The 72,089-nt window shown below is 45.8% G+C and overlaps 2 protein-coding genes across 4 annotated transcripts in view; both read left to right on the top strand.

The window, feature by feature from the left end:
* Window positions 1-20,325: 20,325 nt before the first annotated feature.
* Window positions 20,326-41,367, top strand: LOC103091834 (pigment epithelium-derived factor). Its single transcript, XM_032980372.2, has 8 exons — window positions 20,326-20,451; window positions 25,171-25,197; window positions 25,516-25,666; window positions 29,242-29,397; window positions 30,542-30,745; window positions 31,717-31,859; window positions 37,833-38,046; window positions 40,098-41,367. The coding sequence occupies exons 1-8, from the start codon at window positions 20,365-20,367 to the stop codon at window positions 40,463-40,465; spliced, it is 1,350 nt and encodes a 449-aa protein (XP_032836263.2). The 5' UTR covers window positions 20,326-20,364; the 3' UTR covers window positions 40,466-41,367.
* Window positions 41,368-62,154: 20,787 nt separating this feature from the next.
* The window catches only part of LOC116957921 (uncharacterized), a 30,288-nt gene continuing 20,353 nt past the window's right edge, over window positions 62,155-72,089 (top strand). The window contains exons 1-2 of one of the 3 annotated variants that reach the window (XM_076054423.1): window positions 62,155-62,516; window positions 70,887-70,975. The gene's annotated coding sequence lies outside the window, so the exon portion shown is untranslated. Of the gene's footprint in view, window positions 62,517-70,886; window positions 71,009-72,089 lie in introns of all 3 variants that reach the window. The other 2 variants (XM_032980376.2, XM_032980375.2) reach the window with 2 other exon arrangements.

Here is a 72,089-nt window from a genome sequence, read left to right as displayed (position 1 = left end):
GTGTAGTAACTACATTATCAGTGGTGTAGTAACTACATTATCAGTGGTGTAGTAACTACATTATCAGTGGTGTAGTAACTACATTATCAGTGGTGTAGTGACTACATTATCAGTGGTGTAGTGACTACATTAACAGTGGCGTAGTAACTACATTATCAGTGACGTAGTAACTACATCATCAGTGGTGTAGTAACTACATTATCAGTGACGTAGTAACTACATTATCAGTGGTGTAGTAACTACATTATCAGTGGTGTAGTAACTACATTAACAGTAACGTAGTAACTACATTATCAGTGGTGTAGTAACTACATTATCAGTGGTGTAGTGACTACATTATCAGTGGTGTAGTAACTACATCATCAGTGATGTAGTATCTACATTATCAGTGGTGTAGTAACTACATTATCAGTGACGTAGTAACTACATTATCAGTTGTGTAGTAACTACATTATCAGTGGTGTAGTGACTACATCATCAGTGGTGTAGTAACTACATTATCAGTGGTGTAGTGACTACATTATCAGTGGTGTAGTAACTACATTATCAGTGGTGTAGTAACTACATTATCAGTAGTGTAGTAACTACATCATCAGTGGTGTAGTAACTACATTATCAGTGGTGTAGTAACTACATTATCAGTGGTGTAGTAACTACATTATCAGTAGTGTAGTAACTACATTATCAGTGGTGTAGTAACTACATTATCAGTAGTGTAGTAACTACATTATCAGTGGTGTAGTAACTACATTATCAGTGGTGTAGTAACTACATTATCAGTGGTGTAGTGACTACATTATTAGTGGTGTAGTAACTACATCATCAGTGGTGTAGTAACTACATTATCAGTGGTGTAGTGACTACATTGTCAGTGGTGTAGTAACTACATTATCAGTGGTGTAGTAACTACATTATCAGTAGTGTAGTAACTACATCATCAGTGGTGTAGTAACTACATTATCAGTAGTGTAGTAACGACATTATCAGTGACATAGTAACTACATTATCAGTGGTGTAGTGACTACATTATCAGTGACGTAGTAACTACATTATCAGTGGTGTAGTAACTACATTAACAGTAACGTAGTAACTACATTATCAGTGGTGTAGTAACTACATTATCAGTGGTGTAGTGACTACATCATCAGTGGTGTAGTAACTACATTATCAGTGACGTAGTAACTACATTATCAGTGACGTAGTAACTACATTATCAGTGACGTAGTAACTACATTATCAGTGACGTAGTGACTACATTATCAGTGGTGTAGCAACCCGACGTTCCTACCAGCTCCTCCCTCCGCAGGAGAATGTGTTTATGGCATCTAAGTGGTCGTCAGTAGTAACTGAGACAGGGCCAGGTGCGGTGAGAGAGAGTTCGGGGAAAAGGGGCGTGGCCGGGTCACGAGCGGGGATAAAAGCCGGCGTGGAACGGGGCTCTGGGCTGCTGCTGCTGTTGTTGTGGTGGTGGGGGGGGGGTCTCTATGTGGTGAGTCTGTGGGTCTCTGTGTGATGAGTCTATGGGTCTCTGTGTGAGTCTGTGGGTCTCTGTGTGATGAGTCTGTGGGTCTCTGTGTGATGAGTCTGTGGGTCTCTGTGTGATGAGTCTATGGGTCTCTGTGTGAGTCTGTGGGTCTCTGTGTGAGTCTGTGGGTCTCTGTGTGAGTCTGTGGGTCTCTGTGTGAGTCTGTGGGTCTCTATGTGGTGAGTCTATGGGTCTCTGTGTGAGTCTGTGGGTCTCTGTGTCAGTCTGTGGGTCTCTATGTGGTGAGTCTGTGGGTCTCTGTGTGAGTCTGTGGTTCTCTGTGTCAGTCTGTGGGTCTCTATGTGGTGAGTCTATGGGTCTCTATGTGGTGAGTCTATGGGTTTCTGTGTGAGTCTGTGGGTCTCTGTGAGAGTCTGTGTGTCTCTGTGTGAGTCTATGGGTCTCTGTGTGAGTCTGTGGGTCTCTGTGTGAGTCTATGGGTCTCTGTGTGAGTCTATGGGTCTCTGTGTGAGTCTATGGGTCTCTGTGTGAGTCTATGAGTCTCTGTGTGAGTCTATGGGTCTCTGTGTGAGTCTATGTGTCTCCGTGTGATGAGTCTATGGGTCTCTGTGTGAGTCTAAGTGTGTCGAACTTCTTTCGCACCGTATGTAGCCAACTGTGCTTTGATAATAGACACCGATCCGTGACTGATGTGATGCAAGGTGCATTCATTGGGTGTGTGTGTGTGTGTCTGATTCTGTAGAGACTTCGCCAGTACTGCTGAGATCCTGAGTTCATTCCCTGGGCCTGTGAACCTCTTGGGAAATTGGTCCACAATGACCAAGTAAGATTCGGCACTGCTGCGTCAGCGTTAGCGGCGCGCAGCAGTGTCAGCGATTCTGTCGATGGATCAAATGACCTGGCCAAAAGAGCAGCTCATACAGTGTTTTGGTTTAAAGCCATGAAACTTCAATGTGCTCAGGGCTAAATCAATCAGCATCAAATCGGCGGTTTTGGATGGATTTGTGAACTCTACGTTGAGGGCATTCTCCCGCCCGGGGCAAAAGTGCAACGTGTCTCCCGTAAGAGATACCGAGGGACAGCATGGATGTCCTCGCTCCGCGATACAAACTCCCCCCCCAAACCCCTCCATCCACACGTTTTCCCGTGAGGAGTAGGAAGCGTGCCATTATCATATACACAACCACAAGATAATAATAATAATAGTAATGACAATAATAAGCAACGAACAACGATAACGATGCGCGATGGGTGACATTACGCTGCGTGACCAAAAAATAAATATCTCTTTATAGTTCCTGGGTAGCAAGTGGTTTTAAAAAAAAATCTAATTGCTTATGCCTCAAAAGGTACAGAAAGTGGCTATATCATTCCCCAGGAAACTTTTCGTTCGTTACCAGGACTATGACCCTTAGAAATGTACCGATGAGAAACACGTGGTGAGCATTCGTGCCATTCCTTCACGGTGCAGTCGTGGTCACGAAAGCAAAGCTACGTGTGGAATGATTAGCCACTTTCTATACCTTTTGAGGCATAAGCAATAACAAGACAGCACGAAAAAAATCGCGTTACATAATGTAGTGGAGACTAAAGGGCTCTAGGAAAAGCCGTCTCGGGTGTGGACCAATCAAATTCAAGGACAGTGCCAACATCATTATCAGAGTTGTCTCTTTCGTTTGCATTTTAACTGCTTGTGTTGTGCTTATTGCAAACATGATACCTTGAATAAAGGTGTCAGTTTTTGTGCCAGTTAAAAGGGTAAAAACTATTTCTATAACGTATCAATGTCAGCAAATCTGCCTGCCACCAATGGAACACAGAGGGGCAGCCACTATATCTGTCTAAATTAGTCGGCTCACCCATCATGAATGTATACAACATTCCTCCACTTCTCCCGCCCTACCCCTAGTGTACACTGACCGCAACCCACTACACGTGGAATGTAACATCCTCCCAGTTGTGGGGTGGGTGGGGGGTTATGCGGTCAGCGGCAGTGTGGGCGAAAACCTGAGAGTCTGTACATCTGCAGACAGACCGTCCACTTCTTTTACGCTGACTCGCACATCATACACTCACTCACGCATCATACACTCACTCGCACATCATACACTCAGTCACGCATCATACACTCACTCGCACATCATACACTCACTCACGCTGCCGCTGACTCACTGACACATCATACACTGACTCACTCATCATACACTGACTCACTCATCATAGACTCACTCGCACATCATACACCCACTCACGCATCATACACTCACTCACACATCATACACTGACTCACTCATCATACACTCACTCACGCTGCCGCTGACTCACTCACACATCATACACTGACTCACTCATCATACACTCACTCACACATCATACACTCACTCACTCATCATACACTGACTCACTCACACATCATACACTCACTCACACATCATACACTCACTCACACATCATACACTCACTCGCACATCATACACTGACTCACTCACACATCATACACTGACTCAGTCATCATACACTCACTCACTCATCATACACTGACTCACTCATCATACACTGACTCACTCCCACATCATACACTCACTCACTCATCATACACTTACTCACTCATCATACACTGACTAACACATCATACGCTGACTCACTCATCATACGCTGACTCTGACATACACTCACTCACACTGGCGCTGACTCACCCACACATCATACACTCACTCACACTGCCGCTGACTCACTCACACATCATACACTGACTCGCTCACACATCATACACTGACTCACACATCATACGCTGACTCACACATCATACACTCGCTCACACATCATACACTGACTCACTCATCCTACACTGACTCACTCATCATACACTCACTCACACTGCCGCTGACTCACTCACACATCATACACTGACTCGCTCACACATCATACACTGACTCACTCATCATACACTGACTCACACATCATACACTCGCTCACACATCATACACTGACTCACTCATCATACACTGACTCACTCATCATACACTCACTCACACTGCCACTGACTCACTCACACATCATACACTGACTCACTCACACATCATACTCACTCACACTGCCGCTGACTCACTCACACATCATACACTGACTCACTCATCATACACTGACTCACTCATCATAAACTGACTCACTCACACATCATACACTGACTCACTCATCATACACTGACTCACACATCATACACTGACTCACACATCATACACTGGCTCACTCACACATCATACACTCACTCACTCACACATCATACACTGACTCACTCATCAAACACTCACTCACACTGCCGCTGACTCACACATCATACACTGACTCACTCATCATACACTGACTCACACATCATACACTCGCTCACACATCATACACTGACTCACTCATCATACACTGACTCACTCATCATACACTCACTCACACTGCCACTGACTCACTCACACATCATACACTGACTCACTCACACATCATACTCACTCACACTGCCGCTGACTCACTCACACATCATACACTGACTCACTCATCATACACTGACTCACTCATCATACACTGACTCACTCACACATCATACACTGACTCACTCATCATACACTGACTCACACATCATACACTCACTCACACATCATACACTGGCTCACTCACACATCATACACTCACTCACCCACACATCATACACTGACTCACTCATCATACACTCACTCACTCACACATCATACACTGACTCACTCACACATCATACACTGACTCACTCACACATAATACACTGACTCACTCATCATACACTGACTCACTCACACATCATACACTCACTCACTTACACATCATACACTGACTCACTCACACATCATACACTCACTCACACTGCCGCTAACTCGCTCACACATCATACACTGACTCACACATCATACACTGACTCACTCATCATACACTGACTCACTCACACATCATACACTGACTCACTCATCATACACTGACTCACTCATCATGCGCTTACTCACTCACACATCATACACTCACTCACACTGCCGCTGACTCACTCACACATCATACACGGACTCACTCATCATACACTGACTCACACATCATACACTCACTCACACATCATACACTGACTCACACACACATCATACACTAACTCACACATCATACACGGACTCACTCATCATACACTGACTCACACATCATACACTGACTCACTCATCATACACTGACTCACTCATCATACACTGACTCACTCACACATCATACACTGACTCACACATCATACACTGACTCACTCACACACCATACACTGGGAGTGTCGTGCTGCCAGCTACGGCTGCAGGTTTGTGTCGTACGTGTTATGTTTATCGTTTATTGTTACATTTAAAATCACAGTCCCTATGATGACTGTTGTTGCATTGTTTTTGCAGCTCTATTTTGGTCTGGTTGTGTTGTAATAGTTTTCTGCAATGTAGATTCATGTTTAGTTCGCCGCGGTTGCACCCGACTTAAGAGCCGCATCGCTCACAGAGGCTGCACCTAATACATAAAACTTGAAACACTTGAAACTCTTCAACGTGATCCTGGAACAAATCGGCGCGACGCGCCCCGTTATTTGACGAGATGCAGCAAAAAAAATATAACAAAAGAGAGAGGGGGGGGGAGGGGGGGTTTACAATTCCTAACCCCGGCCTTCCGCGTCCGTGGACAAGAATGGTGGTGAGCTCACTCGATGCGACCCCCCGTAATTTGCCCTCGCCGATTTACACCAAAAACGCCACCGCAGGCTCATGAAGACTCACGGAGGCAGAGCAGCAGCATCATCTTCGTCGTCGTCGTCATCACGATCCATGGGGCAGACAGCCCCGGCGCTGGTGCGTCCACGGCCACATTCCGTGATTTGTTGTCTCCACTTTCACCTCTTCGTCTTGCAGTGCCAGCGTGCTCAAGTATAGACACAGCATAAGAGTGTATAGTGTAGTGTATAGTGTAGTGTGTAGTGTAGTGTATAGTGTAGTGTATAGTGTAGTGTAGTGTGTAGTGTAGTGTATAGTGTAGTGTGTAGTGTAGTGTGTAGTGTAGTGTGTAGTGTAGTGTATAGTGTAGTGTATAGTGTAGTGTGTAGTGTAGTGTATAGTGTAGTGTGTAGTGTAGTGTATAGTGTAGTGTGTAGTGTAGTGTATAGTGTAGTGTATAGTGTAGTGTATAGTGTAGTGTGTAGTGTAGTGTATAGTGTAGTGTGTAGTGTAGTGTATAGTGTATAGTGTAGTGTAGTGTATAGTGTAGTGTGTAGTGTAGTGTATAGTGTAGTGTATAGTGTATAGTGTAGTGTACATTGTAGTGTATAGTGTAGTGTATAGTGTAGTGTATAGTGTATTGTATAGTATAGTGTGTAGTGTAGTGTATAGTGTAGTGTATTGTGTAGTGTAGTGTATAGTGTAGTGTATAGTGTATAGTGTAGTGTACATTGTAGTGTATAGTGTAGTGTATAGTGTAGTGTATAGTGTATTGTATTGTATAGTGTGTAGTGTAGTGTATAGTGTAGTGTATTGTGTAGTGTAGTGTATAGTGTAGTGTATAGTGTAGTGTATAGTGTAGTGTATAGTGTAGTGTATAGTGTAGTGTATAGTGTAGTGTATAGGAGTGTATAAGAGTGACAACCAGGAGCCCACGGTCTTCATCAGGAGAAGGGGACTCCCTCTTCCTGATGACGTCCGTTTGTGTTGCGATCGAAACGTCGTGGTTTTTATATATATTAATTATTTTCATTCACTTAATTATTATTATTATTATCTTTCTATCTACGTGCCTTTACCGAAAGAACCAAAGAATGATCATCGTCCTCCTCCCTCAACGGGTTGCCAACCTCATCATTACATCTCTTTTGCCAGTACCAAAATGTAATAATAGGGTTTTCCCCTTTTTACTGGCAACAAAGCTGAAACCTTTTTTTTTCACGAGGATTCATGTTTACTGCGTTAACCACAATACCTGCAGTCAAAATGCAAACAAAAAAACACACTATGATAATATATGATGCATTGTCCTTGAAACTGATTGGTCCACACCACACCAAGGGACGGCTTTCTTTTGAGCCTCGACCCAACTGGTGCTCGACCAGACGATGCCAAAAGGCGTCACACAGCTCAAAGACAATGCCACTATCAAAGTAATGAGGGCTCGGGGTGAGCATCTACATCATTAGACCTCCTTTGCCAGTACCAAAATGTAATAATAGGGTTTTCCCCTTTTTTTCTGGCAACAAAACTGAAACCTTTTTACACGGATTCATGTTACTGCATTAACCACAATACCTGCAGTCAAAATGCAAACAAAAACACACACTATGATACTATATGATGCATTGTTCTTGAAACTGATTGGTCCACACCACACCAAGGGACGGCTTTCTTTTGAGCCTCGACCCAACTGGTGCTCGACCAGACGAGGCTCAAAAGGCGCCGTGGACCGTCGCTTCGATTCCCGACCATCGCTTCCCGCCTTCTTCCCGTCTGAAGCCCTCCTTCCAATCCCTCTGAACCCTCCAGTCACCGTGGAGGCCTCCTCTGCCCCCCGCAGTGGGAGGCCTTAGCCGTGCTGCCCGACCCCCTGAGCCCGCGGCGCTGTGCCTCAGGACGACTTGGACCGTTGCCTCCTCGGCTGTCACGCCCGCCGGCCCCGTCCTCGCAAACGAGGCGATCCGGACCGCAGTCGAAGCGGCTCCCAAGAATAAAAAAAATTACTTGCGGGCACGCTGCTGTTGTGGCCGTCTGGAACGCTCTTCCTTCCGCTTATTTGGAAGCCACCCGGAGCTATGAATTTCTAAAATCATCATTTAGATTGACAAACCAATTTACGTAGAGCTGCTTGTTGTTGTTGTTGTTGTGTTTAGTTTGTTGTCCTTCCCCTCCCCCCCCCCAACCCGCACCTCCAATTTGCGTGGTCGGCTACGTACGTACGTTGCGAAAGACGTTCAACGTCCTCAGACATACGTACACTGATTCTAAAGCATCTGAATCCACTTACGCTGCCGCTCGTAAGTTCAGCATCGTTATCTGCTTCCCTACTGAGTGCCTCCGATTTCATTCTGAATCGTCAGCGTAAACCCATGGCCATTATCACTCTTTACCTTGAACCCCTGAACTCCAAAACCCGACCTCTAATCTCACATGACCATGTTTACATTCATCTCATGAAAGAATAACTGGGTTCGAATACTGCACCCCAGTGTGTGTGTGTCTCTCTCTCTCTCGGTGGGTTCACAATGCCCATGCTAAAAGGCCCCTCAGACAGCACTGCTGAGAACCAGGGTTCATTTCCCGGCTGTTAATGTATGCACGTTGAAGGACAACAAACGATGGGTCTCTGTATGAGTTTGTGGCTCTCTGCGTGAGTCTATGGACGTGCCAAAGCGACGCAGCCAGTCATTTACGCGATATCGTTCATATGCGTAATTATATCGAATCTCCAATGATGAAAGAATGTTGTATCATTCAAAGTCTGCGTTTTGATTAACATCTTCAGAACAAATCAGGAAGTTACTTATGGCCCACCCTGTAGTTTAAAATCTAAAATTCGACACGACACCTAACAAGACGATGAAACTCCAAAATAATCGACGAATCGGCATTGGTAGCAGAAGCAGAACCTGTTAAAAAAACACTTGTAATGTCTTTTGTGCGCTTCACGATCGTAGAATTATAGCAATAGGTTTTACCCTTTTAACTGGCACAAAAACTGACACCTTTATTCAAGGCATCATGTTTGCAAAACCACAACACAAGCAGTCAGAATGCAAACAAAAAAGACAACTCTGATAATAATATGCACTGTCCTTGAATTTGATTGGTCCACACCCGAGACAGCTTTTCTTAGAGCCTAGTCTCCATTGGTGTTGGACCAGAAGACGCCAAAAGGCGTACAACTCAAAAACAGCGCACTATCAGAGTATTGAGGGCTCGGGGTGAGCATTTACATTATGAGACCTCCTTTGCCAGAAACAAGATATAGGAATAGGTTTTACCCTTTTAACTGGCACAAAAACTGACACCTTTATTCAAGGCATCATGACTGCTTGTGTTGTGGTTTTTGCAAACATGATGCCTTGAATAAAGGTGTCAGTTTTTGTGTCAGTTAAAAGGGTAAAACCTATTCCTATATCTTGTTTCTGGCAAAGGAGGTCTCATAATGATCGTAGAATTGTTTTTAAAAGCCTCCGTCCATCGTCTAATCAAGGAGGTCCCCAGATGTAGACGAAGATCTCCCGTGTAGCCTTAACAGACTGCTGGGGCAAGTGCTGTTCGTAGCAAGAATCGGCGCCTTTCAAGGATGGCATGGCACACGAGGGGGTGGGTGGCCAGCTTTATCTCCCTAGTGGGGCTGTTTACATACTGCACCAGGTACTCAGTTGAGGCCACCTTGGGGAGGAGGTCCAGGGCCGGTTTCAGATAATCGTCTCGACTGGTGTTGGTGGCCATGAGCGGGAATTGAACCTGGGTCCTCTGCAGGGTTCGTAGCGCTAACTCCTACACCACCGCTCCTCACCTACATTCACTCACCCAGCCACTCACTCACCCATTCACCTACTCACTCACTCCCTCACTCACCCATTCACCCACTCACCCATTCATCTACTCACTCAGCAATTGACCTACTCACCCATTCACCTACTCACCCATTCACCTACTCACTCATCCATTCACCTACTCAATCACCCATTTACCTACTCACTCAATCACCCATTCACCTACTCACTCACCCATTCACTCACTCACACTCATCCATTCACCCACTCACCCATTCATCTACTCATTCAGCAATTAACCTACTCACCAATTCACCTACTCACCCATTCACCTACTCACTCACTCACTCACCCATTCACCTACTCACTCACGCATTCATCTACTCACGCAGCAATTTACCTACTCACCCATTCACCTACTCACCCATTCACCCATTCACCTACTCACTCACCCATTCACTCACTCACACTCATCCATTCACCCACTCACCCATTCATCTACTCACTCAGCAATTTACCTACTCACCCATTCACCTACTCACCAATTCACCTACTCACTCACTCACCCGTTCACCTACTCACTCATCCATTCACCTACTCACTCACCCATTCACCTACTCACTCAATCACTCATTCACCTACTCACTCACCCATTCACTCACTCACACTCATCCATTCATCCACTCACCCATTCATCTACTCATTCTGCAATTAACCTACTCACCAATTCACCTACTCACCCATTCACCTACTCACTCACTCACTCACCCATTCACCTACTCATTCACGCATTCATATACTCACTCAGCAATTTACCTACTCACCCATTCACCTACTCACCTATTCACCCATTCACCTACTCACTCACCCATCCACCTACTCACCCATTCACCTACTCATTCAATTACCCATTCACCTACTCACTCAATCACCTATTCACCTACTCACTCACCCATTCACTCACTCACACTCATCCATTCACCCACTCACCCATTCATCTACTCACTCAGCAATTTACCTACTCACCCATTCACCTACTCTCCCATTCACCTACTCACTCACTCACCCATTCACCTACTCACTCACCCATTCATCTACTCACTCAGCAATTTACCTACTCACCCATTGACCTACTCACCCATTCACCCATTCACCTACTCACTCATCCATTCACCTACTCACTCACCCATTTACCTACTCACTCAATCACCCATTCACCTACTCACTCAATCACCCATTCACCTACTCACTCACCCATTCACTCTCTCACACTCATCCATTCACCCACTCACCCATTCATCTACTCACTCAGCAATTTACCTACTCACCCATTCACCTACTTACCCATTCACCCGTTCACCTACTCACTCATCCATTCACCTACTCACTCACCCATTTACCTACTCACTCAAACACCCATTCACCTACTCACTCAATCACCCATTCACCTACTCACTCACCCATTCACTCACTCACACTCATTCATTCACCCACTCACCCAATCATCTACTCACTCAGCAATTTACCTACTCACCCATTCACCTACTCACCCATTCACCTACTCACTCACTCACCCATTCACCTACTCACTCACCCATTCATCTACTCACTCAGCAATTTACCTACTCACCCATTCACCTACTTACCCATTCACCCATTCACCTACTCACTCATCCATTCACCTACTTACTCACCCATTCACCTACTCGCTCACTCGACATCCCACCAAATAGCTGTTATCTCACGTGCATTCCACACCCGCGTGACTCCGATTATCTTGTTCACCTTCTGTCATTTCGTCGTGTGTACACACACGAAACTCTTCTCTTGAAAACGCTCTGCGAACAGCAGAATTCGCGAACTCAGAGACCTCCTTCCGGTGGGGGGGGGGGGGGGATACATAAATGTCAATCCATACGGTTTACCCGTATTCTTGTAGAGGGACATTTAGTTTTTAGGTCCATACGGCGCACGGCCGCTTAAATACGTAAAACAATACTAACATATATATTTTCCGTCAATTTGCTTGTTTCGCTCCCTTATGATGGGACTTTGGAGGATGAACGTTGACATGTATAAGGGCAGTCAGGTCTGAATTGGTCTGTAACAAGGTAGGCAGCACTGATAAGGGGTTGACAGGTACAACAACTTGGGGGGTTACGTTCAGGGGCACACCTATGATGGGTGTGGGTGTGCCAAGAAAAGGTTGGTGAGCCCCTTAGGATTTTCACGTATTTTACACATTTCAAACTTAAAACGAAACAGGATCTTAATCTAAGTCGTCATAATAGATGCAGATAGCCTGATTAAACGAATGTCACAAAAACACGATGCTCTTTCAACGTTTATTCATCCTCAAAATGATTCTAAGTTCAATAACCACGTGTGAAAACGTTTGTGAACCTTTAGATTCAGTAGCTAACACCCCCTTGAGCAGCAATGACTGCCACATAGCGTTTCTTGTAACTCACATCGGATTCGGGGAATTTTGGCCCATCCCTCCTTGCATAACTCCTTCAACTCGGTGACATTTGAGGGTTGCCTTTAATAGGCAGCTCACTTCAGGTCCTGCCACAACATTTCAATGGGGTGTAGGCCCGGACTTGAACGAGCCCATTGTCAAACGCGGAATTTCTCCTTCCCGCAGCCATTGTTTTGCAGATCTGCGAGAATGTTTAGGATCATTGTCTTGCTGTGAGACCCACTTTCGGTTCAGATTCAGCTCGACGTTCAGAATCTTCTGATACAATGCAGAATCCATGGTTGTGTCAATGATGGCGAGCCGTCCAGGTGCTGAAGCAGCAAACCAGCCCCAAAACCATCACCACATTCCCACCGCCACGCTTGACTTTTGGGATGAGGTTCTTCTGTTCGAATGCAGCGGTTTTTTTTTGGCCAAACATGACGTTTCTCATTGAGGCCAAAAAGTTCTACCTTTGATTCGTCTGTCCAGAGAACTTTGTCCCAGAAGTCTTCTGGATCGTTTTCAGTGCTCTTCGGCGAACTTCAGATGGGCAACAGTGTTATTTTTTTGGAGAGGAGTGGTGTCCTCCTTGATATCCTTCCATGAACCCCCATTGTTGCTCAGTCTTTTTCTGATTGTTGAGTCATGAACACTCACATTGGCGCGAGTGGCCTGCAGCTCCTTGGGTGTTTCTCTGGGGCTATTTGTGACTTCCTTGATTATTGTGCGGTTTGTTCTCGGAGAGATTTTGGTCGGATGACCGCTCCTGAGTGGAGTGACAGTGGTCGTGAACTTTCTCCAATTGTAGACTATCTGTCTGACAGAGGACTGGTGGAGCCCCAAATCCTTAGGAATTGTTTATTTTGATCCTGGCATGACTTGCTTCCCCAGACCGGTATGGTGAAGACTAAACTCACGAATGTTGTGATCTTTATAGAGGGCAGGGGCCTCCAAAACTCACCCCAGAAGATCAACCTAATTATTTGAACACCTGATTTTAATTAGTCCCTTAATTGAGCTAATGAAACCACATACCCTGAACCTTTATTACTCATTATTTACTTCAGGGGTGGGGAACGTAGGCCCGCGGGCCGTATAAAGCCCGCAAAATCATTTAGTCTGGTCCTGCCAAGGCAATTGCAGGCGTGACTCTAAATTCAATAAAGCTAGGAGCAAACCTGGAAAAGCAGTTGCGAGTAGCAACATCATCAATACTAGCTAACATCATCAATACCAGCAAACATCATCACACGCCTCACCAAAGAGAAGCAGTTCCAGCCATCACATTAGGGGTGAGTTAATTAAATGTTTGACCAAATATAACGGGCTAATATTTAAGTTGATAATTTAGTATGGCCCGTGAATGATGTTAGTAATATCCAAATGACCCTTGGCAGAAAAAAGGTTCTCCACTCCTGGTTTACTTCATACATCATTTTGTTTCAAAAGACATGAAATTAATTAATATAAACCCTATTGGATATTTAAGACCGGTTTCAATTTAAGAAGGCTATCTTGGTAAAACGATGGCATTTCCATGATTACCATTGGGGTTTGCAAAATTTTTCTCGGCACTTTATAGTTATAGTCTTACATATTATTGTATACTAGTTCACAAAGCCTGTCTTCGCCAGGCAAGCGGTTTAAAAATATACTTATGTTAAAGTTTAGTTAGTTATCGCCAAATTTCAGTCATTAAAGGTTTGTATTAAAAATGTTGAAATACATTTTTAGAATGTTTATGTAACATGCCACTAAATAAATCTGACACTGAGTACTGTCTATATTGCATTGTAAACATGCGTAGTGTCACTGATTCGGAGACAGAGCTTGTAGGAGGCACCTTCTTTATTAAACAACTTCCACGGTCTCGTCCGCACACTCTCCGCAGTAGCTCAGCCCGGCCTGTGCACAACACCGGCCGTCTAACACTGACGGCGCTGACTGAGATGGCCAACTACTGCCTTGCAGCGCAATATCTAGCGGAGACGTTTAGCGACGACGAGACGAGTCCATTCCCCAGAACCGGCAGCCTCGAGCTCCCCGCTCTCGGCTCCTTTTATGCTCCCAGCGCACCCCTGACCGCGCCTTCCCTTCGTGAATCCATTAGCGGGTTCCATGGGCCTCCAGGTGGGGTCCTCCGTGAGCATTGCCCAAGTTCTTCCGCTCTGCCAACACGACCTCAGCGGCGTGCGCGCTGTCTGCCCACCACAGTCGCTATTGCACAACGCATGTGTAATGACCGTAGTTCTACAACACTCACCCCAAGCAAAAGGACAGCCAAACATGCTATCGGGAAGTAAGTTACGGCGACCTATTGGTGCAGGGAGGCTTCCATGGTGATTGGTCTGGAGGCAAGGGTAGTTTGAAGGGATTGGAGGAGAGGTTCAAACTGAAAGATGCCAGAAGACAGCGCTTGAGTGTCTTCTGGACAGTCCTGTTTCTTCACCTGAGGATGGATACTTGTGTTGTGGCCGAAACGTCGTGAGAATTTTATTGTTTTAGCTTATTATTTTATTCTCATTCTACGTGACTTTACCGAAAGAACCAAAGGAGATGAATCCTTGCAGTCACGAAAGCTTTAAATCGAAATGTAGTGACTTACTCGGTGACGCTGAGACTCGCAGGCGCTTCTTTCATTTAACCGAGCAACCCTTTGAACAATACACACCCTGCGCTGTTGCGCGCTCTTCTGCCGCTCGCTTATACACAAGCTCTACGTGGGTTGCTAGCCTATACACAACGCTAGCCGCCAAACACTGGCGGCGCTGAGCCGAGACAGCCAACTACCGTCTAGCGGCGCGATGTCGAGGGAAGACGACAGCGACGATGGCGATGATCTTCAACAGCACGAGGGGGATCCCACTCCACACGACAGCCCCGAGCTCTCGCTCAGGGCCCCCTTTTATGCTCCCAGGGGAGTGGCCTCGCTCCGCCCCGGCCACGCCCCCTCTCTAGAACCTACCAGCGGGTTCCCGGACTTCCCCCACGTGCCCCTTCTGTGAACTTTCCCCCAGATATCCCCTCTGATGTATCACGTGGCCTGCTGACGTCAGGGCTGCTGCAAGCCGCAGATCCCCTTCCCCGCCAGCAGCCAGCGCTATGTTCCTACATTACTGTTCTATGTCGCAACACATGTCCCATGTATTGAGAGCTATATTTAACTTGTAAGATTTTTTTTTGAAATAGCATTTTGTTGTAATTTTTTTAAAAATTAAAAATATAAATTGTTCATTTAGGTATCAAATAAAATAAATCACGACGTTTCGGGCGCAACGCAAGCGTCTGTCATCAGGTGGGAAAGCGTGGGTCTGCTGCTGAGGCAGACTGTTTTAAAAGGTTTGAAATGGGTGTAGCCCAAGGGTCACAGCATGGGGGCTTCACGGGAAACAATCTCGGTCACCCATAGACCGAAAAAGCCTCTGACCTGAGAATGCAGAGAGAAGATCTGCACCCCCCCCAGATCTTAGGGACCTCGAGGGGGACGCACGGGTGCGGGCATGTCAATGGTGTCGGCTGGGGTTAAGATGGTTCACCACTTTGTAAGTTAACAATAGGATTTTAAACAGTGTCCCACGCGAAACTGGATACCTTGGCAGGGAGGCCAACAACGGGCAGAATGTGAAGTGACGAAGGTGTTCTGCTCATTGTTTTTTTCGGTAAAGCCACGTATGTAGAAATACAATAAAATTATATTGAAACAAAACAATCACGACGTTTCGGTCGCAACACAAGCGATCTTCATCAGGTGTCAAGAACAAATCATGGAGGTAAATACAACAAGAAGATGAGAGACGAGAATTCAACAAACCTAAGAAACATGTGAAGCACAACCAGTCAGGCCAACAACACAGTTAGACACTTCCTGGCGGACCACGAATTTCAGAAGAGTGTTAAATTTCGTGTTCAACCTTTGGATTGCACATACCAGCATAGATAGAATGAAAAATACGAGGTACACGGTCAGTAGAAATACATATACAAGCTCACAAGAGGCAAGGAAGGAGGAAAGACGGACAGGGAAGCAAGGAGAGAGAGAGGGGGGGGGGGCTGGAGGGATGAACAGAAGCCTTAAATAGGAAATAAGGTTGAGGGGAGGGGGAGGGGCCAGAGAGAGCGCGGCAGCTGTTCTGGTTAACAATCAAGCAAAGTGGCATTCTCTGAACTTGCTGCAAGTTGCAAAAATGCATACCGATTCCCTGTGCGTGAAACCCGCTGGCCTCGGGTGTTCGCGAGTTGTACTACGCAGTGCCTGCGGGCCACCGGCAGGATGTTGTCACTGCGTTCGAAACGGTCGTGCTGGCGAAGATGACTCGGCACGCCGCCCCTAGGGCTGCCCGCTTAGTCGTCAAGTCTCGCAGTCAGGGCCGGATCAAGGTTCTTGTGGGCCCTGGGCGAACGGTTCTTAACCTTTACTACAAACTTGCACCCACGTTTGGTATCTTAGTCGTTAGAAGATTTACAGACGTCCGTAAATGCACGGGGTTTGCCGAAGCAAAGTGGTTGTCACTCGCGCGTGCCCGTGCCTAATTTGTGCTTCGGTGATTTACCCTCGGACAAAAAATCCGGCCGTGTCTCACCGCCTCTGGGAAAGGGGATCTCGCAAATCGGCAAAAACTCACGCATTGCGAGGGTTTGATGTAAGCCAGGTATCCCATGACGTGGTAGGAGTTACCTGAGTTGTGCGCCTTTTGGCGTCATCTGGTCCAACACCATGTGAGACTAGGATCTTAAGAAAAGCTGTCTCCTGGTGTGGACCAATCAAGTTCAAGGACAGTGCCAATACATTATCAGAGTTGTGTTTTTTTTGTTCACGTTCCGACCGCGGGTATTGTGGGTCAATGCGAACACGACTCCTTGTCAAAAAGAAAAAAAGGTGCCAGTTTTGTTGCCAGATTAAAGGGTAAAAAAAAAACTAATGATCATATTTTGCTACCGGCAAAGGAGGTTCCAATGGTGGAATGGGAGAAATCGCGTTATAATAAATCACACAGAGCGTAGGGGAGTTAAGCACAGTGTCTGATAAAACGCGAGATGCCGAACAAAGAGTGAGGCTCATGGGTAGCATCTCGAAGCGTTCAGAAGCATCCCGAATCACCCCCGATGCCTTGTGCGATGATGAGGCAGCCGTTACGGACCGCTTATTCCCACTCACACGGCGTAGTTCTGTTCACGCGATCACGTTAAGTTACTATATACAATTCGCGTTGTAAAAAAAAGCTTCCTAATAGATTCATCGCGTTATATATGTCCAATTCGCGGTATGAAAACAACGCGCAGCGTCATAGGAGAACAGACTCAACTTAACTTATCTTGAGCACTTTCGTTAACTTGTTCAGTAACCTCCTCTGGTTCATTTTCACCGGTCGATAGAATGACTGCCATCAGCAAATCTCCCTCTGCCACCCACCCACCCAGTCCCCCATCCACCCACCCAGTCTCCCCCCCACCCACCCTGTCCAACCCACCCACCCTGCCCCCCCCCCACGCGCCCTATCCCCACCCCCACCCTCTTCTCACCCCCCCCACTCTCCCTTCCTCCCACCCTCACTCACCCCACCCAACTCTCCCGTGTATAAAGGCAACGTCCATCCAAGGCCAGGTTCACTCGGGATCAACCTGGTAAGGTCGCCTGTGCTTCATTCTCAAGCTGTGGATCTGGTGGATGCGGGTTTGGCTGTGGTTGTCGTAGCTGTGGGTGTCCCGCGGTGGCTGGAAGATGTTAACACCCTCGCCTATAAACAAGGAGGATGTGGTTCAATTCCAACCCTGACGACTGCTGTGTATTTGGAGTTTGGGTCTCTGTGTGATGAGTCTATGGGTCGCTGTGTGATGAGTCTATGGGTCTCTGTGTGATGAGTCTATGAGTTTCTGTGTGATGAGTCTATGGGTCGCTGTGTGATGAGTCTATGGGTCTCTGTGTGATGAGTCTATGGGTCTCTGTGTGATGAGTCTATGGGTCTCTGTGTGATGAGTCTATGGGTCTCTGTGTGATGAGTCTATGGGTCTCTGTGTGATGAGTCTATGGGTCTCTGTGTGATGAGTCTATGGGTCTCTGTGTGATGAGTCTATGGGTCTCTGTGTGATGAGTCTATGGGTCTGTGTGATGAGTCTATGGGTCTGTGTGGTGAGTCTATGGTTCTCTGTGTGGTGAGTCTATGGGTCTCTGTGTAGTGAGTCTATGGGTCTCTGTGTGGTGAGTCTATGGGTCTCTGTGTGATGAGTCTATTGGTCTCTGTGTGATGAGACTATGGGTCTCTGGGTCTCTGTGTGATGAGTCTATGGGTCTCTGTGAGTGATAGGGTAACGCGAAATGATACACTAACGCAGTGGCACCGTATACATCTTACCGAGTGTGTGTAGTAGTACATTATATCTCGCCAAAATTAATCGTTGCATTATTTGTGGGGAAATAATTTTCACTTAACACGGAATTTTTCAGGAACGCATCTACTGCTAGCGCGTTAAACGAGGAACCCACTCTCTATGCAGCACTTTCACATCATACTATCATACCATTAAATAGGTAATGTATTTTTTTAAACACACTTTTATGAAATATAACCAACTAGTATTGGCAGAACTTCACGACTCCAGAAAGTGGGCCCGAAGCTTTGCCACAACGTAAGGGGGCCGTGGTCAATCACAGCCAACGTGAGCGTGGACAATTAGACCCAATCCGAAACATAACACGTAACAAATAATGTTTAAAAACATATATATATATTTTTTTATGATAGAATCTAGTATTGTCATCGGTGTGACGTAAGTATACCTTGTTTGCAGTCGATACCACATTGGGAAGTGGGTTAACATTGAGTTACAAGATTTGAGGATTCAACGACTATGACAACAACGATGACAACAACAGACAGAGTGAGTTAATACAAAAGCGTGTAAGATAAGTTTTGATGGCTGGATGGCTGGCTGGAGGGACAGACGGACGAGCGGTCATGTTTAAAGAACGTGCGGGCTGCTAGTTTTTATTATTTTTAAAGTTGCAGTCCTACCCACGTGATCTGTATCAGGTGTACCAGTGCCCATCCTGTGATCTTAGTGGAGATCAGCACGACACGTGCATTACGCATTTACGTTGAAACTTGTTTGGCACGCTACGTGGGGAAATGCAACAAACTAAGCACACTAAAAAAAAACTGTTTCTAAAGGAATTCGTTTTCAATGTCGATGATTTTAAATGCATTGCTCCGGTGGCCTCCACCATATCGGATAGAAGAGCGTTCCAGACGGCCGCAGTAGGCGCATCTCAAGGCGCGCGATGCGCTGATCGTCTTCGCTCGATGCTTAGCCAAAAGCCGCCGGCTGCGAGGATGAGCGGGTGTCGTGCGACGCTTTGTGCCCCTTGCCTCCTCATAACAGGACAGCTACAATACCCCCGTCTCTACTCTTTGCTTCTATTCGGTAAAGTCACCACGTAGGTAAACAAAAAATAAAAGGATAAAAAAATCACGACGTTTCGGCCACAACACAAGCGGCCTTCATCAGGTGAAGGGACCCCAGGCTGTCTCGAGGACAGCGCTGGAGTGAAACACGGCCAAGCTCAGACCGTGGACCTTTAAGCTGTGTGAGAGTAATTAAGGTTCTAGATTTAAAGCTTTCGTGACTGCTAGGATCCATACTCTTTGGTTCTATTGGGCCACTTCTGTTGTGGCCGAAACGTCGTGATTTTTTGTTATTGTATTCTCACCTACGTGACTTTACCCAAGAGAACCAAAGAGTAATGTAATTAAGGTGCCTTGACAAAGGAATTGGCACAACAATTTGCATTTCAATAGGCGGACTTAGCATGATGCAAGGTAGGGAGGGGGTCTCCCCGTGTTGCTCTGTAACCCCACGCCCTCCTCTGTTTGTAGAGCGACCGTCAACATGGCTCGCCTCTCCCCTCTCTTCGTCTCACTCCTCGTCACCATTCTCTCCCTGGGATTCGCGGATCATCACGGACACACAAAGCCGGTGAGAGTTCGCGCCGGATGCAATCGTGGGTTTGTGTGGAGCGGTTGTGATCTAACGCGACCGCTTGAGTCTGTGGGTGTCTCTGTGTGGTGAGTCTGTGGGTGTCTCTGTGTGGTGAGTCTGTGGGTGTCTCTGTGTGGTGAGTCTGTGGGTCTCTGTGTGGTGAGTTTGTGGGTGTCTCTGAGTGATGAGTCTGTGGGTCTCTGTGTGGTGAGTCTGTGGGTCTCTGTGTGGTGAGTCTATGGGTCTCTGTGTGGCGAGTCTGTGGGTGTCTCTGTGTGGTGAGTCTGTGGGTGTCTCTGTGTGGTGAGTCTGTGGGTCTCTGTGTGGTGAGTCTATGGGTCTCTGTGTGGTGAGTCTGTGGGTGTCTCTGTGTGGTGAGTCTGTGGGTCTCTGTGTGGTGAGTCTGTGGGTGTCTCTGAGTGATGAGTCTGTGGGTCTCTGTGTGGTGAGTCTGTGGGTCTCTGTGTGGTGAGTCTGTGGGTGTCTCTGTGTGGTGAGTCTGTGGGTGTCTCTGTGTGGTGAGTCTGTGGGTGTCTCTGTGTGGTGAGTCTGTGGGTCTCTGTGTGGTGAGTCTGTGGGTCTCTGTGTGGTGAGTCTGTGGGTGTCTCTGAGTGATGAGTCTGTGGGTCTCTGTGTGGTGAGTCTGTGGGTCTCTGTGTGGTGAGTCTGTGGGTGTCTCTGAGTGATGAGTCTGTGGGTCTCTGTGTGGTGAGTCTGTGGGTCTCTGTGTGGTGAGTCTGTGGGTGTCTCTGTGTGGTGAGTCTATGGGGCTCTCTGTGTGGTGAGTCTGTGGGTGTCTCTGTGTGGTGAGTCTGTGGGTGTCTCTGTGTGGTGAGTCTGTGGGTGTCTCTGTGTGGTGAGTCTGTGGGTGTCTCTGTGTGGTGAGTCTGTGGGTGTCTCTGTGTGGTGAGTCTGTGGGTGTCTCTGTGTGGTGAGTCTGTGGGTCTCTGTGTGGTGAGTCTGTGGGTCTCTGTGTGGTGAGTCTGTGGGTGTCTCTGAGTGATGAGTCTGTGGGTCTCTGTGTGGTGAGTCTGTGGGTCTCTGTGTGGTGAGTCTATGGGTCTCTGTGTGGCGAGTCTGTGGGTCTCTGTGTGGTGAGTCTATGGGTCTCTGTGTGATGAGTCTGTGGGTCTCTGTGTGGTGAGTCTGTGGGTCTCTGTGTGGTGAGTCTGTGGGTGTCTCTGTGTGGTGAGTCTGTGGGTGTCTCTGTGTTGTGGGTCTGTGGGTCTCTGTGTGGTGAGTCTATGGGTCTCTGTGTGGTGAGTCTGTGGGTGTCTCTGTGTGGTGAGTCTGTGGATCTCTGTGTGGTGAGTCTATGGCTCTCTGTGTGGTGAGTCTATGGGTCTCTGTGCGAGTCTGTGGGTCTCTGTGTGAGTCTGTGAGTCTCTGTGTGAGTCTGTGGGTCTCTGTGTGATGAGTCTATGGGTGTCTATGTGAGTCTGTGGGTCTTTGTGTGAGACTGTGGGTCTCTGTGTGAGTCTGTGAGTCTCTGTGTGAGTCTGTGGGTCTCTGTGTGATGAGTCTATGGGTCTCTGTGTGAGTCTGTGAGTCTCTGTGTGAGTCTGTGGGTCTCGCTGTGATGAGTCTATGGCTGTCTATGTGAGTCTATGATATAATCGGAGGTGCAGGATTAGAATTGTAAATGTCGTAGATTTACTCTCCAGCACACCGGTGGGCTAAAGTAGTGAACTAATTGGCGCATTGTTTACGTGACAAACCTTAATGGCTATGTCGGGGTCGTGGAGGGTTTACCACACATTCATACTTACACGATCTAACCCAAAAACCTTTATTATGGATGTAAACACGTATCAATCGGTCGCTCAAACTTTAACATATAGAGGTCCGCAGAGCTTAGGCAATTGTTGCCGTCGGCTCATCACGTGGCTACCCCCCCGCCCGCTCGTCCTGTGGCTCCTTCCTCTTAGCGCCTCTGAGTCGGTCGATCTCTCTCTCTCCGTCTCTACGAGAGTGACGAATACTTTGAGGCTTAAATGGAATTTATTATTTAGCTAACTCGCGAATTTGTGGACATTTAAAAAAAAAATGCGTCTTAAAACCTATTCATACGCTTCCGGCCAATTAAACTTTTGCTTTATTTCGTGAATGGATTCTAAAAAAAAAATTGTATTTATAATGTCGTCATTATTTTATTTTGCTGAGTGTCTGTTGCCGCTGCTGTGTCCTGTGCAGCGGTTTGAGATCCTTGTTTGAAAGCTACAATGTGAATGTAATTATTCTTACAAAACCTGAAACTGATTGCGAAGAATGTATTTATTTTACACGCTTTTATTTCACTCACTCTCTGTCTGTTGTCGTCGTTGTATCTTCAAATCTTGTAACTCAGCTTTAACCCGCTTCCCGATGTGGTATCGACTGCACACTTGGTATACTTATGTCACACCGATGACAATAATAGATTCTATCATAAAAAATAAAAAATAAAAACATAGATTTTAAAATTTTCTTTTATACGCTTTTATTTCACTCACTCTGTTGTCGTTGTATCTTCAAATCTTGTAACTCAATTTTTACCCACTTCCCGATGTGGTATCGACTGCAAACTTGATATACTTACTTCACACCGATGACAATACTAGATTCTATCGTGCAAAATTAAAAAAATATATATATAATTTGTAACACATTATTTGTTACACGTTATGTTTCGGCTTGCGTCTAATTGTCCACGCTCAACTCACGTTGGCTGTCAATCACCACGCGGTCCCCTGGCGTCGTGCCAAAGGCTCCGAGGCCACTCCCTGGAGTTGTGTCCATTACTAGTACGGTACATTCCATTAAAGCGTGATTTTTTTTTTTAAAAAAAGTTTTTTGGAAATATTACTTTTTTTAAAAAAAATCTAAGGCTCACCGAGGTCGTCGTAAATGCGTTCGTGTGGACATTTTTTAGTTTTCCCGTTTCCCTTTCTCTGCCTCCAGATGATCTGTCCACATCTCAGGAAGTATCGTCTATTGCCAACTCTTCCCCTCCCTCCCCCCATCTACTTTCCATAACGCTTCATTTCATTAAACGTCTCAAGCGTGCAAAAATAGTGATTGACATAGCCCGTAAAAGTCTGTTCTCCTATAACGCGTCGTTTTCATCACGCGAATTGGATGTCACACAATGAATCCACAGATAGTCCCCGACTTACGACGGTCCCCGACTTACGATAAATCCGATCTTACGATAGCGACACGACAAAATTGTAAAATATTTTTTTTATTTATTTCGCGTGGCACGCAAACGCGGCAGCGTTACCAGGTACGATGCTGTACGTTGGGATTTCAGGGTTACCACGGTACGATACGTTCAATGCATGCTGAAAGTTTTTTTTAATATATAGCAGATAGGATTGTTTCCTGAAAAAAACACAAGCAATCATATAGGTGGGCTAAGAATTCAACCTTGTTTTTTTTTACTTTACATTTTACTGTACAATACAGCATTGTTATTAATACATACATACAGTATATAGTTTATACAGTACGGTACTGTAAGTTGCTCTGTTTTGCTAAATTATCACCATTCTTTTAGACTCCTGGGTAGGCTAAGGTTCGACTTACGATATTTTCGACTTACGCATCTCCATCGTAAGTAGAGGACTACCCTGTATTAGGGAACACGTTTTTTTTTGTTTTGTTATAACGCGGATGCGAATTGGATGTAACGGCGATCGAGCGGACGGAGCGAGCTCGCGCGAGTAGGAATAAACGATTTGTACGGCTGCCATCGGCGTAAGCAGCAGCATCATCATCATCGCCATCGCACAAGATGGGATGCTGCTGGATGAGTCTCGATGCTACCCACACGCCTCAGTCTTTGCTCGCAGCCTGCGTACGCATCGCACGAGCTATCGGCGACTGTGCTTTCACCACATATTCATTGTTATAACGCAATTTTCCATAACGTGGTGCTCTTCAGGAACGCAACAACCGCGTTGTAGATTATGGATACGGGCTGTATTTGTCAGATTTAATGTTGTTTATGATAGAGGTTTTTTTTTTGGGGGGGGGGGGGACAGATCGCGTGAATGTATAAATGTGTCGTTAAAACCCGACACCACCCGACACAGCCAACTAGTAAGGGTTGTCACGTAAACAGAACGTGGCCAATTCGTCACTAGTATAGCATTAGTATATAGTGTAGTGTAGTGTATAATGTAGTGTATAGTAGTGTAGTGTATAGTGTAGTGTATAGTATAGTGTATAGTGTAGTGTGTAGTGTATAGTGTAGTGTATAGTGTAGTGTATAGTGTAGTATATTAGTACAGCACTAGTGTATAGTGTGTAGTGTATAGTGTAGTGTATAGTGTAGTATACTAGTGTAGTGTATAGTGTAGTGTATAGTGTAGTATATAGTGTAGTGTATAGTGTAGTGTATAGTGTAGTATACTAGTGTAGTGTATAGTGTAGTGTATAGTGTAGTGTATAGTGTGTAGTGTAGTGTATAGTGTAGTGTGTAGTGTAGTATATAGTGTAGTGTATAGTGTAGTATACTAGTACAGCACACCGGTTGTGTGTTGGAGAGCCAAGCCACACCATTTACAATTCTGTTGCATTCTAAATGGCTTGATGTAAATCACGTCGCCCCTTGTGAAAGAGGCAATGCATCACGTGTCGCAACGAGCCGGCGTTTGACCTCTTGGATAAATATGGGATCCTACGACTCGCCTCACGATCCCACTCTTCCCTTTCCCCGCCGCCCCCTCACAGGGCGCCCCTCCCGTCTCGGCGAAGCCGGTAAGAGGTCGCGTCCGGAGCAAACTGCATCATGCCATGAAATTGTGGAGTTAAATTTCACCACCACCAGCAATCGCCATTTTGAGAATCAGATTCACCAACATTAAAAAAAAAACATCACCACCACCATCAATTTTGAATCCATCAGCACCACACTCATAACCATCATCATCATCATCATTTTTTTCAATCATCACCACCATAAATTTTAAACCCATCAGCGCCGCACTCATAACCTTCACCATCACCGCTGCTCCCCGTCCCCCACACACTCACTACGCCTCACGGTCCCCTCTCTCCACGCCCTCACCCTCCCAGGCCATCTCTCCGTTCGTGGTGTCTCGCCTCGCGGGTTCCCAGGGGGACTTCGGCTTCCAATTCTTCCACAAACTTGGCGAGGCCTCACCGGGCCAGAATGTCCTCTTCTCGCCTCTCACCACCTCTGCGGCGCTCATGATGCTCCTGGCCGGTGAGAGGAAGCTCCCCCCGTGAGCTCAGTCCCACCGCTGGATGAATGCCTCCCCGAAGCCGGCGCCGACGCTGACGTTCCGCTTAGCTCCTGCTGCACGAAGCCGTGTCGCCTCGACTCATCTCCATGACGGGCGCGGCTCCTCGCGGTGCCCTTCCTGTTTCTGCTGCAACTCCGTGAGGAGTCTCGACCATTGGCCATGGTTTCTTCTGTCCATGACCAGTGCCGGACGATCCGCGTAGCAGAAGTAGTGGCAAAATGCTGCGAAGGCCGCCGGACTTTCAAGGGCCCCCTTGCTAAATGCTTTCAAGCTTCGATTTGAAGCTTTCGTGACTGCAGGGATTCATGTGCTTGGTTCTTTCGGCAAAAGTCACCGCCGCGTTGAAGGGAAACAATGAAATAATAAAAATATCAACCAATAAAATTCTCACGACGTTTACAAACACACGGAGACAATTTCAACCGAGAAGATGGATTCTGGCTTAGCAATCATCGGAAGGATTTGATAAACCACTTCGGGTCTTAATTGATTGTTCACGCTTACGGTGGCTTTCAGACCACATCCATTATTTTCGTCTCCCCCCCTCCGCTTTTCCGAACATCGATGGACTCGTCCATCTGAATAACTGACAAATCGCTCTCCGTGGTGCTAACGTCAAATAAAACCCGCCACTTTTTTCAAATTTTCTTGCTGTGGTTTTAACACCTGATGATTGCTTGTGTTGCAGTCGAAACGTCGTGAGAATTTTATTGTTTCATATTTTTATTATTTTATTGTTTCCTTTCTACGTGATTTTACCGAAAGAACCAAGAATATGCTTTCATGCTGTCTATTCCGGTTCAGTGATTCTGCACTTGCTCTATTACTATATTACTATACCGCCTTCAACTTTTATGAACGACTGGGGCTTTTAAGGCCAGCGATTTGTCGTATTATCTGGCTGTAGAGCAAATGAAAAAAATACTTTACTATGCAAGTTTAAAATGTATGTGTTTGAATATGGAAGTGCTTTTTTTTTAAATATATATATTTAGGGCTTCTTTATAATATTTTACAGGCCCCGCACGAGCTTCATTGACGTGTCCTGCCCCAAGCCCACTAATTGTTCTTAACAGTGAATATGGTCTCTACGACTTGCGTGATATTTCTACTCTACGAGTTCCAGTTTTCTGTCTCTTTTCCATCAGAATCACTCCACGCTTAATCACAGCTTGTTCCATGTTTCCTTCTCCATGTACACGTTTTAACAGGCAAAGTGCACCGATTGAAAATCTTCCCCCTGTAAAGGCATCGCTCCGTTTCTCACGCTGCATTTCGTTCCGCTTTGCGAAGCAACCGAAGTCGCTCTCAGCCACCGATCTTTGTTCGTAATTTTGATCTTGGTCCACCGGCAAGTTATACGTGGAGTCGTATAAGCAGCGTGCACGTTTCCCAGTTGTATTGCTATGACACGTGCGTTGCCCTTCCAGACTGATGAGATAGCAACCAGACTCGACCCTACACATAAAAATATATATATACATCGCCCCAGTGCTCGGGTATGATGCGGAGAAAAAAGACGCTGCGTTGGGCCCGTGATGACTTCCACAGGATCGAGAGATGTATTTGTGCACTTCCCCAGGGGACCTGCAGGCAGCACGTGTACACTCCACCATAGCAGCAGTGCAGACTCCCACCACAGCACGTGCACACTCCCACCATAGCACGTGCACACTCCCACCACAGCACGTGCACACTCCCACCATAGCAGCACGTGCACACTCCCACCACAGCACGTGCACACTCCCACCATAGCAGCACGTGCACACTCCCACCACAGCACGTGCACACTCCCACCACAGCACGTGCACACTCCACCATAGCAGCACGTGCACACTCCCACCACAGCACGTGCACACTCCCACCACAGCACGTGCACACTCCACTATAGCAACATGTGCACACTCCTGACACCACGTGCACACTCCCACCACAGCACGTGCACACTCCACCATAGCAACATGTGCACACTCCTGACACCACGTGCACACTCCCACCACAGCACGTGCGCACTCCACCATAGCAGCACGTGCACACCACAGCACGTGCACACTGAGACCTCCACTAACGCACAGCATGCCACGTCTTCACGGCCATACGGCGTAAAGGCGTTGCAATCCGGGCACACAAAAGACGTTTATTCGCTTGCGTTTCTCCCCTTGTGATGGGACTTTGTAGGATGAACGTTGAGATTTATATGGGGCACGGGGTGACCAATCAGGTTTCAGTTGGTCTTTAATAAGGTAGGGCACTGCTAAGGGGCTGACCGGTACGTTACTTGACCATCCTGAGCGAGATCATCTTACACTTCACAAATTAGTAAGTTGCACGACCTAGGAAATAGACTTTATTTCTTTCACAATTTTAAACGGAGGGGGGGTCTTATTTCAGTCCTCCTTTAGACATATCGTGCCACACACACTCGAAATTATTGAGTGAACTTGCAATTTATATTTGTAAATGACAAAAACTCCATCGTAACAGAAAAAAAAGGATACAGGCTGGAAAACCAATATTCACAAATGTCAACTATTGTTTCCTTTAGGCAAGTGATAGCGGGGTCCTCATTCGTATGAAGTTAAGTCATCTCTATATACGGGGCTCCCAGTGGAATTCTGTAGGAGTGAATATTGAGACACTACCCTTTTGCCCGTCCAAGGAAGGGCGTATTGCGGTAAATCTGAAACTTGCAAGCGAAAATCAGACCGCGATGTGATATATTCATCGCAACGATTCGTGTGCATTTTGTAAGGCCGCCGTGACACAGACCTATTTCATTTAAAGGTTATAATCCCTTGTACATCACGACGTCCTTTTTACTTCGATGTCTCAACAACAGCGTCACGGAGATCACGTGACGTGAGGGTTCTGCCTTTGTAGTGAGGGTTGTGAGTTGACGCTGAGGAGGAGGGAAGAGGCGCCTCGCACCCCCCCCCCCCCCCCATGTGGAGTGACGTCAGCCACTAATTATTATTAATGGCGGGGGGGTGTCCATTTGGAGGACGTCACCTATTCATGATAATTATTCATGACGGAGGCTGTTCGATGTGGAGTAACGTCACCCGCTCATGATTATTAATGAGGGGGGGGGGACGTAACCTGCTAATGATTATTAATGAGGGGGGGCTGGTCGGCGTGGAGTGACGTCACGCGCGGGACACACGGACATTCTTGGCTCATTATATTAGTAAATTGCACCGATGGGTCCTAGTGAAGATGCTTTCTGCTGACAGCTCTGTGTTTATTTCACTGCCTGCTGGGAGGCCACATTTTCTCAGCTCCATGGGTCAGGGGTTCTAAAGTACGACAATGGCCACGCATTAAGTTATTTTGAGCTGGTGGTCTGGACAAGGCCGGGTGCCTCTGGACATGCAACGTGCATCTTTGCGCGTGCTGCTAAATGAACTCATGCTGGTTTAATTGTTTTGGCTCACATTTAATTTGAGCCCCCACTCTGCAACCACCGTTATTGTGAAACTAATCCCCGAACTCTCTCCTTTTTCCCGCCTCGTGCTGCTCTCTCTGAGCTTCTTAGGCTCGGGCGATAAGACAGAGACCCAGCTCACCAACGCCCTGCGTCTCCAATTCCTCCGTGACCCGAATCCTCAGGCCTCTTTCCAAGCCCTGGTCTCCAAACTGCACCATGGCCGTGACAGCACCAACATCGCTGCCCGCATCTTCACCGCCAAACGTCAGTGATGATGTGGGAATCGCTTACAAAGTCCGGGAGGTTCGGGAGTCAGAAACGCAGCTGCCACCACTGAGATATTGGGTTAGAATCTGTGGATTCAGCCCCCTGTGACTAAACTGGGTTCTCGAGCTTAAGGAGTTGAAGGTCACAGCCTAGTCTCCAATGTCTCGCATAGATATGATGCTCACAAATGACGAGAAGGGTGAGTGACTGCTGTAATTAATTTAGAAACATTTTTTCTAAAAAGGGCTTAGAGAGCTCAGATGTAGCACAAGTGTAATGGAGTCCGTCCTTGCAAAGCCAAACATCTTGGAAACGAAATCTTTACCATTTGTCTCTTTTGAACTTCGGCTATGAATGTTTATTTTCCCCTGAATCTAACATTCGTCTAAATATTTTTTTGTGAAGGGGGTGAAGAGTTAAGCCTCTAGAAAGAACCACTAGAAAGCAGGAGCCTTCTTCTGATTACTCTTATATTATATTCTTAGTTTTTTCGGTAAAGTCACGTTGAAGAGAAACAACAAAATAACAAAATATATATAAAACAAAACTGAGATATTGGGTTAGGTAAAGTCACGTTGAAGAGAAACAACAAAATAACAAAATATATATAAAACAATATATATTTTGTTATTTTGTTGTTTCTCTTCAACGTGACTTTACCGAAAAAACTAAGAATATGAATTACTGCAGTCACGAAAGCTTTAAATCAAAATTTACTCTTATATTATTTGGCCATTGTTGAATCCACTGCTACATGAGTCCTCCCAATACAGTGTTGGCCCCATGGGGGATTGCTGGATCATTAACACTTCACCATTCAGGCAAGTTCAGATATCACTCACAACTGATGCTAGCCATGACAGGGATTAAAACTCAACTCGCAGGGTTCGTAACACAGTGCACTAACCATTGTGCTAAAGCTCTCCACTGACCTTGTGTGTATCATGTAAGACAAGTGAAGATTTATAATGGCTCAGAGATAATGGCAGTGCCTCATGAAATCAGAACGAGATCTAATTTCTTCTCGTCCAGAGTTTTAATCAAAGTTCATCCAGAACGTGGGCACTCACTTGACGGGTTTTTATTTGCCTTGTTGCTGTTGTTGTTGTTGTTGTTTCTTAATCAAAATGTTGCCCACCAGATGCCACAATAAAGCAGCAATTCCTCGACGCGGTGGAGAAGTACTACAAAGCCAAACCGCAGAAATTGATCGGGAACATGAAGGAAGACGTGGCACTGATAAATAAGTGGGTGGCCGAAAAGACGGAAGGACACATCCCAGACTTCGTCAAAGAGCTTCCCGAAGAACTGCAGCTCTTTATCGTGAGCGCCATTTTCTTCAAGGGTAAGGCAGACCGAGGAGCAAAATGGCCGCCTTGGATATCATTAAACCACGAGCACAGCCTGAGATGACAAAATGGCCGCCTTGGCTATCATAACCCACGAGCACAGCCTGAAGTGACAAAATGGCCGCCTTGGCTATCATTAAACCACGAGCACAGCCCGAGATGACAAAATGGCCGCCTTGGCTATCATAAACCATGATCACAGCCTGAGATGACAAAATGGCCGCCTTGGCTATCATTAAACCACGAGCACACCCCGAGATGACAAAATGGCCGCCTTGGCTATCATTAAACCACGAGCACAGCCTGAGATGACAAAATGGCCGCCTTGGCTATCATAACCCACGAGCACAGCCTGAGATGACAAGACACACACACACACACATGCACGCACGCAAGACAAAGATCCCCCGTATAGCCTTGACAGATTGTGGGGGAAAGTGTTGTTAGCGTGCACCAATCAAAGCCGGCACAGCACACGAGGGGGTGGGTGGACAGCAACATGCCCTTTGTCTCTCAAGTGTCCACTTCCACACATCGCACCAGGTACTCATTTGAAGCTGAGTCGGGAGGCCCAAAACCCATTGAGATAATCGTCACTGGTTTTGGTCGTGAGCGGGAATTGAACTTGGATTTCTCACCATTGCACTATGGCTCCCCACAAACAGACACACACACACACACGGTGGAATACACACACACACACATGCACGAGGCTGACTCATTAAATGTCGAGGAGGATCGCTCCACTGAACAAAATAGTACCGCAGTTCAGTTTGCCAGTGCGAATTCGCGTTTTAAGTCAATGTTAAAAATATATATCTCTAATGGAAGCTGGTTCGTAAATGCAGACGATCGTAAGTTGGGTGTTTGTAAGTCGAGGCCTGTCTGTATACGTAACTCCGAAGACTGACCTGGTCCCCCCCCCCCTCGACCCCACCCCCCTTTACCACTCTCTTAATCTGGACAGGAAAGTGGCTGAAACCCTTCCAGGTTGAGTCTACGAGTCCAAGGCCGTTCCACCTGAGCCCAAGCAATGAGACGCAGGTCCCCACCATGTTTGCCAGTGGTTACCCCATAAAGAAGGGGAGACACCCCAGCCTGCCAGTCACGGTCTGAGATACTCGCAAACACACGCACATACGCGCACACACGCACACGCGCACATTACGCTTTGAAATGTACAGATTACTTTTCAAGTGGGGGTGCCGTTCCGTCCCACGTTACACTTGCATTGTAGTGAGTAGTCAGTCCGTCCCACGCTAGACTTGCATTATAGTGAGTAATCAGTCCGTCCCACGTTACACTTGCATTATAGTGAGTAATCAGTCCATCCCACGTTAGACTTGCATTATAGTGAGTAGTCAGTCCGTCCCACATTAGACTTGCATTGTAGTGAGTAGTCAGTCTGTCCCACGTTACACTTGCATTATAGTGAGTAATCAGTCCATCCCACGTTAGACTTGCATTATAGTGAGTAGTTAGTCCGTCCCATGCTAGACTTGCATTGTAGTGAGTAGTTAGTCCGTCCCACGCTAGACTTGCATTGTAGTGAGTAGTTAGTCCGTCCCACGCTAGACTTGCATTGTAGTGAGTAGTCAGTCCGTCCCACGCTAGACTTGCATTGTAGTGAGTAGTCAGTCCGTCCCACGCTAGACTTGCATTGCAGTGGGTAGTCAGTCCGTCCCACGCTAGACTTGCATTGTAGTGAGTAGTCAGTCCGTCCCACGTTACACTTGCATTGTAGTGAGTAGTTAGTCCGTCCCATGCTAGCGAGTACTCAGTCTGTCACGTGCTATACTCACGCGGAACGACAAACGTTCCATCGACAGCAAAAACCGCGTTCAAGGGAAAACGCGTCTTGTGAATGCCACGCGTTAAGGGGGGATTTTCCTTCTAGAATTTTCCTGGGATAAGGAAGCGTAATTACTATCATAAAAACTTAGACGAAGTGAGACTTCCTGGCTGAACAAGTGCAGTAAGAATAGCCTTGAACAAACTGCTTGGGCAAGTACTGTTAATGAGCACCTATGAAGGCCGGCATGGTTTGCGGCATTGTTTACACACTGCACCAGATACTCATTTGAGGCTGGGTGGAGGCCCAGGACCTCTTCATGTACTCGTCAATGGTATTGGCAGCAGTGAGCGGGAATTTAACTTCGGTCGGCGGGTTTCTAGCACGGCAAAGCGCTAACCGCCACGCTACTGCTCCCATAACCCACCACCACTCACGACACAATCACCAACATAACTCACCCAACCACCAGCATACCATCTACATTCTACAACCTACGCAACCACCATCACCGCAAACAACAATCGACTACCGCTCCCCACAACTACAACTCACTGTCACTCCCCACAACTACAACTCACTACCACTCCCCACAACTACAACTCACTACCACTCCCCACAACCACAACTCACTACCACTCCCCACAACTCCCACTCACTACCACTCCCCACAACTACAACTCACTACCACTCCCCACAACTACAACTCACTACCACTCCCCACAACTACAACTCACTACCACTCCCCACAACTACAACCCACTACCACTCCCCACAACTACAACTCACTACCACTCCCCACAACTACAACTCACTACCACTCCCCACAACTACAACTCACTACCACTCCCCACAACTACAACTCACTACCACTCCCCACAACTACAACCCACTACCACTCTCCACAACTACAACTCACTACCACTCCCCACAACTCCCACTCACTACCACTCCCCACAACTACAACTCACTACCACTCCACACAACTACAACTCACTACCACTCCCCACAACTACAACTCACTACCACTCGCCACAACTACAACTCACTGTCACTCCCCACAACTACAACCCACTACCACTCTCCACAACTACAACTCACTACCACTCCCCACAACTACAACTCACTGCCACTCCCCACAACTACAACCCACTACCACTCCCCACAACTACAACCCACTACCACTCCCCACAACTACAACTCACTACCACTCCCCACAACTACAACCCACTACCACTCCCCACAACTACAACTCACTACCACTCCACACAACTACAACTCACTACCACTCCCCACAACTACAACTCACTACCACTCCCCACAACTACAACTCACTACCACTCCCCACAACTACAACTCACTATCACTCCCCACAACTACAACTCACTACCACTCCCCACAACTACAACTCACTACCACTCCCCACAACTACAACTCACTACCACTCCCCACAACTACAACCCACTATCACTCCCCACAACTACAACTCACTACCACTCCCCACAACTACAACTCACTACCACTCCCCACAACTACAACTCACTACCGCTCCCCACAACTACAACTCACTACCACTCCCCACAACCACAACTCACTACCGCTCACCACAACTACAACTCACTACCACTCCCCACAACTACAACTCACTACCACTCCCCACAACTACAACTCACTACCACTCGCCACAACTACAACTCACTACCACTCCCCACAACTACAACTCACTACCACTCCCCACAACTACAACTCACTACCACTCCCCACAACTACAACTCACTACCACTCCCCACAACTACAACTCACTACCACTCCCCACAACTACAACTCACTACCACTCTCCACAACTACAACTCACTACCACTCCCCACAACTACAACTCACTACCACTCTCCACAACTACAACTCACTATCACTCCCCACAACCACAACTCACTACCACTCCCCACAACTACAACTCACTACCACTCCCCACAACTACAACTCACTACCACTCCCCACAACTACAACTCACTACCACTCCCCACAACTACAACTCACTACCACTCCCCACAACTACAACCCACTACCACTCCCCACAACTACAACTCACTGTCGCTCCCCACAACTACAACTCACTATCACTCCCCACAACTACAACTCACTACCACTCCCCACAACTACAACTCACTACCGCTCCCCACAACTACAACTCACTACCACTCGCCACAACTACAACTCACTACCACTCTCCACAACTACAACCCACTACCACTCCCCACAACTACAACTCACTACCACTCCCCACAACGACAACTCACTACCACTCCCCACACATACAACTCACTACCACTCCCCACAACTACAACTCACTACCACTCCCCACAACTACAACTCACTACCACTCCCCACAACTACAACTCACTACCACTCTCCACAATTACAACTCACTACCACTCCCCACACATACAACTCACTACCACTCCCCACAACTACAACTCACTACCACTCCCCCCAACTGCAACTCACTACCACTCCCCACAACTACAACTCACTACCACTCCCCACAAAGACAACTCACTACCACTCCCCACAACTACAACTCACTATCGCTGCCCACAACCACAACTCACTACCACTCCACACAACTACAACTCACTACCGCTCCCCACAACTACAACTCACTACCGCTCCCCACAACTACAACTCACTACCACTCCCCACAACTACAACTCACTACCACTCTCCACAACTACAACTCACTACCACTCTCCACAACTACAACTCACTACCACTCCCCACAACTACAACTCACTACCACTCCCCCCAACTGCAACTCACTACCACTCCCCACAACTACAACTCACTACCACTCCACACAACTACAACTCACTACCACTCCCCACAACTACAACTCACTATCACTCCCCACAACTGCAACTCACTACCACTCCCCACAACTACAACCCACTACCACTCCCCACAACTACAACTCACTACCACTCCCCACAACCACAACTCACTACCACTCTCCACAACTACAACTCACTACCACTCCACACAACTACAACTCACTATCACTCCCCACAACTACAACTCACTACCACTCCCCACAACTACAACTCACTACCACTCCCCACAACTACAACTCACTACCACTCTCCACAACCACAACTCACTACCACTCCCCACAACTACAACTCACTACCACTCCCCACAACTACAACTCACTACCACTCCCCACAACTACAACTCACTACTGCTTCCCACAACTACAACTCACTACCACTCCCCACAACTACAACTCACTACCACTCTCCACAACTACAACTCACTACCACTCTCCACAACTACAACTCACTACCACTCCCCACAACTACAACTCACTACCACTCCACACAACTACAACTCACTATCACTCCCCACAACTACAACTCACTATCACTCCACACAACTACAACTCACTACCACTCCCCACAACTACAACTCACTATCACTCCCCACAACTACAACCCACTACCACTCCCCACAACTACAACTCACTACCACTCCACACAACTACAACTCACTATCACTCCACACAACTACAACTCACTACCACTCCCCACAACTACAACTCACTATCACTCCCCACAACTACAACTCACTATCACTCCACACAACTACAACTCACTATCACTCCACACAACTACAACTCACTACCACTCTCCACAACTACAACTCACTACCACTCCCCACAACTGCAACCCACTACCACTCCACACAACTACAACTCACTATCACTCCCCACAACTGCAACCCACTACCACTCCACACAACTACAACTCACTATCACTCCCCACAACTACAACTCACTACCACTCTCCACAACTACAACTCACTATCACTCCCCACAACTACAACCCACTACCACTCCCCACAACTACAACTCACTATCACTCCCCACAACTACAACTCACTATCGCTCCCCACAACTACAACTCACTATCACTCCCCACAACTAAAACTCACTACCACTCCCCACAACGACAACTCACTATCACTCCCCACAACTACAACTCACTACCACTCCCCACAACTACAACTCACTACCACTCGCCACAACTACAACTCACTACCACTCTCCACAACTACAACCCACTACCACTCCCCACAACTACAACTCACTACCACTCCACACAACTACAACTCACTACCACTCCCCACAACTACAATTCACTACCACTCCCCACAGTGACAACCCACTACCGCTCCCCACAACCACAACTCACTACCACTCCACACAACTACAACTCACTACCACTCCCCACAACTACAACTCCCTATCACTCCCCACAACTACAACTCACTACCACTCCCCACAACTACAACTCACTACCACTCCCCACAACGACAACTCACTACCACTCCCCACAACTACAACCCACTACCGCTCCCCACAACCACAACTCACTACCACTCTCCACAACTACAACTCACTACCACTCCACACAACTACAACTCATTGTCACTCCACACAACTACAATTCACTACCACTCCCCACAGCGACAACTCACTACCGCTCCCCACAACTACAACTCACTACTACTCCCCACAACTACAACTCACTATCACTCCCCACAACTACAACTCACTATCGCTGCCCACAACCACAACTCACTACCACTCCACACAACTACAACTCACTACCACTCCCCACAACTACAACCCACTACCGCTCCCCACAACCACAACTCACTACCACTCCACACAACTACAACTCACTACCACTCCCCACAACTACAACTCACTACCACTCTCCACAACTACAACTCACTACCACTCCCCACAACTACAACTCACTACCGCTCCCCACAACTACAACTCACTACCGCTCTCCACAACTACAACTCACTACCACTCCCCACAACCACAACTCACTACCACTCCCCACAACTCCCACTCACTACCACTCTCCACAACTACAACTCACTACCACTCTCCACAACTACAACTCACTACCACTCTCCACAACTACAACTCACTACCGCTTCCCACAACTACAACTCACTACCACTCCCCACAACTACAACTCACTACCACTCCCCACAACTACAACTCACTACCGCTTCCCACAACTACAACTCACTACCACTCTCCACAACTACAACTCACTACCACTCCCCACAACTACAACTCACTATCACTCCCCACAACTACAACTCACTATCACTCCCCACAAACGCACGTATATATACGCACACGCACACGAACAGAAGCGATCTTTTCAACGTCTCACCGGCGATTCTGATCCCCCCCACCCCAAACCCCGCAGGTCGCCCAAATTCAGTTCCAGGGCAACACGAGTCTGCTTCTGTTCGTCCCTGACGCGGTGAGCACCAATCTGTCCGCGTTGGAGTCGTCGCTCTCCTCCCAGCTCGTGACCACGCTGGTGGAGGAGACGCTCGTGCAGAAGAAGATCGACCTGTATCTGCCCCTCATCTCCTTGGACGTCGAGAGCAACCTCGAGCAGACGCTGACGGACATCGGTGAGGTCCTGGGTTTGAGACTTTTTCCAAACCTGAATCTGGGCGGTTTTCTTTTTTGCAGCCTCTGCCAAAATCGCAAACTGTTCACGCAAAACTCTGATCCATCCTTGCAAGCGGCACCTTTTAGCGAATCGCCGAACACAGACCGGTCAACCACGTCCCGCGCTTTCAGATGCGCAGCTTCTGCGGCCGTCTGGAGCGCTCTTCCTCATGGCATTAGGAAGCCACTGGAGCCGTGCACTTTTCAATCATCTGCATTTAAATCTCATTTCTTTAGAACTGCTTTTTCATGTTTTCTTTGTTGTCCTTCTCCCCGCACCTCCAATTGGCACGGTTGGCTACGTTCGGTGCGAAAGAAGCTCGGTGTGCATACATACGTTGCTATGAGTAATATCAATTGAGACATTTTTAGTTGAATATCTCAGTATTGATCTTCTTTGGTTCTTTCGGTAAAGTCACGTAGAATGAGAATAAAATAATAAATTGATCAAATAAAATAACACAATAAAATTCTCACGACGTTTCGGCCACAACACAAGCGGCCTTCATCAGGTGAAGGGACGAGACTGTCTGGAGGGCAGCGCTTTTGTTCGCTCCAGCGCTGTCCTCCAGACAGTCTCGTCCCTTCACCTGATGAAGGCCGCTTGTGTTGTGGCCGAAACGTCGTGAAGATTTAATTGCGTTATTTTATTTGATCAATTTATTATTTTATTATCATTCTACGTGGTGACTTTACCGAAAGAACCAAAGAAGATGAATCCTTGCAGTCACGAAAGCTTTAAATCGAAATTTTCTCAGTATTGGTCCCACGATATTTTGTTTGAACGATATGTTCACGGTATTACGCGGCCGCCAACTTCGGCCAATCGGAGCGCTCCTAAGTGGACTCAGCATGACCTCCATCTCTTCCCGTGGAGGTCACTGTGTGGGTTTCTCTGCGGGTCCCTCCGGGTTTTCCCCTCCACATTTAGAATCAACGTCACGCGTTTAGAATTACGACGACGACGATGATGATGATGATGAGCCACTGCTATCATTTGTGATGGCCAGAGTCGCTTCTGAAACAAAGCTAAAAAGCAGCTCCGTGGGGGCATGACACCCTGGTAACATGGAAAATGGTTTAGTTTTAGTTTGTTCTCGGCAAAGGCAGAGTTTGACTTCAATATTTGGGGGTGCAGGCAGGGGGTTCGCTTTGTCCCCTTACATTAAGGATCGCGGGTGCATATAATCTACTTATAATCTTAATTGTAAACTACTGAAAATCAATGTTTATAGGTGTCCCGTTTGGGAATGGAGTGGGGGTGGCGTTGCCCCCCCCCCCCCGCCGTGCCTCCCATTCTCAAACAAACTTTGCCCATGAGTTTAGGGCCACAGAGCTGAGTTCATCGTTGTTGCCAGTTCTGCTTCTGACTGCTTCCCACCTATCTGTGGTTTTCCCGCTCCTATGAATCATTCGGTGTCTCCCTCTCTCTCTCTCTCTTGAGAGTGAACGAAAAAGAAAAAAACTCGAGCTCGATACAAATGCGTGCGCTTAATTATTGAATTATGATGAATCTATATTTTCCGATGGTAACTTTCCACACTCTCCCTAAGTCTTAAGTCGTACTAGTCGCATTGCTTCGGGTGCCATCAATTTGTTTGCTTGCTTAATTTAGTGCCTTATAAGGGAAAGGTGTTGTTGAGATTAAAACCTCACGACGACGACTACGACGATGTTGATGGTGGAGATGATGATGATGATGTTGATGTTGGACCCTCAATTGTTTACTTAAAACTTCTGTCCCCTTTTCCGGTCTTTACGAATCTGTCTTCACTCATGAGATCTCAAACGCTCTTGCAAAGGACGCCGTTTGAGCGAAGACACGCCCGTAACGAACTGAATAAAGGGGGGAAGATAGGGGATAAGCAGGCGAGGGGAAAACGTTAGACAAAGACCGGAGGTGTAGAGGATGATGATGATGATGATGAAAATGGATCCTAAATTTTTCCCTGAAAGCTTCTGACCCCTCTCTGTGTGCCTCCTCCCTCCCTCCCACCCACCCATGACCCAGGTCTTGGAGATCTCTTCAAGACTCCGGACCTCAGCAAGATCTCGGACATTCCTCTCCGTGTCTCCAAGGTCATCCACCGTGCCACCATGACCCTCAACGAGGAGGGAGTCAAGGCCACGGCCGCCACGGGGATCATGATCAGCCTCATGTCCGTGCAGCATTCCGAGGAGCTGAAGGTGGACAGACCGTTCGTCTTCCTCATCAGAGACGACGAGACGGGCGCTCTGCTCTTTGTCGGCAGGGTCACGAGCCCCCCTCCCGTGCCCGAGAAGAAGAAGAAGGAGAAACACGGGGATAGCTCCTCATCCGAGGAGCATGGCGGGGAGGGAAAGCACGGCAAGAAGGATGGAAAGAAGCATCACCATTAGAAAGTGAGAAGTAATTGCAGTCAGACCGGATAATTTTTTTCTCCGTGTGTTTCGATCAGCACGGTTTCTCCGCTCACTGCCGAGACATCACGTCCGGCTCGTAATTGAGTCTGTTTTGGATTGGCCTCGTTCTCGCCGCATTTGTTTAAGTCACCTCCCCAACTCAAACGCAAATCAGACGGTGAACAAACCGCACGCTCCTGATGATTGGAATGGTTCGCGCTATCTACATCACGCCGGGCATGTTTTTTGTTACCGATCATCGGGCTCATGCGGGCAAGCACCCTCATTTATATTCGAGCGCGGGAGGACTGGTCAAGGTAGAATAATGGGACTGTGGTAGTTCGCGAGCACTTGCATTTAAGAAACCCTGTCGCCGTGGTCGCAAACTGATGTCGAAAATGTCATGTGGTGGTGTCCTTGCATTTTTAAGCTAACACCGAGATGCGCGTGTCTGCTGACAAGTCCACCGAGGCGCTGTCTCACCGGGAGCAATAAAAACTAGCCCTACTTGTTCCCTTGCTTGCGTGTGGAGCTGGAGGGGATCCTGAACGATCCAGGGTGTGCCACGGTGGCTCATGTTGTCAATTACCTCGCCTGGTATGCAGGAGGTCGCGGGGTTCCACGCAGACTCTGATGACTGCTCTCTCTATGTTTGGAGTTCTCTCTCAACGTGGTCGCGTGGATTTTTCTCGTGGGGACTCCGGCTTACCCTCCAAATTGAGAAAAGTGTTGCTCTTTTTTTGGGAGTATTTGGCTGCGATACATTTCCTTCCACATGATGCGCCACTTCGTTGGGTTACCATTTGTGATTGCCAGGTCACTTCTGAAAAAGAGCTATACAGTTCAGAGGGCCTCACCTGGTAACATAACGATTGTAATAAATACATTTTCGAAACTTGCTCCATTGTTGAGATTGCTATGCGGGGCATTGGAATCAATAACCAACGGATTCCCAGAGACGTCGGGAAACAATTCGACAAGACAGTGAATGAATACACAGCCCACCCAGCCCAACCAGCCCACACAACGTGTACCCATCCACAACCCACCAAATGACAATGATCCCCCCAAATAGCCTGAACAGACTGTTGGGATAGGAGCTGTTAGCAAGGCCGACACGACCTGCAGCGCCACATTAACTACGCAACTGCAATGACAATAGTTTTAAAGCGATTTGAAGCATGTTTTAGATATTTTTTTTGGGGGGGGGGGGAAGAGCTTTGTGACGTCATATTTGAGGAGGGGGAGGGGTCTGACTTTGTGACGCCGCGTGACGAAGGGGGGGGGGGAGGGGGAGTCAAAAATCGTTCAAAATCGCGTGATGTCATTTATGGATGTCCCCTAGGCGTCACTGTGGGCTATTGTTCCCAGGTGGGTGGTTCATGGCTCTTCAGCATTGTCCATTTAGAAGCCCTCCCCCCGCCCCCCCCTATATACACCCACTATGCGCTGTGAGGGTACAGCAATATTTTTAACAGCGTTAACCAATCGCTCTAACGCGTAGGCTTTCGCGACCAATATCATCCGTGATAGAGGTTTTTTGTTGTTGTTGTTGCTTTGGGGTTAGAATCGCGTAAATATGTAAACGCGTCGTTAAAACAGCCAACCTAGCAATGGTTGCCACGTAAACAGAACCTATCTACGTGACTTTAGCGAAAGACCCAGGAAAATCACCCATAGCTGTCAACCCATACGGCTCACCCCGGATTCTTGTGCAGGGAAATTTGAGATTTCAGGTACATACGGCGTACAGCCGTTTCGATGCGCGTGCGGTGAGCCCAACTGAGTCGCAGACGTTATCTTGGGAGCGACACTACTAGTTACGCGCTAACACGCAACGCAGCGTGATCTACACCCGGGGTCTCGAATGCCCGTCTAGGCCACGCTGGGGGCAGAACTAGACACGGTTCGCTATCCCGGTCCGGACCACGAGCCGGGTCCCGGACCGCGTGGCTAGAGGCTTCTTCTTCTTCTCCCCGACGAGGATCTTCCTCACACTGGCACAAGAAAGAAAACCACGCCCACCTTCCAGGCCTCTCTCGGGCTCCTTCTTGAAGGTTCCCGGGAGCTCCTGTGGACCACGTGACCGCCCCGCAGGCCCCGCTCACCGGTGGCCCCTCCTCCAATATCGTCCGGTCGCGTGTCGGCAGGTCCACCGGCGTATCGTGCCCCAAGGTAACCCTGGCTCCCTCTCGCTCCCTCACCGGGAGCCCGCACCGCACACTCTACGCGGTGCCTCTGCGCTGACCAGCGCTCGCCCAAGCACCGCTAGGGCCGGCGGTACTGCATCCCGTGACCCGGGCTGCCCGTAATGACAACACATCACCGGCCGTAGCTTTGCAAGCTATGGCACCCTCTAGTGACAAGCACAGTCACTACAAGGTGCAAAAATGGGTCTATTTGTTTGTGGTTCTCCCTTGTGGTGGGACGAAGAAGGTCTGAATTGGCCTGTAAAAAGGTAGGCACTGATAAGGTGTTGACAGGTTTGCTCACACACTGACATACCCACCCACTCACCCACACACTCATTCGCCCACTCCATCACCCCCCCAATCGCCCACTCCCTCACCCACCCACTCACTTATCCACTCCCTCACCCACCAACTCACTCACTGACCCATACACTCACCTACCCACTCACCCACACACTCACTCACCAATCCACTCACCAACTCATTCACCCACTCCATCACCCACCTACTCACCCACCCACTCGCTCACCCATGCTCTCACCCGCTCACTCACCTGCTTACCCATTCAACCACCCACTCACCCACGCACCCACCCACTCATCCACTCTCTCATCCACCCACTCACTCACCCACTCACAGAATCACTCACCCACCCACTCACCGACTCACTCACCCACCCACTCACCGACTCACTTACTCACTCAGCCACTTACGAACTCACTCACACACCCACTCAACTACTCACCCACCCACTCAGTCACCGACTCCTTCAACGACTCCCTCACCCACCCACTCACTCACCCACTCACCTACCCACCCACTCATTCATCCACCCTCTCATCCATTATCTCACTCCCCCACTCACTCACCCACTCACTCACCCACTCACTCACTCACTCACCCACTCACTCACCCACTCACTCACCCACTCACTCACTCACTCACCCACTCACTCACCTACTCACTCAACCACTCACCCACTCACTCAACCACTCACCCACCCACTCACCCGCTCCCTCACTTACCCACTCCCTCACCCACCAACTCACTCACTGACCCATCTACTCACCCACCAACTCACCCAGATACTCACCCACACACTCACTCACTCACCAATCCACTCACCTACTCACTCAACTACTCACTCATCCACTCACCTACTCATTCACCCACTCGCTCACGTACTCCCTCACCCACCCACTCACTCACCCACCCTCTCACCCATGCTCTCACCCACTCACCCACCGACTCACCCACCCACTCACCGTCTCACTCACCTACTCACCCAGCGACTCACGAACTCACTCACACACCCACTCAACTACTCACCCACCCACTCAGTCACCCACTCCCTCAACCACTCATTCATCTACCCACTCATTCATCCACTCTCTCACTCCCCCACTCAGTCACCCACTCAGTCACCCACTCACTCACCCACTCACCCACTTCCTCACCCACCCACTCACTGACCCACTCCCTCACCCACTCACTCACCTAGCCACTCACCCACTCACTTATCCAACCATTCCATCATCCACACCTTCACCCACCCACTCACCCACCCACCCACTCACCCACTCACCCATTCAACCACCCACTCAACCACTCACCCACCCACTCATCCACCCACTCACCCACCCACCCACTCACCGACTCTCTCACCCAGCCACTCACGCACCTACTCCCTCACTCACCCACTTCCTCACCCACTCACTCACCTAGCCACTCACCCACTCACTCATCCGCTCTCTCATCCACTCCCTCACTCCCCCACAAACTCGCCCACTCACTCACCCACCCACTCACCGACTCCCTCGCCGACTTCCTCACCCACTCAGTCACCCACTCACTCACCTAGCCACTCACCCACTCACTCATCCGCTCTCTCATCCACTTTCTCACACCCCCACAAACTCACCCACTTCCTCACCCACTCACTGACCCACTCCCTCACCCACTCACTCACCTAGCCACTCACCCACTCACTCATCCGCTCTCTCATCCATTCTCTCACTCCCCCACTCACTCACCCACTCACTCACTCACCCACTCACTCACTCACTCACCCACTCACTCACCCACTCACTCACCCACTCACTCATTCACTCACCTGCTCACTCACCTACTCACTCAACCACTCACCCACTCACTCAACCACTCACCCACCCACTCACCCGCTCCCTCACTTACCCACTCCCTCACCCACCAACTCACTCACTGACCCATCTACTCACCCACCAACTCACCCAGATACTCACCCACACACTCACTCACTCACCAATCCACTCACCTACTCACTCAACTACTCACTCATCCACTCACCTACTCATTCACCCACTCGCTCACGTACTCCCTCACCCACCCACTCACTCACCCACCCTCTCACCCATGCTCTCACCCACTCACCCACCGACTCACTCACCCACCCACTCACCGACTCACTCACCTACTCACCCAGCGACTCATGAACTCACTCACACACCCACTCAACTACTCACCCACCCACTCAGTCACCCACTCCCTCAACCACTCACTCATCTACCCACTCACTCATCCACTCTCTCACTCCCCCACTCAGTCACCCACTCAGTCACCCACTCACTCACCCACTCACCCACTTCCTCACCCACCCACTCACTGACCCACTCCCTCACCCACTCACTCACCTAGCCACTCACCCACTCACTCATCCAACCATTCCATCATCCACACCCTCACCCACCCACTCACCCATCCACCCATCCACTCACCCACTCAACCATTCAACCACCCACTCAACCACTCACCCACCCACTCATCCACCCACTCACCCACCCACCCACTCACCGACTCTCTCACCCAGCCACTCACGCACCTACTCCCTCACTCACCCACTTCCTCACCCACTCACTCACCTAGCCACTCACCCACTCACTCATCCGCTCTCTCATCCACTTTCTCACTCCCCCACAAACTCACCCACTCACTCACGCACCCACTCACCGACTCCCTCGCCGACTTCCTAACCCACTCACTCACCCACTCACTCATCCACCCACTCACCCACTCACTCATCCACTCTCTCATCCACTTTCTCACTCCCCCACAAACTCACCCACTTCCTCACCCACCCACTCACTGACCCACTCCCTCACCCATTCACTCACCTAGCCACTCACCCACGCACTCATCCGCTCTTTCATCCATTCTCTCACTCCCCCACTCACTCACCCACTCACTCACCCACTCACTCACTCACCCACTCACTCACCCACTCACTCACCCACTCACCTACTCACTCACCTACTCACTCTACCACTCACCCACTCACTCAACCACTCACCCACCCACTCACCCGCTCCCTCACTTACCCACTCCCTCACCCACCAACTCACTCACTGACCCATCTACTCACCCACCAACTCACCCAGATACTCACCCACACACTCACTCACTCACCAATCCACTCACCTACTCACTCAACCACTCACCCACCCACTCACCCACTCACTCATCTGCTCTCTCATCCACTCTCTCACTCCCCCACAAAGTCGCCCACTCACTCACCCACCCACTCACCGACTCCCTCGCCGACTTCCTCACCCACTCACTCACCCACTCACTCACCTAGCCACTCACCCACTCACTCATCCGCTCTCTCATCCATTCTCTCACTCCCCCACTCACTCACCCACTCACTCACCCACTCACTCACTCACTCACCAACTCACTCACCCACTCACTCACCCACTCACTCATTCACTCACCTACTCACTCACCTACTCACTCAACCACTCACCCACTCACTCAACCACTCACCCACCCACTCACCCGCTCCCTCACTTACCCACTCCCTCACCCACCAACTCACTCACTGACCCATCTACTCACCCACCAACTCACCCAGATACTCACCCACACACTCACTCACTCACCAATCCACTCACCTACTCACTCAACTACTCACTCATCCACTCACCTACTCATTCACCCACTCGCTCACGTACTCCCTCACCCACCCACTCACTCACCCACCCTCTCACCCATGCTCTCACCCACTCACCCACCGACTCACTCACCCACCCACTCACCGACTCACTCACCTACTCACCCAGCGACTCACGAACTCACTCACACACCTACTCAACTACTCACCCACCCACTCAGTCACCCACTCCCTCAACCACTCACTCATCTACCCACTCACTCATCCACTCTCTCACTCCCCCACTCAGTCACCCACTCAGTCGCCCACTCACTCACTCACTCACCCACTTCCTCACCCACCCACTCACTGACCCACTCCCTCACCCACTCACTCACCTAGCCACTCACCCACTCACTCATCCAACCATTCCATCATCCACACCCTCACCTACCCACTCACCCACCCACCCACTCACCCACTCACCCATTCAACCACCCACTCAACCACTCACCCACTCATCCACCCACTCACCCACCCACCCACTCACCGACTCTCTCACCCAGCCACTCACGCACCTACTCCCTCACTCACCCACTCACTCACCCACTCACTCACCTAGCCACTCACCCACTCACTCATCCACTCTCTCATCCACTTTCTCACTCCCCCACAAACTCACCCACTCACTCACCCACCCACTCACTGACCCACTCCCTCACCCACTCACTCACCTAGCCACTCACCCACTCACTCATCCGCTCTCTCATCCACTCTCTCCCCCACAAACTCACCCACTCACTCACCCACTCACTCGCCCACTCACTCATCCACTCCCTCACCCACTCACTCACCCACTCACTCACTCACTCACCCACTCACCCACTCCCTCACCCATTCACTCACCCACTCACTCACCCACCCACTCATCCACCCACTCACTCACTCACCCACTCACTCACCCACTCCCTCACCCATTCACTCACCCACTCACTCACCCACCCACTCATCCACCCACTCACTCACCCACTCACCCACTCACTCACCCACCCACTCATCCACCCACTCACTCACCCACTCACTTACCCACTCACTCACTCGCCCACTCACTCATCCACTCCCTCACCCACTCACTCACCCACTCACTCACTCACCCACTCACTCACCCACTCCCTCACCCATTCACTCACCCACTCACTCACCCACCCACTCATCCACCCACTCACTCACCCACTCACCCACTCACTTACCCACTCACTCACTCGCCCACTCACTCACCCACTCACTTACCCACTCACTCACTCGCCCACTCACTCATCCACTCCCTCACCCATTCACTCACCCACTCACTCACCCACCCACTCATCCACCCACTCACTCACCCACTCACCCACTCACTTACCCACTCACTCACTCGCCTACTCACTCACCCACTCACTTACCCACTCACTCACTCGCCCACTCACTCATCCACTCCCTCACCCACTCACTCACCCACTCACTCACTCACCCACTCACTCACCCACTCCCTCACCCATTCACTCACCCACTCACTCACCCACCCACTCATCCACCCACTCACTCACCCACTCACCCACTCACTTACCCACTCACTCGCCCACTCACTCACCCACTCCCTGGCGGATTCGGGACCCCCACCCCGTCGCCTACAGGGCCAGCTGCGAGCGACCTTTCGGCGAATGTTGCAGCGTCAGCGGGACTATGCCCCGCTGTGTAACCAAGCAGCACCTCGCCAGGCTGACTCTACGGGAAGACAGGTCTCTGCAGGGTGGGCTGGTAGGACAAGTCTCTGATTTTACACCCAACAGCACGAGATTTCACTTCGTTAAAGTATTGAAAGGGGACGGACGGACGGACACATCAATCTACTGCAGGCTGGTACACTCAGTTTACAATCTTCGTTCCTACCAGTAACAGGCAGAACCTTCCTCTCAGAGGCAGACGCTGGCATCGTTGGGAACCTGTCCCCCCGGAATTACTTAGGTGTACGGAGTCCCTGTAAAATGTTGAGATTTGGCTGTTGAAATTGTCAGCGAGAACCCAGGGGCTTGTTGTTGTTTTGTTTGTTAATCTCTACCATGTCTCCATCTTTGTCACAAGCTGCAATTAGCTTCCGTGGGAAAATGCAATGGGGATGGTGTGGTCCACCAGCGCAGGGTAGGGGGGTTGTGGAAAGAGCAGGTTTCTGGGAGGCAGGGAGGGGAGATGGAACCACGTGCAAGGAGTAATTGACAATAAACACATTCTCCTGCAGGAGGGAGGAGCTGGTTAGGAACGTCGGGTTGCTCGGTCAATGGCCAGGGTCAACAACAACGGCACCACCACGTGGTGTGTTCCGCATGCCCGACTGTGAGGGCGGGCACAAGCCTGGCGTGAGTTGGTGAAACGTTGAGTTTTATAAGGGCACCACGGGGTGACCAGCCCCTCCCCACCCAGCCCCACCCCTCCCACCCCCCACCCAGCCCCACCCTCCCCACCCAGCCCCTCCCTACCCAGCCCCTCTCCACCCAGCCCCACCCCTCCCACGTGGACAGACATCCACAGACATACACAACACAATTAATCCCCTTGCCTCCTGTGAGAATTAATCCCGGTTGAGCTTCCAGTCCACTACGTTTCCTAACCGGTATAAACGTTTGCAGCAGGTTGGACTATTGAGTTGGGAACAAGTGGTAGACCAGATTCCATCAAGGTGTCAATCACGATCTAGCGATCCCGACACAGCACTGGGACCCCCTTCCCACCGCGCCCACACCGCCACACAATGGAGGGGGAGGGTGAATTCAGGAAGACCCCGGCCACAAGCATCGCTGATCTCAGGCTATCGCAGGCAAGTGGAGAGCGGAGCGGCCAAACGGAACGGCCGAGCGTCAGGCTTGGACGCCCGGTGGGGGTTTCGAGACGGGGTCAAAGGACATTCAACAGAAAGGGAGTGGAGAGTTGGGCTGAACGAATTGGGGAAAATATCTGATTGCCATTATTTCTGCCAGATATTGTGGTTGCGATTTGATTTGCGATTATCTTATTTTTTTAAAGTCAAGCTTCAGTTCAATATTCACTGTGTAATAGGTTTACCGCACGATACCATCAAAATATGAACTGCTCTAGATATTCTAATGCAAGGATGAGAACTTTAAATATATGAATTGCTTGCAACGTGTATTTATTTAAAATAAATTAAGTGGAATAGAACAATCAAACATAGAACAATTGTTAAGTTAAATAAATAAAGTGAGAATAACACAAACATAAAACATTTCCAATAAGAAAGTGATAGGATTTTTCAAATCGCAAAAAATCGCAGCCTTTGCGATTAGCTAGTCGCATTGTATTCAAATTGCTATTTCGATTTGAAATCGATTAATCGTCCAGCCCTCGTGGAGAGGAGCAGAAGGAACTTGCCTCTAGCGCCACCCCATGGTGGTGAAGGAGCCAGCAGGCGCCTCGCATTATAAGTAACTACATCATCAGTGACGTGGTAACTACATCATCAGTGACGTAGTAACTGCATCATCAGTGACGTAGTAACTACATCATCAGTGATGTAGTAATTGCATCATCAGTGGTGTAGTAACTACATCATCAGTGACGTAGTAACTACATCATCAGTGGTGTAGTGACTACATCATCAGTTACGTAGTAACTACATCATCAGTGACGTAGTAACTACATCATCAGTAACGTAGTCACTACATCATCAGTGACGTGGTAACTACATTATCAGTGACGTGGTAACTACATCATCAGTGACGTGGTAACTACATCATCAGTGACGTGATAACTACATCATCAGTGACGTGGTAACTACATCATCAGTGACGTGGTAACTACATCATCAGTGACGTGGTAACTACATCATCAGTGACGTGGTAACTACATCATCAGTGACGTGGTAACTACATCATCAGTGACGTGGTAACTACATCATCAGTGACGTGGTAACTACATCATCATTGACGTAGTAACTACATCATCAGTGACGTAGTAACTACATCATCAGTGACGTGGTAACTACATCATCAGTGACGTGGTAACTACATCATCAGTGACGTAGTAACTACATCATCAGTGACGTGGTAACTACATCATCAGTGACGTAGTAACTACATCATCAGTAACGTAGTCACTACATCATCAGTGACGTGGTAACTACATCATCAGTGACGTGGTAACTACATCATCAGTGACGTGGTAACTACATCATCAGTGACGTAGTAACTGCATCATCAGTGGTGTAGTAACTACATTATCAGTAGTGTAGTAACTACATCATCAGTGGTGTAGTAACTACATTATCAGTAGTGTAGTAACTACATCATCAGTGGTGTAGTAACTACATTATCAGTGGTGTAGTAACTACATTATCAGTGGTGTAGTAACTACATCATCAGTGACGTAGTAACTACATCATCAGTGGCGTAGTAACTACATCATCAGTGACGTAGTAACTACATCATCAGTGACGTGGTAACTACATCATCAGTGACGTAGTAACTACATCATCAGTAACGTAGTCACTACATCATCAGTGACGTGGTAACTACATCATCAGTGACGTGGTAACTACATCATCAGTGACGTGGTAACTACATCATCAGTGACGTAGTAACTACATCATCAGTAACGTAGTAACTACATCATCAGTGACGTGGTAACTACATCATCAGTGACGTAGTAACTACATCATCAGTGACGTGGTAACTACATCATCAGTGGTGTAGTAACTAAATTATCAGTGACGTAGTAACTACATCATCAGTGACGTAGTAACTACATCATCAGTGATGTAGTAACTACATCATCAGTGACGTAGTAACTACATCATCAGTGACGTAGTAACTACATCATCAGTGACGTGGTAACTACATCATCAGTGACGTAGTAACTACATGATCAGTAACGTAGTCACTACATCATCAGTGACGTGGTAACTACATCATCAGTGACGTGGTAACTACATCATCAGTGACGTAGTAACTACATCATCAGTGGCGTAGTAACTACATCATCAGTGACGTAGTAACTACATCATCAGTAACGTAGTCACTACATCATCAGTGACGTGGTAACTACATCATCAGTGACGTGGTAACTACATCATCAGTGACGTGGTAACTACATCATCAGTGACGTAGTAACTGCATCATCAGTGGTGTAGTAACTACATTATCAGTAGTGTAGTAACTACATCATCAGTGGTGTAGTAACTACATTATCAGTAGTGTAGTAACTACATCATCAGTGGTGTAGTAACTACATTATCAGTGGTGTAGTAACTACATTATCAGTGGTGTAGTAACTACATTATCAGTGACGTAGTAACTACATCATCAGTGGCGTAGTAACTACATCATCAGTGACGTAGTAACTACATCATCAGTGACGTGGTAACTACATCATCAGTGACGTAGTAACTACATCATCAGTAACGTAGTCACTACATCATCAGTGACGTGGTAACTACATCATCAGTGACGTGGTAACTACATCATCAGTGACGTGGTAACTACATCATCAGTGACGTAGTAACTACATCATCAGTAACGTAGTAACTACATCATCAGTGACGTGGTAACTACATCATCAGTGACGTAGTAACTACATCATCAGTGACGTGGTAACTACATCATCAGTGGTGTAGTAACTAAATTATCAGTGACGTAGTAACTACATCATCAGTGACGTAGTAACTACATCATCAGTGATGTAGTAACTACATCATCAGTGACGTAGTAACTACATCATCAGTGACGTAGTAACTACATCATCAGTGACGTGGTAACTACATCATCAGTGACGTAGTAACTACATGATCAGTAACGTAGTCACTACATCATCAGTGACGTGGTAACTACATCATCAGTGACGTGGTAACTACATCATCAGTGACGTAGTAACTACATCATCAGTGACGTGGTAACTACATCATCAGTGACGTAGTAACTACATCATCAGTAACGTAGTCACTACATCATCAGTGACGTGGTAACTACATCATCAGTGACGTGGTAACTACATCATCAGTGACGTGGTAACTACATCATCAGTGACGTAGTAACTGCATCATCAGTGGTGTAGTAACTACATTATCAGTAGTGTAGTAACTACATCATCAGTGGTGTAGTAACTACATTATCAGTGGTGTAGTAACTACATTATCAGTGGTGTAGTAACTACATTATCAGTGACGTAGTAACTACATCATCAGTGGCGTAGTAACTACATCATCAGTGACGTAGTAACTACATCATCAGTGACGTGGTAACTACATCATCAGTGACGTAGTAACTACATCATCAGTAACGTAGTCACTACATCATCAGTGACGTGGTAACTACATCATCAGTGACGTGGTAACTACATCATCAGTGACGTAGTAACTACATCATCAGTAACGTAGTAACTACATCATCAGTGACGTGGTAACTACATCATCAGTGACGTAGTAACTACATCATCAGTGACGTGGTAACTACATCATCAGTGGTGTAGTAACTAAATTATCAGTGACGTAGTAACTACATCATCAGTGACGTAGTAACTACATCATCAGTGATGTAGTAACTACATCATCAGTAACGTAGTAACTACATCATCAGTGACGTGGTAACTACATCATCAGTGACGTAGTAACTACATCATCAGTGACGTGGTAACTACATCATCAGTGGTGTAGTAACTAAATTATCAGTGACGTAGTAACTACATCATCAGTGACGTAGTAACTACATCATCAGTGATGTAGTAACTACATCATCAGTGACGTAGTAACTACATCATCAGTGACGTAGTAACTACATCATCAGTGACGTGGTAACTACATCATCAGTGACGTAGTAACTACATGATCAGTAACGTAGTCACTACATCATCAGTGACGTGGTAACTACATCATCAGTGACGTGGTAACTACATCATCAGTGACGTAGTAACTACATCATCAGTGGCGTAGTAACTACATCATCAGTGACGTAGTAACTACATCATCAGTGACGTGGTAACTCCATCATCAGTGACGTGGTAACTACATCATCAGTGGTGTAGTAACTACATCATCAGTAACGTAGTAACTACATCATCAGTGACGTAGTAACTACATCATCAGTGACGTAGTAACTACATTATCAGTGGTGTAGTAACTACATTATCAGTAGTGTAGTAACTACATCATCAGTGGTGTAGTAACTACATTATCAGTAGTGTAGTAACGACATTATCAGTGGTGTAGTGACTACATCATCAGTTACGTAGTAACTACATCATCAGTGACGTAGTAACTACATTATCAGTTACGTAGTAACTACATCATCAGTGACGTAGTAACTACATTATCAGTGGTGTAGTAACTACATTATCAGTGGTGTAGTAACTACATTATCAGTGGTGTAGTAACTACATTATCAGTGGTGTAGTAACTACATTATCAGTGGTGTAGTAACTACATTATCAGTGGTGTAGTAACTACATTATCAGTGGTGTAGTAACTACATTATCAGTGGTGTAGTAACTACATTATCAGTGGTGTACTAACTACATTATCAGTGGTGTAGTAACTACATTATCAGTGGTGTAGTAACTACATTATCAGTGGTGTAGTAACTACATTATCAGTGGTGTAGTAACTACATCATCAGTGGTGTAGTAACTACATTATCAGTGGTGTAGTAACTACATTATCAGTGGTGTAGTAACTACATTATCAGTGGTGTAGTAACTACATTATCAGTGGTGTAGTAACTACATCATCAGTGGTGTAGTAACTACATTATCAGTGGTGTAGTAACTACATCATCAGTGGTGTAGTAACTACATTATCAGTGGTGTAGTAACTACATTATCAGTGAGTGTATTAAATACATTAACAGTAACGTAGTAACTACATTATCAGTGGTGTAGTAACTACATTATCAGTGGTGTAGTGACTACATTATCAGTGGTGTAGTAACTACATCATCAGTGGTGTAGTAACTACATTATCAGTGGTGTAGTGACTACATTATCAGTGGTGTAGTAACTACATCATCAATGGTGTAATAACTACATTATCAGTGATGTAGTGACTACATTATCAGTGGTGTAGTAACTACATCATCAGTGGTGCAGTAACTACATTATCAGTAGTGTAGTAACTACATCATCAGTGGTGTAGTAACTACATTATCAGTAGTGTAGTAACGACATTATCAGTGACGTAGTAACTACATTATCAGTGGTGTAGTAACTACATTATCAGTGAGTGTAGTCACTACATTAACAGTAACGTAGTAACTACATTATCAGTGGTGTAGTAAATCAGTGGTGTAGTGACTACATTATCAGTGGTGTAGTAACTACATCATCAGTGGTGTAGTAACTACATTATCAGTGGTGTAGTGACTACATTATCAGTGGTGTAGTAACTACATCATCAGTGGTGTACTAACTACATTATCAGTGGTGTAGTAACTACATTATCAGTGATGTAGTAACTACATTATCAGTGGTGTAGTAACTACATTATCAGTGGTGTAGTAACTACATCATCAGTGGTGTAGTAACTACATTATCAGTGGTGTAGTAACTACATTATCAGTGGTGTAGTGACTATATCATCAGTGGTGTAGTAACTACATCATCAGTGGTGTAGTAACTACATTATCAGTGGTGTAGTAACTACATTATCAGTGAGTGTAGTCAATACATTAACAGTAACGTAGTAACTACATTATCAGTGGTGTAGTAACTACATTATCAGTGGTGTAGTGACTACATTATCAGTGGTGTAGTAACTACATCATCAGTGGTGTAGTAACTACATTATCAGTGGTGTAGTGACTACATTATCAGTGGTGTAGTAACTACATCATCAGTGGTGTAATAACTACATTATCAGTGGTGTAGTGACTACATTATCAGTGGTGTAGTAACTACATCATCAGTGGTGTAATAACTACATTATCAGTGGTGTAGTGACTACATTATCAGTGGTGTAGTAACTACATCATCAGTGGTGCAGTAACTACATTATCAGTAGTGTAGTAACTACATCATCAGTGGTGTAGTAACTACATTATCAGTAGTGTAGTAACGACATTATCAGTGACGTAGTAACTACATTATCAGTGGTGTAGTAACTACATTATCAGTGAGTGTAGTCACTACATTAACAGTAACGTAGTAACTACATTATCAGTGGTGTAGCAAATCAGTGGTGTAGTGACTACATTATCAGTGGTGTAGTAACTACATCATCAGTGGTGTAGTAACTACATTATCAGTGGTGTAGTGACTACATTATCAGTGGTGTAGTAACTACATCATCAGTGGTGTAATAACTACATTATCAGTGGTGTAGTGACTACATTATCAGTGGTGTAGTAACTACATTATCAGAAGTGTAGTAACTACATCATCAGTGGTGCAGTAACTACATTATCAGTAGTGTAGTAACTAGATCATCAGTGGTGTAGTAACTACATTATCAGTAGTGTAGTAACGACATTATCAGTGATGTAGTAACTACATTATCAGTGGTGTAGTAACTACATTTTCAGTGGTGTAGTAACTACATTATCAGTGGTGTAGTGACTACATTATCAGTGGTGTAGTAACTACATTATCAGTGGTGTAGTAACTACATTATCAGTGGTGTAGTAACTACATTATCAGTAGTGTAGTAACTACATCATCAGTGGTGTAGTAACTACTTTATCAGTAGTGTAGTAACGACATTATCAGTGACGTAGTAACTACATTATCAGTGGTGTAGTGACTATTATCAGTGGTGTAGTAACTACATCATCAGTGGTGTAGTAACTACATTATCAGTAGTGTAGTAACGACATTATCAGTGACGTAGTAACTACATTATCAGTGGTGTAGTAATTACATTATCAGTGGTGTAGTAACTACATTATCAGTGGTGTAGTGACTACATTATCAGTGGTGTAGTAACTACATTATCAGTGGTGTAGTAACTACATTATCAGTGGTGTAGTAACTACATTATCAGTAGTGTAGTAACTACATCATCAGTGGTGTAGTAACTACATTATCAGTAGTGTAGTAACTACATCATCAGTGGTGTAGTAACTACATTATCAGTAGTGTAGTAACGACATTATCAGTGACGTAGTAACTACATTATCAGTGGTGTAGTAACTACATTATCAGTGGTGTAGTAACTACATTATCAGTGGCGTAGTAACTACATTATCAGTGGTGTAGTGACTACATTATCAGTGGTGTAGTAACTACATTATCAGTGGTGTAGGAACTACACTATCAGTGGTGTAGTGACTACATTATCAGTGGTGTAGTAACTACATTATCAGTGGTGTAGTAACTACATTATCAGTAGTGTAGTAACTACATCATCAGTGGTGTAGTAACTACATTATCAGTGGTGTAGTAACTACATTATCAGTGGTATAGTAACTACATTATCAGTAGTGTAGTAACTACATTATCAGTGGTGTAGTAACTACATCATCAGTGGTGTAGTAACTACATTATCAGTGGTGTAGTAACTACATTATCAGTGGTGTACTAACTACATTATCAGTGGTGTAGTAACTACATTATCAGTGGTGTAGTAACTACATTATCAGTGGTGTAGTAACTACATTATCAGTGGTGTAGTGACTACATTATCAGTGGTGTAGTAACTACATTATCAGTGGTGTAGTAACTACATTATCAGTGGTGTAGTAACTACATTATCAGTAGTGTAGTAACTACATCATCAGTGGTGTAGTAACTACATTATCAGTAGTGTAGTAACTACATCATCAGTGGTGTAGTAACTACATTATCAGTAGTGTAGTAACGACATTATCAGTGACGTAGTAACTACATTATCAGCGGTGTAGTAACTACATTATCAGTGGTGTAGTAACTACATTATCAGTGGCGTAGTAACTACATTATCAGTGGTGTAGTGACTACATTATCAGTGGTGTAGTAACTACATTATCAGTGGTGTAGGAACTACACTATCAGTGGTGTAGTGACTACATTATCAGTGGTGTAGTGACTATTATCAGTGACGTAGTAACTACATTATCAGTGGTGTAACTACATCATCAGTGGCGTAGTTACTACATTATCAGTGGTGTAGTAACTACATTATCAGTGGTGTAGTGACTACATTATCAGTGGTGTAGTAACTACATTATCAGTGGTGTAGTAACTACATTATCAGTGGTGTATTAACTACATTATCAGTAGTGTAGTAACTACATCATCAGTGGTGTAGTAACTACATTATCAGTGGTGTAGTAACTACATTATCAGTGGTATAGTAACTACATTATCAGTAGTGTAGTAACTACATTATCAGTGGTGTAGTAACTACATTATCAGTAGTGTAGTAACTACATCATCAGTGGTGTAGTAACGACATTATCAGTGGTGTAGTAACTACATTATCAGTGGTGTAGTAACTACATTATCAGTGGTGTAGTAACTACATTATCAGTGGTGTAGTAACTACATTATCAGTGGAATAGTAACTACATTATCAGTAGTGTAGTAACTACATCATCAGTGGTGTAGTAACTACATTATCAGTAGTGTAGTAACTACATCATCAGTGGTGTAGTAACTACATTATCAGTGGTGTAGGAACTACATTATCAGTGGTGTAGTGACTATTATCAGTGACGTAGTAACTACATTATCAGTGGCGTAGTAACTACATTAACAGTGGTGTAGTAACTACATTATCAGTGGTGTAGTGACTACATTATCAGTGGTGTAGTGACTACATTATCAGTGGTGTAGTAACTACATTATCAGTAGTGTAGTAACTACATTATCAGTGGTGTAGTAACTACATTATCAGTAGTGTAGTAACTACATCATCAGTGGTGTAGTAACTACATTATCAGTAGTGTAGTAACGTCATTATCAGTGACGTAGTAACTACATTATCAGTGGTGTAGTGACTATTATCAGTGGTGTAGTAACTACATCATCAGTGGTGTAGTAACTACATTATCAGTAGTGTAGTAACGACATTATCAGTGACGTAGTAACTACATTATCAGTGGTGTAGTTACTACATTATCAGTGGTGTTGTAACTACATTATCAGTGGTGTAGTGACTACATTATCAGTGGTGTAGTAACTACATTATCAGTGGTGTAGTAACTACATTATCAGTGGTGTAGTAACTACATTATCAGTAGTGTAGTAACTACATCATCAGTGGTGTAGTAACTACATTATCAGTAGTGTAGTAACTACATTATCAGTGGTGTAGTAACTACATCATCAGTGGTGTAGTAACTACATTATCAGTAGTGTAGTAACGACATTATCAGTGACGTATTAACTACATTATCAGTGGTGTAGTAACTACATTATCAGTGGTGTAGTAACTACATTATCAGTGGCGTAGTAACTACATTATCAGTGGTGTAGTGACTACATTATCAGTGGTGTAGTAACTACATTATCAGTGGTGTAGGAACTACACTATCAGTGGTGTAGTGACTACATTATCAGTGGTGTAGTGACTATTATCAGTGACGTAGTAACTACATTATCAGTGGTGTAACTTCATCATCAGTGGCGTAGTTACTACATTATCAGTGGTGTAGTAACTACATTATCAGTGGTGTAGTGACTACATTATCAGTGGTGTAGTAACTACATTATCAGTGGTGTAGTAACTACATTATCAGTGGTGTAGTAACTACATTATCAGTAGTGTAGTAACTACATCATCAGTGGTGTAGTAACTACATTATCACTAGTGCAGTAACTACATCATCAGTGGTGTAGTAACTACATTATCAGTGGTGTAGTAACTACATTATCAGTGGTGTAGTAACTACATTATCAGTAGTGTAGTAACTACATTATAAGTGGTGTAGTAACTACATCATCAGTGGTGTAGTAACTACATTATCAGTGGTGTAGTAACTACATTATCAGTGGTGTAGTAACTACATTATCAGTAGTGTAGTAACTACATCATCAGTGGTGTAGTAACTACATCATCAGTGGTGTAGTAACTACATTATCAGTGGTGTAGTAACTACATTATCAGTGGTGTAGTAACTACATTATCAGTAGTGTAGTAACTACATTATCAGTGGTGTAGTAACTACATTATCAGTGGTGTAGTAACTACATCATCAGTGGTGTAGTAACTACATTATCAGTGGTGTAGTAACTACATTATCAGTAGTGTAGTAACTATATTATCAGTGGTGTAGTAACTACATCTTCAGTGGTGTAGTAACTACATCATCAGTGGTGTAGTAACTACATTATCAGTGGTGTAGTAACTACATCATCAGTGGTGTAGTGACTACATTATCAGTGACGTAGTAACTACATTATCAGTGGTGTAGTGACTATTATCAGTGGTGTAGTAACTACATTATCAGTGGTGTAGTAACTACATTATCAGTGGTGTAGTGACTACATCATCAGTGGTGTAGTAACTACATTATCAGTAGTGTAGTAACTACATTATCAGTGGTGTAGTAACTACATCATCAGTGGTGTAGTAACTACATCATCAGTGGTGTAGTAACTACATTATCAGTGGTGTAGTAACTACATCATCAGTGGTGTAGTGACTACATTATCAGTGACGTAGTAACTACATTATCAGTGGTGTAGTGACTATTATCAGTGGTGTAGTAACTACATTATCACGACATTTAGCGGTCTTCTGAAACACGTGGACAACCAGGTCAGTGTCTGACTGTGTTGTTGGCCGACTGGTTTTGCATCGTGTTATTTTACTCAGGTTTGTTGAGTTTCTCGTCTCTCATCGTCTTGTTGTGTTTGCCTCCGTGCAGTTGAACGTTTCGCTATGTGCTATGATGTCCCTCCTCTCTGTGTGTTCCCTCGCTCTTTGTTTTACACCTGATGATGATCGCTTGCGTTGCGTTCGAAACGTCGTGATTTATTCAAACTTATTTGTATTTGAATGTTATTTTATTTCTACATAGGTGGCAATCGATTTAAAGCTTTCGTGAACGCAGGGATTCATATTCTTGGTTCTTTCGGTAAAGTCACCGCCACGTAGATAGGGAAACAATAAAATACTAAAAATATAATTGTTTTAGTTTTATGTTTTTATCATTTTATTGTTTCCCTATCTACGTGACTTTACCGAAAAAAAACCCAATCAATACAAACAAGTCCATGATATTAGTGCAAAGTTAGAAGAAAGTTAAACAAATCATCCAACACACATACAAACAACAAACTCAGCCGTCCGCAAAGAACAATTGTTTTCGCCGAGAATAATTGTTAACCTGCCCAGAGGCATCAGAGCGTTCTCATTCATTGACGGGCTTTGGTTTAAATCTCGCCCGAAAGCTTTCCAATTTAACTGCGTAACAACATTAAAAAATAAATTGTTCCTTGGGTAGTAAGTGTTATTTTGTATTTCGATTTAAAGCTTTCGTGACTGCAAGGATTCATCTTCTTTGGTTCTTTCGTTAAAGTCACCACCACGTAGAATGAGAATAAAATAATAAATTGATAAAATAAAATAACACAATAAAATTCTCACGACGTTTCGGCCACAACACAAGCGGCCTTCATCAGGTGAAGGGACGAGACTGTCTGGAGGACAGCGCTGGAGACCTTCACCTGATGAAGGCCGCTTGTGTTGTGGCCGAAACGTCGTGAGAATTTTATTGGGTTGTTATTTTATCAATTTATTATTTAATTATCATTCTACGTGGTGGTGACTTTACCGAAATAACCATAGAAGATGTCATTTTCTAATTGATCATGCCTCAAAAGGTACAGAAAGTGGCTATAATTTCCCACAAACTTGTGACCAGGACAGTGATATTTCGAAATCTTTATTTCTAAATCTACCTATCTTGAAACCGACCGATTTTTCAACGAGAAAACCATGGTGGTGCATTTGTGCCATTCCTTCACGTAGAGGAAGTCGTGGTCACATAGGCAAAGCTTTGGTGGGAGAATGATGGCCACTTTCTATACCTTTTGAGGCATGAGCAATTAGAAAATTAACACTTACTAACCGGGGGCAAAAATCGCGTCGCATAGTGAATTATCATTTGAAGAGGTCAGTGACGCGTGACGCACGGCTACGCGCTGACGTCACCCCGTATCCGTGCGTCGTGACGTCATCGCGCATCGGTCGACGTCCGCGAATGCCGCATTCACCCCCCCCCTCCCAGAATACGCAATGACGTCTCGCACAAATGCGTACGTCATTACGTCATGCGCGCGCGTTGCTTGCGTGGCGACGTCACGACCGGTGTCCGACTCGGCGTCGTGACGTCACGCGCACGGCTACGCGTCGACGTCACCACGCTCGGCGCTCGCCCGGAATCGATTCGAAGTTAGTTAGAAAGAAACACGCCTCTGAAATCGATGGATTCGATCCAGTAAATCAAAATTATTTAAAAAAACAGTATTTAATATATTTTTTGAAAGGATTCTTCAACATCGCCACGTTTAAATTGTAGGGGCAAAGAAGTATTTGTTGGAGGTTTTTATATATATTTATTTAAATAAATTGCCGGCAGACTTTACTGGGTGGGCAACTCTAAATAATCGATTCCTGCTTGACATAAAACCAAAAGGAAGGGAATCGACGGGTGGGGGTGAGAAAGTAAGGAATGTCGGGGGGCGCATTTATTTATCTAATTATTACTACTACTATTTAAAAGTTCGCACAAAGACCTCAACGCGCGCGCGCACAAAGTTGCATACACATTTTTAAGAAAATAAAACTTGCCCGTCGACCGAAGCGTTTCGTCGCTAACTTTTTTTTTAAAACGACTAATAAGAACTGTTGTCACACACACACACAACAACAACAACACACATAACGCAAACTATTCGTGCCACCACCACCAACCACAACCACCACCACCGAACTCAAAGGAATGGGGGAGACCGCCCGCTGGAACGCTTCTCTCGCCTCGCTCTGATCGAGGTGAGGAAGGAGGAGAATGTCCGACGTTTAAAGTCGCTCTCTTGAACCCATAAACGAGGCTTGCCCCTTGCAGATCAGTGGGTTTGTAGGGCAATGCCATGGATTGTGTTAATGTTTGTTTGCAGTGTGCTCTGTGTGTGTGTGTGGTCAATGTAGTTCTGAGTTCCCTGCACGATGCACCATCTCATTGATGTTTGAACATCTTAACAGAAGTCCTGGTTTTCATAGTAAAGGTTTTTGGGTGAGATCTGGGAAGTAGAAATGTGTCTAAGCCCTCCACCACAGCCCATTGGTAAGGGATTTGTAACGTTAACAAAGCGGCAAATAGTTACTACTGCAGCCCAGTGCACTATACACTACACTATACACTACACTATACACTACTACACTATACACTACACTATACACTACACTATACACTACACTATACACTACATTATAAATTACTACACTATACACTACACTATACACTACACTATACACTACTACACTATACACTACACTTTACACTACTACACTATACACTACACTATACACTACTACACTATACACTACTACACTATACACTACACTACACACTACTACACTATACACTACACTATACACTACTACACTATACACTACACTATACACTACACTACACACTACACTATACACTACACTACACACTACTACACTATACACTACACTATACACTACACTATACACTACACTACACACTACTACACTATACACTACACTATACACTACACTACTATACACTACACTATACACCACACTATGCACTACACTATACACTACCACTATACGATACACTACCACTATACAATACACTACCACTATACACTACTATACACTACACATTACACTATACACTACACTATACACTACCACTATACACTACACACTACACTATACACTACACTATACACTACCACTATACACTACACTATACACTACACTATACACTACCACTATACACTACTATACACTACACATTGCACTATACACTACACTATACACTACCACTATACAATACACTACACTATACACTACTATACACTACACATTACACTATACACTACACTATACACTACACACTACACTTTTCACTACCACTATACACTACACTATACACTACATTATACACTACTATACACTACACATTACACTATACACTACACTATACACTACACACTACACTTTTCACTACCACTATACACTACACTATACACTACACTATACACTACCACTATACACCACACTATAAACTGCACACTACACTATACACTACACACTACACTATACACTACACTATACACTACCACTATACACTACACTATACACTACACTATGCACTACCACTATACAATACACTACCACTATACACTACTATACACTACACATTACACTATACACTACACTATACACTACTATACACTACACATTACACTATACACTACACTATACACTACCACTATACACTACACACTACACTATACACTACACTATACACTACCACTATACACTACACTATACACTACACTATACACTACCACTATACAATACACTACCACTATACACTACTATACACTACACATTACACTATACACTACCACTATACACTACACACTACACTATACACTACACTATACACTACCACTATACACTACACTATACACTACACTATACACTACCACTATACAATACACTACTATACACTACACTATACACTACCACTATACAATACACTACACTATACACTACTATACACTACACATTACACTATACACTACACTATACACTACACACTACACTTTTCACTACCACTATACACTACACTATACACTACTATACACTACACATTACACTATACACTACACTATACACTACACACTACACTTTTCACTACCACTATACACTACACTATACACTACACTATAAACTGCACACTACACTATACACTACACTATACACTACACTATACACTACCACTATACACTACACTATACACTACACTATACACTACCACCATACACTACACTATACACTACACTATACACTACCACTATACAATACACTACCACTATACACTACTATACACTACACATTACACTATACACTACACTATACACTACTATACACTACACATTACACTATACACTACACTATACACTACACTATACACTACTACTATACACTACACTATACACTACACTATACACTACCACTATACACTACACTATACACTACACTATACACTACCACTATACAATACACTACCACTATACACTACTATACACTACACATTACACTATACACTACACTATACACTACACATTACACTATACACTACACTATACACTACACTATACACTATCACTATACACTACACACTACACTATACACTACACTATACACTACCACTATACACTACACTATACACTACACTATACAATACACTACACTATACACTACTATACACTACACATTACACTATACACTACACTACACACTACACACTACACTTTTCACTACCACTATACACTACACTATACACTACACTATACACTACCACTATACGCTACCACTGTACACTACACTATAAACTGCACACTACACTATACACTACACTTCACTATACACTACACTACACACTAAGCAACACTACACTACACTATACACTACACTATACACTTCACTATACACTACACTATACACTTCACTATACACTACACTATACACTTCTTTATACACTACACTAGTACACTATACACTATACTACACACTACCCTACACACTACACTATACACTATACAATACTTTATACACTACACTAGTAAATTACACTATACACTATACTAGTACACTATACACTATACTAGTACACTATACACTATACTACACACTACACTATACACTACACTATACACTACACTGCACTAAATACTACACTACACTACACACTACACTACATACTACACTACACTACACACTACACTATGCACTACACACTACACTATACACTACACTACACACACTACACTATACACTACACTGTACACTACACACCACGCTACACTATAAACTACACTATACACTACCACTATACAATACACTACCACTATACACTACTATACACTACACATTACACTATACACTACACTATACAATACACTATACAATACACTATACACTACACTACACTATACACTACACTATACACTACACTATACACTACACACTACACTATACACTACACTATACAATACACTATACACACCACACTACACTATACACTACACTATACACTACACACTACACTATACACTGTACACGACACTATACACTATACTACACACTACACTATACACTACACTATACACTACACTATACACTACACTATACACTACACTATACACTACACTACACACTATACACTACACTATACAATACACTGCACTATACACTACATATACACTACACACTACACTATACACTACACTATACACTACACACTACACTATACACTACACTGAAGACTACACTACAAACTACACTACCCACTACACTACACTATACACTACACTATACACTATACTGTACACTATACACTACACTACACACACTACACTATACGCTGCACTGTACACTGCACGATACACTGCACTATACACTACACTATACACTACACTATACTAGTAGCTAATTGGCGCGTTTTGTTTACGTGACAAATACCTTTCCAATTGGCCGTGTCGGGTGGTGGAGGTTTACGAGACAACATTCATACTTACGTGATCTAACCCAAACTCAACACTGCCCATAGACTCAACACTGCCCATAGACTCAACACTGCATCGTAGACTCAACACTGCACCATAGACTCAACACTGCACCATAGACTCAACACTGCCTATAGACTCAACACTGCACCATAGACTCAATACTGCCATAGACTCAACACTGACTATAGACTCAGCACTGAACCATAGACACAACACCGCCCATAGACTCAAGACTGCACCATAGACTCAACACTGCCTATAGACTCAACACTGCACCATAGACTCAACACTGCCTATAGACTCAACACTGCACCATAGACTCAACACTCCACAATTGACTCAACACTGCCTATAGACTCAACACTGCACCATAGACTCAACACTGCACCATACACTCAACACTGCACCATAGACTCAACACTGCACCATAGACTCAACACTGCACCATAGACTCAACACTGCCTATAGACTCAACACTGCACCATAGACTCAACACTGCACCATAGACTCAGCACTGCACCATATACTCAACACTGCACAATAGACTCAACACTGCCTATAGACTCAACACTGCACCATAGACTCAACACTGCCTATTGACTCAACACTGCACCATAGACTCACCACTGCCCATAGTTTCAACACTCCACCATAGACTCAACACTGCACCATCGACTCAACACTGCACAATAGACTCAACACTGCATCATAGACTCAACACTGCACCATAGACTCATTTCTGCACCATAGACTCAACACTGCACCATAGACGCAACACTGCCCCATAGACTCAACACTGCCTATAGACTCAACACTGCACCATAGACTCAATACTGCCATAGACTCAACACTGCACCATAGACTCAACACTGCACCATAGACTCAACACTGCACCATAGACTCAACACTGCACCATCGACTCAACACTGCATCATAGACTCAACACTGCACCATAGACTCAACACTGGACCATAGACTCATCACTGCACCATAGACTCAACACTGCCTTTTGACTCAACACTGCACCATAGACTCAACACTCCACAATTGACTCAACACTGCACCATCGACTCAACACTGCATCATAGAATCAACACTGCACCATAGACTCAACACTGGACCATAGACTCATCACTGCACCATAGACTCAACACTGCCTTTTGACTCAACACTGCACCATAGATTCAACACTCCATCATAGACTCAACACTGCACCATCGACTCAACACTGCACCATAGACTCAACACTGCACCATAGACTCAACACCGCCCATAGACTCAAGACTGCACCATAGACTCAACACTGCACCATAGACTCAACACTGCCTATAGACTCAACACTGCACCATAGACTCAACCCTGCCTATAGACTCAACACTGCACCATAGACTCAACACTGCCTATAGACTCAATACTGCACCATAGACTCAACACTGCCTATAGACTCAACGCTGCACCATAGATTCAACACTGCACCATAGACTCAACACTGCACCATCGACTCAACACTGCACCATAGACTCAACACTGCACCATAGACTCAACACTGCCTATAGACTCAACACTGCCTATAGACTCAACACTGCACCATAGACTCAACACTGCACAATTGACTCAACACTCCACCATAGACTCAACACTGCCCATAGACTCAACGCTGCACCATAGACTCAACACTGCACCATAGACTCAACACTGCCTATAGACTCAACACTGCCTACAGACTCAACACTGCACCATATACTCAGTACTCCACAATTGACTCAACACTCCACCATAGACTCAGCACTGCCCATAGACTCAACAATGCACCATAGATTCAACACTCCACCATAGACTCAACACTGCACCATCGACTCAACACTGCATCATAGACTCAACACTGCACCTTAGACTCAACACTGCCTATAGACTCAACACTGCACCATAGACTTAACACTGCCTATAGACTCAGTACTGCACCATAAACTCAACACTGCCTATAGACTCAACACTGCACCATAGACTCAACACTGCACCATAGACTCAGCACTGCCCATAGACTCAACACTGCACAATAGACTCAACACTGCCTATAGACTCAACACTGCCTATAGACTCAACACTGCACCATAGACTCACCACTGCCCATAGACTCAACACTGCACCATAGACTCAACACTGCACCATCGACTGAACACTGCACCATAGTCTCAACACTGCACCATAGACTCAACACTGCACCATAGACTCAGCACTACACCATAGACTCAACACTGCACCATAGACTCAGCACTGCATCATAGACTCAACACTGCACCATAGACTCAACACTGCCCCATAGACTCAACACTGCCTATAGACGCAACACTGCACCATAGTTTCAACACTGCCTATAGACTCAACACTGCACCATAGACTCAACACTGCACCATAGACTCAACACTGCCTATAGACTCAACACTGCACCATAGACTCAACACTGCACCATAGACTCAACACTGCACCATAGACTCAACACTGCACCATCGACTCAAACACTGCCCATAGTCTCAACAGTGCACCATAGACTCAGCACTGCCCCATAGACTCAACACTGCACCATAGACTCAACACTGTACCATAGACTCAACACTGCCTATAGACTCAACACTGCCCATAGACTCAAAACTGCACCATAGATTCAACACTGCACCATAGACTCAACACTGCCTATAGACTCAACACTGCACCATAGACTCAACACTGCCTATAGACTCAACACTGCACCATAGACTCACCACTGCCCATAGACTCAACACTGCACCATAGACTCAACACTGTACCATAGACTCAACACTGCCTATAGACTCAACACTGCCCATAGACTCAAAACTGCACCATAGATTCAACACTGCACCATAGACTCAACACTGCCTATAGACTCAACACTGCACCATAGACTCAACACTGCCTATAGACTCAACACTGCACCATAGACTCACCACTGCCCATAGACTCAACACTGCACCATAGACTCAACACTGCACCATCGACTCAACACTGCACCATCGACTCAACACTGCACCATAGACTCAACACTCCATCATAGACTCAACACTGCACCATAGACTCAACACTGCACCATAGACTCAACATTGCCACATATACTCAACACTGCCTATAGACTCAACACTTCACCATAGACTCAATAATGCCATAGACTCAACACTGCACCATAGACTCAACACTGCACCATCGACTCAACACTGCCTATAGACTCAACACTCCACCATAGACTCAACACTGCACCATAGACTCAACACTGCACCATAGACTCAACACTGCACCATAGACTCAACACTGCATCATAGACTCAACACTGCACCATAGACTCAACACTGCACCATCGACTCAACACTGCCCATAGTCTCAACACTGCACCATAGACTCAGCACTGCCCCATAGACTCAACACTGCACCATAGACTCAACACTGCACCATAGACTCAACACTGCCTATAGACTCATCACTGCACCATAGATTCAACACTGCAGCATAGACTCAACACTGCCCATAGACTCACAACTCCACCATAGATTCAACACTGCACCATAGACTCAACACTGCCTATAGACTCAACACTGCACCATAGACTCAACACTGCCTTTAGACTCAACACTTGCACCATAGACTCACCACTGCCCATAGACTCAACACTGCACCTCGACTCAACACTGCACCATAGTCTCAACACTGCACCATAGACTCAACACTGCACCATAGACTCAACACTGCACCATAGACTCAACACTGCACCATAGACTCAGCACTGCATCATAGACTCAACACTGCACCATAGACTCAACACTGCACCATAGACTCAACACTGCACCATAGACTCAACACTGCACCATAGACTCAACACTCCATCATAGACTCAACACTGCATCATAGACTCAACACTGCACCATAGACTCAACACTGCCCCATAGACTCAACACTGCACCATAGACTCAACATTGCATCATAGACTCAATACTGCACCATAGACTCAATACTGCACCATAGACTAAACACTGCACCATAGACTCAACACTGCCTATAGACTCAACACTTCACCATCGACTCAACACTGCACCATAGACTCAACACTGCACCATAGACTCAACACTGCACCATAGACTTAACACTGCACCATAGACTTAACACTGCACGATAGACTCAACACTGCCTATAGACTCAACACTGCCCATAGACTTAACACTGCACAATTGACTCAACACTGCACCATAGACTCAACTCTGCCCATAGACTCAACACTGCCCATAGACTCAACACTGCACCATAGACTTAACACTGCACCATAGACTCAACACTGCACCATAGACTTAACACTGCACCATAGACTTAACACTGCACCATAGACTCAACACTGCCTATAGACTCAACACTGCCCATAGACTCAACACTGCACCATAGACTCAACACTGCACCATAGACTCAACACTGCACCATAGACTCAACACTGCACCATAGACTCAACACTGCACCATAGACTCAACACTGCACCATAGACTCAACACTTCGTGATGATGTCGTCCTGCTGCTGCTCTTTTTAACACAGGAAGCAGGTGGATGGCTTCACTCTTCTGGCAAATCCCCCGATGGTGCTGGTTGATGTCATTACCAGCGACACGACACGGCACTGAAATTGTAAATGTTGTGGATTTACTCTCCAACACACCGGTGGGCTGAAGTAGTATAGTATACTACATTATGCACTACACTATACACCACACTATACACTATATACTACAATTTCCACTACTACACACTACACTAAACACTACACTGTACACTTTATACTACACTATACACTACACTACACTATAGACTACACTATACACTACACTATACACTACATTTTCCACTACTACACACTACACTATACACTACACTATATACTATATACTATACACTACACTATACACTACACTATACACTACACTATACACTATATACTACACACTACACACTACACTATACACTACACTATACACTACAAACACTACACACACTACACACTACACTATGCACTACACTATACACTACACTATACACTATATACTACACTATACACACTTCGCTATATACTACACTATACACTACACTATACAGTACACTACTATACACTACACTATATACTACACTATGCACTACACTATACATTACACAATACACTACTATATACTACACTATCCACTACACTAGACACTACACTATACACTTTTCTTTACATTACACTAAACTATACACTGCACACTACACTACTATACACTACACTACTCTGCACTTTATTACTATACACTACACTATACACGGCACTACTATACACTACACTATATACTACACTGCTATACACTACACTATACACTGCACTATACACCACACTATACAGTACACTACTATACACTACACTATATAAGATTGTTATCAATCAGAGTAACAGCCCAATTTCCAACAGCCTAAAATCGGTACTAGCTAAAGGGTTGAATTTCGCAGTCACCCCTAAATACATCAGATGGGGTCACCAAAAATACTTCCAAAATAATGAGCAAACACCAGATCCAGGTTCGATTCAACACAATACGTAAAATTCGTGATCTGATCCCATCTGTGAAGGATGTGATCCCTGACATACAATACCCCGGTGTCTACAAACTAAGCTGTGTCGGCGGCAGTAGTTACATTGGGGAAACTAAGCGACATGTCTCGGACCGGGTTCGTGAACACAAGGCAGATCTGAAACACGGCAGGACCAATACCT

The sequence above is a fragment of the Petromyzon marinus genome, chromosome 66 (assembly GCF_048934315.1).
Source record: "Petromyzon marinus isolate PM22_M1 ecotype Great Lakes invasive population chromosome 66, UKy_Petmar_22M1.pri1.0, whole genome shotgun sequence".
Lineage (NCBI taxonomy): Eukaryota > Metazoa > Chordata > Hyperoartia > Petromyzontiformes > Petromyzontidae > Petromyzon > Petromyzon marinus.
This window is presented reverse-complemented; position numbering and strand designations above follow the sequence as displayed.

Excerpts from the sequence above, each read along its gene's own strand:
- LOC103091834 (XM_032980372.2), top strand. The coding sequence starts at position 20,365 with ATGGCTCGCCTCTCCCCTCTCTTCGTCTCACTCCTCGTCACCATTCTC. Across the intron at positions 20,452-25,170 it reads ATCACGGACACACAAAGCCG|GGCGCCCCTCCCGTCTCGGC; the intron begins GTGAGAGTTCGC and ends GCCCCCTCACAG. Across the intron at positions 29,398-30,541 it reads CCGCATCTTCACCGCCAAAC|ATGCCACAATAAAGCAGCAA; the intron begins GTCAGTGATGAT and ends GTTGCCCACCAG.